Source organism: Mercurialis annua, linkage group LG2 (assembly GCF_937616625.2).
Source record: "Mercurialis annua linkage group LG2, ddMerAnnu1.2, whole genome shotgun sequence".
In the NCBI taxonomy this organism is placed as follows: Eukaryota; Viridiplantae; Streptophyta; class Magnoliopsida; order Malpighiales; family Euphorbiaceae; genus Mercurialis; species Mercurialis annua.
This window is the reverse complement of record NC_065571.1, coordinates 15554019-15613559: the sequence shown is the minus strand read 5'-3', so window position 1 is coordinate 15613559 and position 59541 is coordinate 15554019. Positions and strand designations below refer to the sequence as shown.

The 59541-nt window shown below is 32.8% G+C and overlaps 2 protein-coding genes and 1 pseudogene across 2 annotated transcripts in view; all 3 read right to left on the bottom strand.

The window, feature by feature from the left end:
- Positions 1 to 22867: 22867 nt before the first annotated feature.
- On the bottom strand, positions 22868 to 26170 carry LOC126666785 (basic leucine zipper 61-like; annotated as a pseudogene).
- A 22947-nt stretch (positions 26171 to 49117) lies between these two features.
- Positions 49118 to 53997, bottom strand: LOC126670284 (homogentisate 1,2-dioxygenase). Its single transcript, XM_050363981.2, has 9 exons — positions 53704 to 53997; positions 52748 to 52984; positions 52586 to 52665; positions 51189 to 51356; positions 50924 to 51099; positions 50747 to 50816; positions 50499 to 50653; positions 49980 to 50063; positions 49118 to 49616 (listed from the first exon to the last, which is right to left on the bottom strand). Exons 1-9 carry the CDS (start codon positions 53919 to 53921, stop codon positions 49416 to 49418), a joined length of 1389 nt encoding a protein of 462 aa, XP_050219938.1. The 5' UTR covers positions 53922 to 53997; the 3' UTR covers positions 49118 to 49415.
- Positions 53998 to 57930: 3933 nt separating this feature from the next.
- Positions 57931 to 59541, bottom strand: part of LOC126670524 (uncharacterized) — a 5695-nt gene continuing 4084 nt past the window's right edge. Inside the window, exons 4-7 of the mRNA XM_050364277.1 lie at positions 59243 to 59402; positions 58942 to 59061; positions 58745 to 58853; positions 57931 to 58348 (exon numbers count right to left, since the gene is read on the bottom strand). Of these exons, the coding sequence (XP_050220234.1) occupies positions 58167 to 58348; positions 58745 to 58853; positions 58942 to 59061; positions 59243 to 59402 (571 nt within the window). The 3' untranslated portion in view covers positions 57931 to 58166. The remainder of the gene's footprint in view (positions 58349 to 58744; positions 58854 to 58941; positions 59062 to 59242; positions 59403 to 59541) is intronic.

Here is a 59541-nt window from a genome sequence, read left to right as displayed (position 1 = left end):
ATAGTCAAATAATTAAATTTTTTGATAATTAGTCAAATAATTAATTAATAATACTTCCTGTACATGTCAATATTATTTTACATTTCAACAATAACAAAACGAGTTTGTCTATTTTTTTAATGATATTTATAATTTACATAAATATACTATATTTTGATGATATTAAATGAAAGTTTAATTGTTTAGAAAATTATAAATTTTAGTGTGTTGCACAAATTTAGCACGAACTTTTTATTTTGAAAATTTTAAGTTATCAACTTCAATTTTTTTACAATTTCAAACCTTTTAAATCAATTTTGAATATTTCATATTTGTGTTAAAATTGCAAACGACACTAAATTTCATGATTTTTAAAGCAATTAAACCTAACGTGAATTTTTAAATAACATATAAGATATATTGCCTTTTTAAATATAAAAAATATATTTATATTTTTAAAAAATTAATACATTCTGTGGGAGATTAAATGGATAAAAAATAGTAATTTAGATATCCAATAGAAAATATTTTTAATTAAAGGGTGTTATAGATCAAAATAGTATAACTTGAAGTCGAGCAAAAAAAATCCAAACATTTTTTGTTCATGTCAGTAGCGTCTTCACGCACCGTTTGAGAGGTTAAATAGAACAAAATTAAAAGTTTAGAGGTTCAATAGAAAATAAAAAAAATGTATAGGTCACATGAAATAAAGTGGTAAAATTTTGAGGTTAAATTATGTATTAAGCCAAAAATAAAGTTTGAAACTGTATTTGATAAATCTGGATTGATTTATATGTTATTAATTTTAGGAGAATTACAAAATTACCACACTTTTGAGAAATAATTAGACTGATAACCTCATTTTTTGACACTTTTACTTTATATCTTTTTATTTGCCAAAGTGACCTTTTTTAGTTTTTACATTATAAAAACAGCCTTTTGTTTTCTATGTTTAACTTATTTTTTTAATCATTTTTTTTATTTTTGTATTTTTGCTGTTGTTTATATAGTGTTTCTATAGTGTATTTATATAGTGTATTTTTGGTGGCGTTTTATAGCATTTTATGGTGTATTTTTATGGATTTTTAGTGTAATATACTAAAAAAAACTAAACAATCCATTGTGCATAAAATTAATAGCATCAAAATAAATATGTTCAATCAAAATATAAAATTACAAAAACGGCTTCAACTATCTTGAATGAAGGCAAAAGAGAATTTATGTATACAAACAATATTTACTCTTATTGAACACTAGTCTTCAATTTTTCTGGCACATCAACTCCAATGTAAAAGAAATCAAAAATCCATTTCTCTCTTTTAGCTTTTCCATTGTTTCTATCCCCTTTTTTCTCTATACTCTTAATATTCTACCTTCTCCGCCGCAATCAGCTCCTTCGCCACCAACCCGCCGAACCTAAAGCTCAACGAACGATGTTGATTTTTTATACTCGTAGACATCATGTATTAAAAAATTGAGATTTGAAGAAGAGAAGAAGAAAAAGAGAGATTTGATATTTGAGATAAAGAAAGAGGAATAACGTCTGTTTGTTTGTGAATAAAATCCTAATTGAAAAAAATGGTTTTTAAAATTACTTTCTAAAATGAGGTAATGAATGTAATTAGAAAATTATGTCATGTATTTGTGCAAGTATTTTTCAAAAATATAATTATCTTTTAAATTTTCCATTGATTTTTTTTTTAAAAGTCATTTAAAATAATAATAATTGAATTATAAAAAAAAATGCTAAATCAATTACTTGGTGACTTCAAATATTAGTTAATTCGAAACGCTTTATTTGAAATTTAAGATTTCAAATTTTTATACAATCCAAATGTATGAATTACAAATCTATGAGTTTGAAATGTGAAATGTGAAAGCTAATCCATCCATCCATCCAAACACATTCTCATTGAATATTATATTTCTTTAAATATCAAAAATAAGTTAGCAATAAATTAGGTGGAAATTTCCTATAACCGGTTTTAGATTTTATTTACCTCTTTATCCGGTTTTTTGACATGTTTACAATTCATACATTTTTATTTACCGAAATGATTTTTTTAATTTTTTAATTTCAAAAATATTGTTTTGACTTTTGATGTTTAATGTCTTTCTTTTATCGATCTTTTTATATTTCTGATGGTGTTTTTTATAGTGTATTTTATGGTGTTTTATAATATTTTTATGGTATATTTTGTGATGTTTTTATGATATTTTTATGAATTTTTAATGTAAATACACCAGCATTTGATGTATGTATGATATATTTTGCCTAAAAACGATAAAACACAACACTACCGGAAGAAAGACGACAAAAATATTTTTTTTTTGTTTTTTTTGGTGAAATCAACGCCGAGATACCCTAAGAGAGTTGCAATGCGAGTTTTGGAGATAATAGAGAGCTATTTGGGAGTCAAATCGCAAATGGGCTATAAAAGAAAAGTGAAAATATTTTTTATACCCCCTCCGTCCATAAAAGTTAGGCTTGTTTCATTTACACACATATTAAAAAATTTAATTTATTCTTATTAAATAGTTAATGCATTCTTCTTTTCAATGTATTTTTATTGATTAATAATTCAAAATCACTCATAAAGTATAAATAAAATTACTTTTAATATTAAAACTATCAAAAAGCATTAATTATTGTCGTTATCAAAGCCATTATAACTATGTAGTTGACTAAACCTAATTCAATTAAGGGTATTTTATATATTTATCTAGTTAACTACTTTCTAAAAATAGAAACAAGCCTATAATTTGGGACGCCTAAAATAGAAACAATCCTATCTTTTGTGAACAGAGAGAGTAAGATTTATTTACACAAAATACAGCTCCAGCACAAATTTACGCTCAACACTTTCAAATTTGAAATTTACAACCCAAACTTTCTAAATTATAATTTTAACTTTTCTCTTTTTAGATATAGACTGTTGATATTTTCATCTCCTCAAACCCTACAAATTAAATACTGAAAAACAAAATCATAAAACCTACCCCTCTCTCTCTCCGTTCTTCATCGGCGGCAGCATCGGTTCCACCTCCCACGTCCACAAACATCACCGGAGACCCGTAGCCTCCCCCTCCTTTCTTCGGCGGCGGACGTGGAGGTTGCGATGGTGAAAGCCGCGGTAGTGGGTTTGAGTTCTGTTCTTCTCGCGACATTCATCCACCATCATCAGTAGCGTCACCATCAATGGAGGCGGTGGCTATTCTGATTTTCTGATGGAGACGACGACTGTTCTATAATGATCCTCTTTGATTTTTTTAATGTAATTTTATTTTTATTTCATGAGTTGTCTGATTTGATGGTTGTGGAGGACGGTGGTCCGATTTTGGTGCTACAATATTGGTGTTTGAGGAAATGCTTATGAGAATATGGAGGCGGTGGTTATTCTATTTTTTATTCTTTTTTCACTTTTATGTATCTGTAATGCTTTCGAGTGTTAGTTAACCAATGGTTAACCTTGGGTAAATCGTTGGCTGTTCTGCAATATTTTTGGGTGTTGGTTAATCTTGGGTAAACTGTTGGTTGTTCTATAATGATGTTCTTGATTTTTTAATATTTTTTTTATTTGTATATCTGTAATGGTTTGGGTGTTGGTTAACCAATATTTAACATTGGGTAAACCGTTGGTTAACTTATAATAAATTTTATTTTAAATATATTATTATAAATTATTATTTTACTTTTGGTAAACTTGAATTGTGTATTTAAACAAATTTTACCTCTTAAAAAGATTAATAATTTTATTTTTAGTACACCGTTAATGAACTCTGAGTAAACCGCTGATAAACATATAATCATTAATTCTATAGTATATCGTTAATAATTTTTTAGTAAATCAAAATTGTTCATTTAAAATATAAATTATTTTTTTAACAGTTGGTAACCAGTTAGTATACCATTGTCTAACAAAATAGTATTTTTTATATTTAAAAAATCATTTTTGCAAAAAAATTAGAAATTGTAATTTTTAAAAATAAACTTTGATGTTGTATTTTTTTAGAATATTTAATTTTTTTATAAATACTTATTTAAAAAGGCCTTTTTATAATAAAGATCATAATGAAAAGCCATAGGTTAGAAGGAAAATGCCCATTAAGTTTGGGACTTGCCCAATGGATCGGCCAAATAATGAATGAAGCACAAATGGAGTGGAAAGGTATCAGGTCGGATAAAAACAAGGCTAATATTATAAGAAAATTACACCATATACCTGATAAGAGTAAAATACTCCTATGTATTAAGTTGTTTTCCGCATGTTTTTGTTATGTTTCACCGTGTTTTTCTATTATTTTGTATACTTATAGCATGTATGAGTGTTTCAAGGAAGGATTTCAACTTGAAAACATGGACTAAAAGGCTTGAGGCCCATTTCCCTATTTGGTTAGACACAACTTGTACTAGAGTGTTCTATTTTCCTCTTTTGTGTGGTCTATTTAAGGCACCTTATCTCATTTTATAAAAAACATCAATTACACAATAATTATTCTCTACACATTTTTAGTCATCTTTTATATTTTAGTATCATTTAAGGGTTTTGTTTTTTTTTTTTTCCGGAAAGATATAATATCTTCATTGATAATCGACTATTACAGTCTCGAATCTAGCCACGTTAATTGGGCTAGAGAATTATTACAAAAATGCGGTTCTCTAAGGGCTTTTTGGGCTATCGAATGAGCCACCCCATTACAATGTCTAGATACAAAATTAAAACAACTAAAGCCATGACTTCTACTAATAGCTTTGCAATCATCCAAAATAACTTCACAATCCATGTTAATGGGAGCACCGGAGCGCATAGCATCAATGATATTCTTTGCATCACCTTCGAAAATTGGGTTTCTTACTTGGAGACGAACCGCCAGTTGAATTGCCTCTCGGAGGGCTAAGGCTTCAATCATAGCCGGTGAAGTAATGTGATTAAACAGCTGTGTGCATGAAGAGATAGGTTTCCCTTGACTATTTCGTACAACACAAGCTCCAACCCCTTGATTTGTTAATACCCGATATGCACCATCGAAGTTAAATTTCAGCAAAGAAGTTGGAGGAGGAAACCAAGAAGGAACCTGAGTTGTTTGCGAGCTAGCAGGAGGCCGACGATACCGAGAGGCTCGAGAGAGGGCTGCCAAGTCGAATTCTTGCTTTAATTTTGAAGCTTCCGTAAGGACCAAGACGGGATTGCTATCCTCCTGTTGGAAGATTAAGGCATTTCGTGCCCTCCAAATTGCCCATAAGGTCCAAACAAATATTGACAATTTCTCCAAACCATCAACAGATGTAGTCAGTGTAACACACAATAGTGACCAAAGCTCAGTAAAAGACTGTTTCGGCAGGTTGGCTAACGCGTGTTGTAACTCAGAACCCAGCCATATGGTTTCAGCAAAAGGGCATAGAAAAAATAAATGTTCGAGAGACTCTGAATGATTGCATCTCGGACATAGGTAGGATCTCTCTGGAAGTCGTTTATAGATGTTTGCATTACAAGCCAGTCCATTGCGAAGGCCTTTCCAAAGAAAGCATTTAATATTTGGGGGGAGCTTCAATTTCCAGATGTACTTCCAGGAGGCATTCGTTTGAGGATTAACATCATATCTAGGAGAAGCTTGAAAAGAGGAATGATATGCCGACTTAACTGTAAAAAGACCTGTTTTCGAATGGTGCCACACTAATCTGTCGCTTGTCCCGTTATACTGATAGGGATATTCAGAATGTCATTGGCCTCAGATGGATCGAAGATGGATGTGATCAAGCAAGTGTCCCATTGTGTTTTATCGGGCAGCATTAAGTCCGAGACTCGGCGAATGTTAGGTGGGAGGATTGTAGATGGGGCCACTGTGAAAGAATTGTTTGCTGGGATCCATGGGTCTCTTAGGATGTCTATCGAGGTCCCGGAACGAACTTGCCATCTTATACCTGTTTGAAGCACCTTTCTACCTTGTAAAAGACTTCGCCACGCCCAAGAACTGTTATAGTGAGGCCGACCTTCCATAAAGGAACCGTTAGGGAAATATTTTCCTTTGAGGACGCGTGCAATTAAGGATTCTGGTTGCGTCAAGATGCGCCACCCTTGTTTAGCGAGTAAGGCTAAGTTAAAATGCTCCAAATCTCTGAAACCCAATCCCCCGGCTTCCTTAGGGAGGCACATTTTGCGCCAAGAGATCCAGTGGATTTTTCTTTCTTCATTTCGTCTTCCCCACCAAAAATTGGATATGGTACTGTTGATTGCTCTATGAACGGTCTTTGGAAGCAAAAAACATGACATTGAATAAACCGGAACCGCCGTGGCAATACTCTTTATAAGCACCTCCCGTCCTCCATATGATAGCAAACACCCTTTCCAACTTGCCACTTTCTTTTTTACCCGCAAGTTAACTTCTCTGAAGGTCTCGACCTTGGATTTGTTAATGAGGGCCGGGATGCCAAGATATTTATCCTGACCGCCAATGCTCGTAACACTTAGAATTGTTGCCAGATTTGTTCTCACCGCAGGAGGAGTATTTCGGCTGAATAGAATGGATGATTTTGTTAAATTTACTTCCTGACCTGATGCCCTTGAGTAAAGTCTAATAATATCTGCCACCTTGTGCGCTTCTCTCTCGGTTGCTTGGAAGAATAGCAATGAATCATCGGCGAAAAGTAGATGAGAGATGCTTGGACTTCTTAGAGAAATTTTCACGCCAGCAATATCGTTTTGTCGTTCAGCCTGAAGCAGCAAGGAGGAGAAGCAATCTGCACAGAAAAGAAATAAAAAGGGTGACAGAGGGTCGCCTTGGCGAAGGCCTCTTTTTGGCTTGATGAATCCATACGAGGACCCATTGAAAATAAGGGAGTATGTAACCGACGATATACAACTCATCGTCCAACGAATCCATGAGTGGTGGAAACCCAATTTGCGAAGTACTCTTTTGATAAAACACCATTCGACTCTCTCGTATGCCTTGCTCATATCGATTTTGAGAGCCAATTCAAATTTCGATGTACCTCTTCTTGTGTTCAAGTGATGGGTTACTTCGTGAGCTAGCAAAATGTTATCCGAGATGTTTCTCCCTTTTACAAAAGCGCTTTGTTGCTCGCCGATGATATGTGGCATAAGTGGCTGTAACCGATTGGTGAGGATTTTAGAAATGATTTTGTAAAAGACCGGACAAAGACTGATTGGCCTTAGATCAGCCATAGTAGAGGGTGAGAGGACTTTTGGTATTAAAGTAATTGTTGTATGGTTCAAGCTGCGGGGTAGGATACCGCCTGAAAAGAATTCTCGAACTGAGGCACAAATGTCAGTCTTGATGGTCTCCTAATAGGTCTGAAAAAACAGCCCCGTCAATCCATCTTGCCCCGGAGCCTTGGTCGGATTAATGTCAAAAACAGCCTTTTTGATCTCTCTTTCTGTAACCGGTCTTGTTAGATTGGCATTCATTGCTGGAGTTACCTTTCTTTCCATACCTGACAAGGCTATGTTGATATCCGAGGGGTTGGACGATGAGTAGATATTTCGAAAATAGTCAATTGCGATGTCAACAACCTGATTTTCTGATGTGCATAATGAGCCATTACTGTTGTGCAATTGTGTAATATTGTTGCGCTTCCTCCTTTGTACAACTGTTGAGTGGAAATACGCTGTGTTGCGATCTCCAGAGTTCAACCAATTTATCCTCGCCTTTTGGGACCAGAAAATCTCTTCTCTACGACATTCATCAGCTAAATGGAGTTCTAAACTTTTTATTTCACTTGAATGTTGCTCAAAACCCTGTTGATGTAGGTTGGTAATCTGAGTATTAAGAGTCTTGATATTTCGGCTAGCATTAAATCTCCTCGATCTTGCCCAATGGTTAAGGTTTTGTTTGCACCCTTTAAGTTTCTGCGAAACTCTTGCAAGGTGGTTTGTTTCTGAGGTATCTCCCGTTGCCCATGACTGAAAGACTATGTTTTGAGCTTCCTCATTTCCTTTCCATCTTTGATCAAAATAAAATCGACGCTTTGCTCGTTTGTCCTTAGGAGCCGAATCGAGAAGCAAGGGCCTGTGATCCGATCCTAGCTCTTCTAGGTGTAGAACAGTTCCTTTGGGGTATCTTGAAAGCCAGTCGAAACAAGCTAAAAATCTGTCTAGCCGAAGCATAATATTAGCTGCTCTCTCCCTCCTATTATTCCATGTGAAAGGAAAGCCCTTACACCCCAAATCAACTAAGTTGGAGTCTAAAATGAAAGAATGAAAGGTTTCAGCTGTTCTGGAGTTGAAAGGTCCTCCTCCTTTTTTCTCTTCATTGCTGCAAATGCAATTTAAATCACCTCCTAGCAGAATAGGGCCATTCAGATTTAGACAATAATTTTGCAGGAAAACAAGTTGTTGTGTACGCTCAGAGTAAGAAACAGCCAAATAGATTCCAATGAAGTTCGAGATACAATTGTCATCACTATTCAGGAGAGTACAATGAAAATAAAAACTACTAGAGCTAATAAGGATAACATTACAACTAGTCTTCCATCCCACAGCCAAACCACCGGCAGTTCCAATAGGATCTTGCATCAACATGTCTCTGAAACCTGCTTTGCGAAGAAACTTTTTAACTACTCATTCTTTATTCTTGGTCTCGGATAGAAAGACTACGTCGGGAGAATGGGTCTTGGTGATCCCTTTGAGGTTGTGGAATGTCAGGGGATTCCCCACACCCTGACAATTCCAGCTCAGAATCTTCATATATCCTTGGGGGGACCACTATGGCTGGTACCCTCCACCAAATTGGATTTTGGAGCAACACATTGTTTCTTAGCATTACCAAGATCATCATCTTCCCTACCTCGTTTAGAGAAGTTGTCAAAAGATACTTCATCCAGGGCTCGCAAAGCAACTGAATTGGGGATAAGCTCACCTTCATAGTGAGGTATAGTGGGTCTCTGTTGACGGGCAGCAGCTTTTTTACGAGTCCTCAACAACGGAGGAGTAGGTGCATGTTGGCGGGAATAATCTCCCACCGGATGCTGAGGGACAGAAGGGTTAGCGTGGAGAGCATGAAAGGGTGGAGGTGGAGGGATAGAGGTTATCTGGTCAGAGGTTTTGGTAGGGGCAGGTGGTGGTGGTGGTGGAATGGTGAGGGACTGTTGAGAGTTGGTATTTGGGAAGTTGGTGACTGGGATGTGGTTGCTTGGTGGAAGGCGAGCATTGTTGAAGTCAGAAGGAATGGATCCCCATTGAGCAGTTGGTTTGATGATCGTTGTTTGAGTAGTAAGTGAAGGAGTTGGGTTTTGTTTGTCTTTATGGCGAATGAACATGTGTAGAAGGCCAAGTTCCTCCAGAATACGGGAGTTGCATAGGACACCATTTGAAGGACCAGTAGATAGATCTGGATGAGAGGAGAAAACCCTAGGGTCAAGTTGAATTTTCTGATATGTGGATGGGCTAGTGATGACCGTTGGTTGGTTTTTGGAGGCTTCCAAGGCTTTGCATACTTTTACAATATCATAGTGTTTAGGGACTGCAGCTTTCTGAGGATGTACTGTGGTGTCAGGTAAAGGAGGTAAGCTTTTAGTTTGACTAGCCGGTTTTTCTGCAACTATCATGGGAATGGACTGGTTAGGGTTGGGGCTGGTGGGTGTAGTGTTGTTGTTTGCTAAATGTAGATCCTAACTTGCAGGTGCCTCGTATCTTTCAAAGTGAAAAAGATCACTTACCGGATTTTTTGTAATTTTCTGCTTGCCACGATCTATCCACTGGTTAAAGGCTTGTGTTTGACTTGGTCCTTCTGCAGCTGGTTTGATCATTAGGGTTGGGTTACCCCTACTTCCTTGCTGAGTGAGGTTTGCTTGGCCATGCAACGTAGCAGCTCGTCCATGCAGTATGGTTGTATCGTATCTCAGGTGGAACCCCACTCTCATTGCTAGACTGTAGTCTGGAACTCCAATCTGGGTATTTTTCCCCTCTCCTGAGCTTACATTCTTCTGGATAATGGCCCATAATACCGCATCTAAAACAGAAATCTGGCATTCTCTCGTACATAAAACGAACCCAAGTCTGGTCACCATTGATATCAGTCGTAAAGAAACCCTTGTTAAAAGGTTTGGTTATATTCACCAAGACTCTTAGCCGCATGGTTCCACAGAGAGCTCCTTCAAAATTATCCTTAGTATCTACCTCAATAAGTTCGTCAAAAATCTTACCAATCCTCGCAGCATTGCGTTTGGAAATTTGGTTTGCAGGGAGACCCGCAACATGAATCCAAAAAGGAGAGTGACAGAAATCGATATTTTCCAGGGCTATATTTGGAGCCCATCGTTGTAGAACCAGCAAATTGTTGCTTAGGCACCATGGTCGTCCGATCCATGCACGCTCCATGTCTTCTCGTCGCTTGAAATAAAAAGTGAACACGTTCGAAACGTCCTTTTTCACAGTTAGCCCATGAAAGGCTTTCCATGATTTGATGAGCGTATCCTTGACAATCTTATGGTGGAAGGATTTGGTTCCCCAAAATTTGCCCACGAGGGCTAGCTGGTCCCCCATATCCTCATTAACCAGCTGAAGGGTAGGTTCCGACACATGGAGTTTAGAGGCGTGGAGTGAGAGTTCATTAATTAAGGCTTGTTCTTGAGACATGATGTGTGAAGAGGAAAAATGATTAGAAATAAATATGGTGGTTTGGTAGAGTCTGCAGACAATAGTTATGATGAAGTGTTTGAGGAAGTAATAAAGACTTGATAGGTGAAGCTTGTCTGGAATAAGAAGAGTAGGGTTAAGGGAGAAGAATATGGGTTTGTGGTTAATGCTGTTGAAGGTTGTGATCCTTTTATAGAGCGGACTAGGTATGAGAAGATATATCAAGAGGAGCAGATGAAAAACTTCTGGTCTATCCACTGTGTTTGAGCTTGAGAAGATCCTTTGGTTAAGAGAAGGGATGGATGGGATGGATGGGACACCAGGGTTTAGAATGTTGAAAAGGTTGACAGGTTTTAAGGTAGGTAGATGGTTGAGTGTGGGAAACATATTGAATACAGAGGGAATAGTTATCATTTTAAGGTTGCGAAGGATAGCAAGGATAACTGTCTTTGACTAGGGAAAAGGTTTTAGGAGATCAGGTATGTCAGGAGGGAGATAGAAGGGAAGAAAACAAGAAGGAAAATGTAGCATATGACCGGAGTTAGGCCGGAGAAGAAGAAGGAAGGGATGAGACCCTAGAGTTCCAGTTAAAATAATTAAGACTTGCACCGTTTTTTAAGGGTTTTGTGCCTCCACCATTGTTATGGCTTGGAGCTTTAGTTTGTAAGAACAAATTTGATAACCTATGCAAGTTTTATTATTGGGATCTATTCTTCTTAGTAAGTACTCTCAACTCATGTTTATCTTATCATCTATGCTTGTTAGTTTAGCTATTAGTATGTGTAGTTAAACCCCCTTTGTTTGAGGGTTGGAATGAAAGATTGAATGTTGTGTTAATGTGGTATGCATGATTTGGATGTTTAAACTTTTGCTAATCTTGGTGTTTAATTCTTATCTAGGACTAGCTACCCTAGGTTTGATTATAATTTGCTTAGGACAACGAGAGGTGGCTAATTGAATGTACCAACGAGATTAGAAGCCTAGTATTTAGCGCCGCGGGAGCGGGTTAGAGAATAGGCGACCTTGGAATCGATAGTTTAATTGCTCTCTTTGATCTTGGATGTTTAGGACCACGAGACTGGACTAGATAAGTATTGTTGATTGGTTATGATTTTGTTGCTCTTTGAGACTCGAGAGAGTGGGAGTAGCGCTTTAGAAGCGATTCGGTCCCCATTATCACCATATTTGCATATCCCGTGACCCCAATGTTTAAGAGTAGTTCTGACCCCTAAACGTTTTTCTTTTTTGGTTGAATCTTGTCTTATTTTAGTTGTTTGATTACAAATTGCTTGTTTAGTTGAATTGCTTTTTCAATTACTTATTTGCCTAGTTGTTTAATGTTCATTACTATTACCTATTTCATTGCTAAACAAATTTAAATTTGCTTGAAAATCATTCTCATTTAATCCGCTATCTCTGTGGGTTCGACAACCGTACTTGAAGTCCACTCTTATTACAAGTTGGTATTTTTATCAACAATACCCCAAAAAATCAAAAGTTTATGTTAATGATTCAAAAAATATTTTTATGCAAAAATTTCCCTTTTTTAAAACTCTGTTTGCATCTATACCTCATTTTAATTCTAATTCTATTTTACCCTTTGTCTTCTCCAACACCTACAACTGCTGCCACAGAGTAAATGTATCGGGTCGGTTTACATATGGCCTGTTTGTTATTGTAGGACAGCCAGTGTCGGTAGCTGGCCCATAGATGCGGCTCGGTCCCTTGTTGTTCCTTGATGTGGCGATGGTGGATATAATCCGAAGTATTTTCTGAATCTATCAAAGCACGAATCGAAGGCATATAAATGGACTAAAGGGTTCCCTTTTATGAAAATAAGTGTTTCTGGCCGAACAACCGATGTAGTAGTGGTGACGGTGGTTGTGGCACTGTTATGGCAGTATGGTGTAGAAGATAAAACCGTTATTTTTGGTCAGCCACAGTGGTTTATAGTCTGATCGAAAGTGGTAGGTTGTGCTTTGTCGCCGACAATGATGGTGCGCCATTGATTGTCTTATAAGAATCTTATTTTGTTATTTTCATAATGATAATAAATTTCAATTGATTTAATTTTGCTTATGATTTATTAATGTTGTTGGTTTTTAATTGAATTAAATTTTTTTGTTCGTTTATAGAGAGAAATTTGACGATCAAGAGATTCATCGGAAACTAGAGGACCAATATTTCCTTTTGATTGCCACTGTTCAACCATTCTTTCATCTTTATGGCCATCAATTTGAGTAACAGTGCTTGCTTCTCTATTACCAACTGAATAGCTTGTTTTAGTAGTAGATCCAAATTATCAGTGTCCTTCAAGAGCTAAATCGGCGGTGGCAAGAAGCAGAGAGACCGATTAACAAGCTGTTGAGTTTTGCGACGTCATTTTGTGGCTATAGTCATGAATCGGGTCGAACATAGTGGAATTGGAATCCAACTAGGATAGAGAGGTTCAAATTTGAATTCACATGTTGAAGGTTAAGAGCGCAAAGTGGAAATGTAAGAATCATGATTGATAATGAAATTTTTCAATAAGCTTCAACTTCATTTGGTGTTTCATTTTTATACTTTATCTAATGTTCTTCATTTATTATTAGCATATGCCAATTTGATTAGGTGATCTATGTATCTATTTCACTTTTTTAAAATGAAATTTTTGTTGGTTGTTTATAGAACTGTTGTTTCTAAGAGCTATTATGAATCTGTAAATATTTTCATTTTCAGCATTAGTCGGTGTATTGTGGAATATAATTTTATTTTTGCAGTTGGAGTTGTTGAAAAGCATATTACTATTGTTGCTATAGTAATTATAGTTAAATGATTGCTATAATTTTAGCAGTAAATTTTTATGTTTCTGTATTTTATAGTGAATCCAAAACAAAGCATGTTATAAATATTTTCATTTTAAGTGAAATGTATTTGATAGTCTATAACATTAAAAATCTATCTGATGTGAACCAGATGTAAACTATATCAACTGAAATACTTTGATTCATTTTTTAATAAAATTTGTCTTGCTGTTTTTTACAATCTTAAATGATATTTATAGAGAGAAAATCTTTAGATTTAGTGTAATGTACAAATTGAATATATTTTTTAAGTAAAATGTATTTAATATTTTATAAAACCGAAAATCAACCTGATGTTAACCGGATGTGAACCTATATCAACTGAACTACCTTAATTCAATTTATAATAAAATATGTCTTGCTTCTCTTACAATCTTAACTAACATGTTATATAGAGAGAATTTTAAGATTTATTTGATATAGAGAGAATTTTGAGATTTAATGTAATATACAAATTGAATCTCTTTTAAGTGAAATGTATTTGACAGTCTATAAAATCGAAAATCAACCTAATGTGAACCTGATGTAAACCTATATCAACTGAACTTAATTAAATTTTTAATAAAATTTGTCTTACTGCTTTTTATAATCTTAAATGACATTTTATATAGAGAGCATTTTGAAATTTAGTGTAATATACAAATTGAAAATCTCTTTTAAGTGTACTGTATTTGATAGTTTGTAAAACCGAAAATCAACCTGATGTGAACCTATATCAACTGAACTACCTTAGTTAATTTTGTTATAAAATTTATTTTACTTCTTTTTACAATTTTATATAGATAAAATTTTGAGATTTAGTGCAATATACAAATTGAATATCTCTTTTAAGTGAAATGTATTTGATAGTTTATAAAACCAAAAATCAACCTAATGCTAATGTGAACCTGATATGAACCTATATCAACTGAACTGCCTCAATTCATTTTTAAAAAAAAATATGTCTTACTGCTCTTTACAATTTTATTTGATACTTTATATAAAGAGAATTTTGAGATATAGTCTATTATAAGAATTGAATAACTGTTTTTAAGTGAAATGTAATTAGCAGTCTATTAAACTAAAAAACAACTTGATGTGAACCGTATGTGAATCTGAAATAATACCACAAACTAAATTTTTTGGTACAGTTCTTATGAACATATTGAATTTAATTCCAACTTCTGATTTCATAATTTGCCTTTGGGCTGTATATGCAGGGATTTGATCATACTTTAAGTGAGAGGGGAAAGCAAAACTGATGGGCACGGACAACAGTATTAATAGGTTTGGATTAGATGTTGTTGCTGAGGCCACAAGTGAATGCTTGTGCATGAGCTTGCTTGACCTGCTTCAGGCTCTTACTTTTCTCCAAAGGTGGAGGAATCTTCTTCTACTAATGCTTCTATGTAGTTGAAAACATGATAACATGTTCACATTTTTACCTTTTTTAGGGTCATTTAGAATAAGATTTGAACAATGTGCTCGTCTCTCAAGGTTATTGGGGTGGTTGTTACATACAAGTAACACTGCCCAACACCGTCTCCTCCATAGCCACACAAGCCTATCACCATCGCTTCCATTTTGTTACAACTCAAATCCGTCGTCTCTTTCACTGTCGCTTCCATCGCCACTGCTCTTTGTGCAACACCAACCACACTGCAATATTATAAACACCGCCTTCAAGAATAACAACCACCATTAATCCCAAATTTTCAAATTTTTGCAAAATATTGTAATTAAAGCATTTGTTTACAGTTTTTTGCAATAACAATCACTGGCATATCAAAGTTCATCAACCTGGACAAGATCATTTACACTAACCAACACAATCATAGATGATTTAAAAATATATTCCAAACATAAAATTATAACCAAAAAAACCTTGTACGTACTTGCAACCACCTGACATAGTCCCAATTAAATTCCTTGCAATGAACAGTACATCCCTATATCTTTTTGAATTAAAAAACATATGCATCACAATACAAGAATATTTTATTGAATTCGAAATAATTTTCAATCTATTTTTGATTTTTATTTACAAAATGTTGTCTATTTTCTCACTTCATCATTGCAATCTTGCTTCTTGGCTACCATCTCTGATTTAGGCCAGTCAAATATTAAAATCTCAGCACTCTGCTTCATCTTAGCAGCTAGTGTCGAATTCCTCTCATCAGCATGAGCAACAAGTACCTTCTTCTCCATCGGATAACGGCCCGTTACTTTTCCTCCGATGAGAAGCTTCTGTGATTGTACTCAATTAATGGTCATCTTCATTATAATTCAAAATCGCATGCGCTGCTATTTCTGAAGATCAGAGTTTGGTTAAACAGGTGTTTAACATAGAAAGGGTAGATTTTTCCTATTTCAGTATAAAATCAACTTATTTGGAATAATGGGTGATTTACACAAACCTTTTCGTCTTTATGAGTGTTTTTTGCAGATTTTTATTTTGTGAGGTAAAAACAATAGAGAGTTGTTTTTTAGAGGATTTGTGTAAAAAAACCAAAAAGATTCAAAAGACTAGGGCTTTTTAGAGGCCCTAAAGATCTTTAAGTCATCACATAAATTTGAGTTTTTTTTTTTAAGTTCTTGAAAATTTAAAGTTTTTTTTTTTTGAAATTGTAACGGCTAAATAAAAAAAACACGCCGTTAATTTACGAAATCTTTAAATTTTAAACTTACCTTAATTAAATTCTTTGAAATTAATTTTGGTAAAAGAATATATATAAATGGCTTTATTCCTCAAAAGCCAATTACATAGGGGGCATTGTTTGCACCAAAATTAAAAATATGGCTAAAAGGCCATAAAAACTCATATTCTTTTTCAAAAGATAAAAAGAGTACTGTGAATAATTGGCCTAAAGTAATTTACAGAGGTTGACTAATTTTGACTTCAGAGGTTGATTTCCAAAGGTTGACTAATTTTGACTTCAGAGGTTGATTTTCAAAGGTTGATTTCTAGAGGTTGACAAATTTTGACTTCAGAGGTTGATTTCCAAAGGTTGACAAATTTTGAATTCAGAGGTCGATTTCTAAAGGATGATTTCCAAAGGTTGATTTTTAGAGGTTGACTACGTCAGAAGTTAATTCCAAAAGGTCCAAGTCCATTTGCAAAAGGTTAAGCCCAAATTTGGGATGGCCATTAAATATTGTTTTAAATGGCCCATAAGTCCAAGGAGTTTATTTTCAGAAGAACAGAAGTTAAAAGGCACATGAGCAGAAGTAAAGACACGATTCACAGTTTCTGAAGGTGGGGAAGAACGTGTGCAGTTGAAAGATGAAGCAGTAGTTTTCAAATGGTAAAGCTATAAATAAGAGAAGACCAGCCAATTTGCAATCCCCGATCAAATCCAACAAAAACCATACCAAAGGCAAAAACACTCAATACTTAGCATTCTCAATTTTCTTCAATCAGTAAAGAACTTTACGATTGAACTTCTGCAATTTCTACTCAAACACTTGTATTTTCATTTCATTCAATTAGTAAACACATTTACAATTGGATTCTTTGTTTTAGCATTACTTGATTGGAGTACTTGTTATAAGGTTAATCAAACCTCAATCGTTTTAAGAAGTTAAGTTATATTTTGGAATCCGCTTCCTGGCACGCCCGCATTTCACACACTTGTTGTTGCAAATGCAAAATGCCAGTAACAGCTAGTTATAGTTGGATTTTAAAATTAATTATTACAAAATATTTAAATTAGGCTATTATTATAAAAATTAAAAAATTTAATAAAATTGTAACAACTCGTAAAAGTTTGGATATAATACCATTAGGACTTAATAAGAGATTGAACCTTAATACAATTAGAATTTGATGGAATAAAACAGAATCTCACATAATGGAATAGGACAAAACCTCATATGGCCAATTTGTACCAAAATTCCACATTACTAGTTTATAAGAAAACTCATTTAACAAGTCTCTATATAAAGACAAGTCAACCTATCACTATAGCAATTTAAGTTTTATTACCTCTTTTATATAGTAATTTTCTATATTATATGGAGATAAATACTGACTTAAACTTCAAAGTGGATTTCGAACCAAGAGTCTGAAATCCTATCTCCCCTTATTTGTCTTGTAAGACACAACTCGGAATTCACCTAAATATCATTTTTGTCACAAAGCGAACTGGAAGACAAGACGATCTCGGACCGGATCCATCATTTGGCGCCGTTTGTGGAAAACAACCAACTTTTCTATAAATAAATTTTTGATGTTCGGATTAGTTTAGAGATCTACATCTTTTGAAAGTCTTCAGCAAGCGGCAAGAGGTTAGTAGGTTTATTCGAGTACTTACTTAAGAAAATCGGTCTGTCGTAACGTGATGTAGGAGATACGACAAGCACATTAGATAATTAAATTAGGAAGTATTTGCTAGCATATATATCCATGTATATTTTAAATAATAGATTCTGATAAAGAAGTATGAATATCATTTTATGCGAGACTAGTTATACATTCAGATTGTATAATGTTATTCACCTGCATTCTTACATCCGTTTATGGAAGATCTTGTATGGATATGGATACGCCCGATACGTAAAACATAAATGCCCTATAGAAAATGTATGGTATTCTCTTTTTGGAATTAAGTGTTAGAGGTGGTCATTTTGAGCACCATAAAATTATGATTCATGTTATATTATGAGTTTTTTCACACTTGATCTACTATAAAGCCCAGTCGACCAATAAATTATTAAACCAAATTTAAGATAATATCAGCTCCCAAGGGATGATATCAGCGACACTCGATGGAAAAAAAAGAAAAAAATTCCACAAAAGGCAACGATCAAAATATTGAGAAATAATTCTCAAAAGGCAACGACCAAAATTATTGAGAAACATTTCTTAAAGGCAACGGCCAAACTTATTGAGAAACATTTCTCAAAAGAAAAATACAGCAAACGGGCCACGTCCCAAAGTTAAGCGGCAATCGATCAAGAAAAAAGCATAATGCCACAAACAGGCCGCGTCCCGAACTCAAGCGATAATCGATCAAGAAAAAGGCATAATGCCATAAACGGGCCACGTCCCGAACTCAATCGACAATTGATCAAGAAAAAAGCATAATGTCACAAATGGGCCATGTCCTGAACTCAAGTGGCAATCGATCAAGAAAAATGCATAATGCTACAAAAGAGTCACGTTCCAAACTCAAGCGACAATCGGTCAAGAAAAAGACATGCCATAAACGGGCCACATCTCGAACTCAAGCGACACTAGATGAAGAGAAATACATTCGCTAAAAACGGACAACGCCCCGAATTCAAGAGACATCCCTGTAAAATAAAAAAGAACTTATAAAAAAAACAAAAAAAGGAAACAATGAAAAAAGATACATACGGGTATTGTCGAGACACAAGAGGAAACTCTAAACAATGAACAAACACATGCCATAAAAAGTGCCGCCTGAATAGAAGAACCTGACATAAATATCTTCACAGTTCAGACCCCTAGATGGAGAGTGAAACTCCTTGCTCAAGATTTGAGAACAAGATAGACTAAGGCACATGCCCATAAAAGATTGAATCTCTGAAATGATGAGAGATCCAGACATATAAAGAAATATTATATAAAGACCATATCTCAAAGATAATGAATATCTGAACAATTCAGACCCCCAGGTGGAGAGTGAAACTCCTTGCTTAAGATTCAAGAACAAGATAGACTAAGGCACATGCCCATAAAAGACCGAATTTCTGAAATGATGAGAGATTCAGACATATAAAGAAATATTATATAAAGACCAGATCTCAAAGATGATGAAAGATCTGGACATGCAAAGAAATATTATGTGAAGACAAGATCTCTGAAATAACGGGAGATCCAGACATACAAGATTATATTGTATGAAAAAATTGAAGACCGTATCTCCAATATAATGAGAGATCCAAAAGTGCATGTAAAATATTACATAAAGAAGTTGAAGACCGTATCTCCTCAATAATTAGAGATGCGGGCATACGCGAATAACAATAAAGAAGTTGAAGACCAAACCTCCGAATAATGAGAGATTCAGACACAAAGACGTTTAAGACCGTATCTCTTAGAGAATGAGAGATCCGGACATAGAAGAAAATTATATTTCGTTGAAGACTGAATCTCCCAAGTAATGAGAGATTCAAATACATGTGAAGTTGAAGACCGTATCTCCCCAAGGATGAGAGATCCGAACGTACAAGAACAATAATGAAGAATTCGAAGAACGAACCTCCCAAGTAATGAGAGATTCAGACATGTGAAGTCGAAGACCGTATCTCCACAAAGATAAGATAATCGGGCGTATAACAACAATAATGAAGATGTTGAAGACCAATCCTCCCAAGTAATTAGAGATTTGTACATGTGAAGTCAAAGACCGTATCTACACAAAGATGTGAGATTCTGACGTACAAGAACAATAATGAAGAAGTTGAAAACCGAACCTCCTAAATAATGAGAGCTTCGGACATGTGAAGTAAAAAATCACAAGAATGAAAGATCTGGGCGTACAAGAACAATAATGAAGAAGTTGAAGAACGAGCCTTCCAAGTAACAAGAGATTCAGATACATGTGAAGTTGAAGACCGTATCTCCACAAGGATGAGAGATCCGGGCATACAAGAACAATAATGAAGAAGTTGAAGAACGAACCTCCCAACTAATGAGAGATTTGGACATGTGCAGTCAAAGACCGTATCTCCATAAAGATGAGAGGTTCGGGCATACAAGAACAATAATGAAAAAGTTGAAGAACAAACCTTCCAAGTAATTAGAGATTCGAACATGTGAAGTGGAAGACCGTATCTTCACAATCATGAGAGATTCAGGTATACGAGAATAACAAGGAAGAAGAAATTGAAGATTGAACCTCCCAAGTAATGAGAGATTCAGACATGTAGTGTTGAATACCATATCTCCACAAGGATGAGAGATTCGAGCGTACAAGAATAATAATGAAGAAGGTGAAGACCGAATTTTCCAAGTAAAGAGAGAATCGAGTATATACAAAGTTGAAGGCCGTATTTAAAAAAAAAGATCCAGGCATATGAAGGAATGATAAAGCAGCGGAAGGCCGTATCTCCAAAATCATGAGAAATCCAGATACACAAGAAAATTATAAATGGAAAACTGGATCTCCGAGACAAAGTGAAATTTGAACATGTACATATCATGAATCAAACCAAACATAAATATTTACATGATACGATACCACGGGGAGATTAATGATGGAATAAGAAAAAAATCTCACATGATGGAATAGGACGAAACCTCACATGGCCAATTTGTACCAAAATCCCACATTGCCAGTTTATAAGAAAACTCATTTGACAAGTCTCTATATAAAGGCAAGCCAACCTATTACTATAACAAGTTAAGATTTATTACCTCTTTTATATAGTATTTTTCTGTATTATATGGAGATAAATACTGACTTAAACTTTAAAGTGGATTTCGGACCAAGAGTCTGAAATCCAATATGACCTTATTTGTCTTGTAGGACACAACTCAGAATTCGCATAGATATCAAGTTTGTCACGAAGCGATGCAGAAGACAAGATGATCTCGGACCGGATCCATCAGGACTCTTACCGATGTTTTTCCCTATAAATAGCTAGGATAGCATTATATTATTTTTATGAGCAAATTACGTTGAGATAAATTACGCTGAGATTCCTGACGCGTATTATAAATAACAGTTTGCTATCCCTTGTTTTAAAAGTTTACTTAATGGCCTGTTAGTTTTAATTCTGTTAACTATCAGACTCCTCCGTCAATTTCGATACTTACTTTAAAACAATTTGGCACCCACCTTTAATTTCATGAATGATTTGGCTCTTCACTTTTAATTTGGTACCTCAGTTTCAATTCAGTTAAACGATCCGATCTCCTAAATTATCAAAAGTGTCTCTCAGCTAACAGAATTAAAACAGAGGGACTATTAAGTAGACTTTTAAAGTAAGGCGTATCAAACTGTTAGTTATGATATAATTCAGAGATCTCAGCGTAATTTTATTCTATTTTTATCTACACATCAATTAATTAAAAAACAAAACTCTGGCTTTTATCCCGTAATGTCCATATTGATTCATTGTTTATGAGTAGTTTTGATATTATTTTTTTATTTTTTTAATTCCCATATTAATTATTTTAATGTTGATTTAGTGGTTACTCAAATCAAGTCCTGGTTCAACTTTCTTGGTTATTTTGGTTAAAGCATCATTGTCGGACGAAACCCTTAAATTTAAAAATTCGAGTTTGAGATTATTTTTTTGCAAATAGAAATGAATAATTGTGTTACTACTGTTATTTGATTGTTACCGTTTCAATTCTATATACATTGTATCTTCCTCATTTTGTATACAAGTGTTTCTAACCCTACGAACAACGACAGAGATATATTATCCAATCAAAATTAAACATAGTTCTTGAGAAACACTAAAGAGTAGAATAGATCGATTAGTACAGTGCTATGTTCATCTAAATGTAGCTGTTTTATTCTGTAGACGACGTGGTTATTACACTGCTTACATTAGAAAATAGAGCCACAAAATATCTTAGAAAAGTCAATCCCATTAATACGCGACTCAGCCAATAATATCGGGTAATTGATCCTGAAAATCACTGAATTTTCGAGTTTTTTCATTTCAGTCATTAAACTATTTTATTTTTCATTTTGATCACTGAACTTTCATTTTTTTTTTCATTTTGGCATTTTCCGGCCAAAAATGCTTAGCTGGCAGCCGGAATTAATTTTTTTAACCTGAAAACTTGCCATATATATGCATTATTTGATCTAAAAACTCATTTTCAAAGTGAAATTATGTATATGTGATAGATTTTCAAAGTAAAACTTGTAAAATCCGGTTGTCACATTTCAATTTCCGGCTGCCAACTAAGCATTTTTGGCCTTGAAATATCAAAATAAAAAAAAATGAAAGTTTAGTGATTAAAATGAGAAAATATAGTTTAGTGACTAATTAAAATTCAAAAATTCAAAAATTCAATGATGGTCAGAATCAATTACCCAATAATATCATTCGGCAAATTAGTTTCTTGATAAATTGTTTCAACATATTCTATTACAAAAAAAAATCATATTACTAAACTTTTAAATTTTTTTATATTGAAAAACATGAGGCTTCTGAAATGAGGAAAAATATTATTCTGAATATGCCAATTCAAGCTGAACTCAAACAAAAATTCCAAGTACTTTAACAATTTCCAAAAGTAATATAAAAAAAGAACAAAATTTCATCAGAAAATAATTTAATTGATCCGAAGGATTAAAAAAATCACACCATTAACCTTTCCCTAAATAATTAAGTGCTTGGCACTGACAAAAAAACCCCACTCCCAAACACCTCTACAATCCATTGCCTAAAAAATGAAAAGAATGTTATTTCAGAAAAGAAAAAAATAGGTTATTTTAATCCATAAAGAATTTCAAAAGAAAACTTTTTTAAAAATAAAAAAAGCAATCCAAAAATTAAAAAAGAATAAAAGAAAATCAATAAGCTGATGTTGATTTTAATGCTGTCACCTCCCTATCTTAGCAGTCCACGTGTCTTTGTCATAAAACCTTGTCAGATGCCCAACTATCTATAGAGACACATCACGTGAAAGTCCAGGTTAGCACCAGTAATGCCACCATAGCCTCTCATTTTCCTATTCTTTTTAAAAAAAAAATATCTTTTGAGCAAAAGAGTCATTTCGGTCCTTAAATTTTTAATTTAAAATCAAATAGTAACTCATTTTCATTTATTTTAAACAATTCAAAATAATATTTTTGTTTTAGATCAATTAAAAATAAAATTGAATCATTCAATTTTTAAACTTGTCCATATTGTACAATTATGTCCTTCATTGATATAAAAATAATTAAATATTATTTTTAATTGATTAAAATAGCTGAAAATGAATTATTTAACTTCAAATTATAAATTTAGAGACCGAAATAACCTTTTAACTCAAAATATTTGTGTTAATTAAGCTCTAGTTCATGACATGAGAAGCCCCTTCTTGTCCGTACAATGCTGCAATGTCTCATTGGTATTGTTGTTAATGTTGTTGAGGTTTTGATGATGATACACTTGCCTTAGTCTCTCTATTTCCTTCTTCAATGCCTCTTGATGAGCTACCACATGAATTTTTCAAATTCAATAATTAATTTTATTTTATTCGATAAATTTAAGTTTCAATCCGAATTATAACCGTCAATTTATATATATATATATATATATATATTATATAAGAAAGAAAATATCATTTACATTTTGTGATAGAATTCTTGATCAAGAATTTTAGTTTAATTATAAGAATACCACTTCTATTATAGTCCAATAATATAATGGTAGATTTAAAATAAAATGACGATTGTCGAATTAAGGAAAGTTGACAAGTGCAGCCTAATTGATAGGACATGCAAAGCATAAAAAAAAACTAATAATCCAAAAAAATTCAAATATCATTTTCTTCTTACAAATCTAAATACACTATTCATTTTTAATGATTTTATCAATTTGAATTTCTTTAGAAAAATTAATTCTTAATCGAAATTCATAAATTATTAATTATGATATGTATTAAAAAAATTATATATGCATCTTTTAAAGATTTATATTATGTCTATAATTTTACCCAGTATAACTTCTAGTAATCAAATTTTAAACATAATGTAATTTCTAAAAATTAACATATAATTTCTATCAGCCTATCAAAATTAAAAGTTTTGATTATATTATTTAAAAAAATTAAAAGAAAATAATTTTATATTTTTTCTGTCCTTTTAATCCTCTTTTTTTAAAAAAAAAAACTCTTGTCCATTTTTAAAATTAATATTGTTGTATTATTCGTATTTAAATCCACTAATGAGCTAAAGTATTATTTATCCATTGAAATATGTAAGAAATTTCTCTTAGGATAGCTTGAAAAACGATAAAAATAGAAATGTAATATAAAATTACTCTAAAAATACAGAATTTTAAAATGGAACAATATAAAAAATAAAGCTTCGGAACGAAAGGAATACATATAAATGAATTAAACCAGGAAGTTCTATAGCATGTCTTGTGTTTTGTGTCACATGCATGCATTAATTAATTGATAGAACATTAATTTTTAAAATCTCATGTCTCCGATGATGGAAGCAATTTAATTACTCCAACAAAACATCGATAGCATAAGATGAAATGATGAGGATTATTAAAATAAATTTGGATGGATAAAAATGTCTTACCATCTTTAAAAATCTTGTCTTGAGCCAAAGCAGCAATCCTTTGCTTAAGAGCACTATTATCCACATTTAAAATTAATCTTTGATGATCCAAATATGCTACTCTCGGTGATAATGCCGATACTTCCGTCTTCATTTTGCATCAAAAATTTAACATTTTTAACCATTTTTTTACTAATATATATTAAATTTTTACTATTGTAAATTAAAATATTATATGTACCTGTAAAGTTGTAACACTACGTTCAAGCTCTGAAATGTATTGTAACTTCCTCACTCTTGACCGTTGTGCAGATTGACGATTTGCCAATATTCTGAAAAAATATGAATTGTTTTAAAGCAACTACCACCCTATGAGATGATTTTAAAAGTTAAAACCAAATTAACTAGGTTAAAAGCTTAAGTGGTATATGTTGATTTGGTATATCAAAATTATTTTTTTTTTTTTTATTTCAGAGAAAGTCGCTATATTTTTCTCAAATATTTTAAATTCCCATTTGGGAAATGTTCCTATAATGGAGGATTAAGATGAATTTAATTTAATATCTAAATATCATGTAGAAAAAAATACTTTTCAAAATTAAAAATTTGACAAAATGATAATTTTGATCCAGCTTTAAGGGATCGATAGAAATTATTTCTCTTTAAAAAGTTATATAGTAGTATAATTTACTGCTGCTTAGTTTATAATTATATCCACATGCAACCCTACATGACCAGTAAATGGCACATATTAATGAAGATTTACCAACTTTAAAATATCTTAGTACGTGAATTTTCTATAAAATTATAAGCCATTTGCATGTATGTTAAATTACCTTTTAACCCTTTTGGGATCGAATATGAGAGAGTCACCACCATTGGCAGATAACGGAGCGTAATTCTGTTGCTGTTCTTGCTCTCCGCCGGAGCTATCCACCTCCCCCGGCTCGGTCTTGGTCATCTTCTTCTGCTCGTCATCTGCCACCGTAATTGGCTTCTCATCATTGTTGCTGTTTTGATCCGACGGCGTTGACGGGTTCGACGACGCCGGCGGCAATGAATACGAGATGTCGTCGGAGAACATGGACATGAGCTGCTCATCGTCCAATCTATCGAATCCCTGGTGTCCGGACATCAATGCGTTAGAAGAGTTATTATTATTATGGAAATTTCCGACTATCGGCGACGTGTTTATCTCGAGGAATGCAATGGAATCGCTTATAGATCGGCGGTGGACTCCACGTCTAGCTGACGTGAAGTCCAAAAACTCGTCAACCCAAGAAGGCGGATGGGTGCTTGTGACGGCGGTGGAGGTGGCGGTGGTGGCGGTGGTATTGGAATGATAGTTTTGGTGAGGAAAAGGGTACAAATTAGGAGTGATGGCAGGTATTTTAGGAGGTAACTGAGCCATGTCTACCGCTCTATCTCTTGATTCACTCTTTTTTGTATAGAAACGATAACGGAAAACAAGGAGATATAAATGGGTATGTGTGTGTTTATAAATGGTATATAAAATGTATGCTCCAAACAAAGGAAGAGAAAAAGAAAAGCGAAAAATCTAAAAGCTTGATAAATTGACTAAAGAAAGCATTTCTAATTAATGATCCATAATCTATAATGATATCAAAAAATCTTGTGGCTCCTTAAAACAATGAGTATGAGATATTATCAGAATATAAGAGAATTAATTAACTAACATTATTTATTTGGCTTAATTACAAAAAAAAACTCTCCACCTTTAACCAATGAGCTATGACTCAAATGGTATAAGCGTTAGGCAGAAAACTGCTAGCTTGTGGGTTCGTTTCCTCCCACAAGCGTTCCCCCCTCCCAATTATCAAAAAAAAAAAAAAACTCTCCACCTTTAAACCCATTATCAGTTGCATTCCGACATTGCAATTTTGTCCAATTTACCTAAATTTGCACCTTTAGGTTTCAATTCCACCCTTAAGTACTAAATCTCTTTTTCATTTTGAAAATGTTGAAATAAGTCATTCATTTTTAACTTTTTGTGTGGAAAATAGTTCGAACAAGTACTTTATTGGGGTTTTTATGAATTTTTCCGAGTGGAAAAGAGTCCAATTTGATTTCGAGGGTGAAATTGGAAACCAAAGGTGTGAATTTGGGTGAATTGGACAAAACTACAACGTCGGGGTGCAACTAAAAAGAGGCTGAAAGGTGAAGGGTTTTTTAGTGATTAAGCCTATTTATTTTAACCAAATAGCTGTATATATGCGCTGAACAACATTCTGCTGAAATCGTGGATTGGGGTGACCTCAATTTCGTGTGCAAATTTCCGGGAAAAAAAAACAAATCACCCCTATAAAATTCAAACTAAACTTCCTTAGTTTAGTTTACGGTATTTTCAGTTTGGAGTAAAATTTTGGTTCGATTTGGTCCAAACTGAAACCACAAATTTTTAATTTACCGTCATTAAAATTATATTTATAATTGATATATTTACTAAATATAATGATTATAAGTGATGATTTAATATTAATTTGTAATAAAAGTCCTAATATATAATAAATTTAGTATTTTAATTTATATAATTCATATATATAAAATATAAAAAGATTGGAAGCTCGATTCGATTCACTGGGACCTAAAACCAAACCAGAACCAAGAATTGATTTTTTTTTATTCTAAACCAAACTGAATCATTTAAACCACTTTAGCACTCAACTCTTAATTTCTGTTTGATTTGATTTGATTTTGCTGTTTGGTTTCTTTTTTACTCACCTCCACTTGTGAGTTCAATTCCTATTGCAAACGCTCTTTGTTTTTCGATTCTTAAAAATAATATTAATTATTTATTATTAATAATAATATTTGTGAGCGGAGCGGGTTTTGGGGTGCTCATCCAGACTTATAGTTGACTTCGGATCTGATTAGATTTTGAAAAATAGAGTCATCACCTAGTTAAGTTAGGAAATTTATTTTATATCGACTAGACAATCTCACACTCTTATGGGTGAGACCATCGTGCATCAGACCAAGAGACCGGGTTCGATGGATATTGTCAAAACTCTTGTACTTGACTTATCAATTATATTCCTTTAATGGCAATACTCAAAATATGTCATCTCAATCATACAAACAGTCCACAAGATAATGATGCAGGAAAATAAACGAGTCTGGAAAGCTGGTAAATTGAAAGATGGAAATCATGTGAGACGCGCATATGAATGGATCTGAAAACCCCCGGCTTGTAACATTTTTTCGTTTATACTCTGACCTAGGAAAAAGTTCATTTGTACTCTTTTTTTTTTGATTTTTCATTTTCGTCTCTATCCTTAAAAGTTAATTTGACCTCTTTTCATTTGAAAAAATATATTCAAAATGATTCTTTATATTTAACTTATATTCTAATTAAACATTAATATTATTAATCATTTATAATGTTTTTATTCTTTAATTAATTTAATTGTCAAAATTTTAAATTTTAGGGTAGAGATGAAAACGAAAAATCAAAAAAAAAGTACAAATGAACTTTTTCCTAGGTGAGGGTATAAACAAAAAAAATATTACAAGGTGGGGATTTTTTAAGTAATTAGGCCTTGGACTTCCAAATTGTATTTTCAGGTAAAAAAGGTTGCAGGTCTGATTTGCTTTAGGCCAATTTTAGAATGTCAACCAGATCTACCAACCGATTCTATCATTAAATAAGACTATAGATATAATCAAGGTTTAATACATTGTTTGACCCTTTAACTTATACTTATTCACCATCTAACCTCTAAATAACGTTTGACATATCAAACCTTGAGTTTTAAACGCACTGACGTGGCGAAAGATCTTTAGCTGAGTTGCCAGCTCGTTTTACACATCACCAAATATATAAGTCTTAATACATCATTTGACCCTTGAATTTGTACTAATTTACTTATCTGACCTCTAAACTTTTTTGTTTAACCCATCACACCTCTAAACTTGTTAATTATCTTTTTTAATCCCTTGAGAGTTTAAAACTTATTTTAATTTACATTCTATTCTTAATATATATTTAGTTAAATATAGATTTCATATAATAGAAAAATGAATTTAAAATGAATAAATAATAAACATAAATAAACTATGATAATTATAAAATAAATATTTAATAAACTAAAAAAATATATTATAAAAGAAAATAATAATTAAAATTAACAACACAACTAAAATAACCTAAAATAAATATTAGATTAAATAAAAATAATTATTAAATAAGGTATTATTAGAATTTTCTTAGAACTGATAATATATATAAAATAAATATAAAGTAGACGATATATATTAAAAAAAAATAGTATATAAAGCATGTAAAGAAATAAATACTTTGTATGAAAATATTTTATTAATAATTATTAACTAAATTAAATATATATTAAAATGAAATATAAATTTAAATAAATTTAAAACTTTCAAATTTAGGGGGTTAATAAAAATAATTTAATAAATTTAGAGGGGTAATGAATTAAATAAAATATTTAGAGGTCAAACAATAAATGATGTATTAAGTCATTTTGTTGTATGCACCTAAATTTAGATTTTCTGCCGTGAAGCTCTAGTTTTTTGTTTGAACACAGACGTCAAAGACACGTGGACGAGTTGAGGTTAAACGTTTAAAATTGTTAAATTCAGAGGTTAGATAGATAAATAGATAAAAATTCAGATGTCAAACTATGTATTAAACTATATAATCAAGATATAAATATTTTAACACTTAGTAAAACTTTTGTAAAATTTTGACGAAACCAATATAAAATTAACTCTATTTTGACACTTTCCAACGTTTATTCTTTATTGCTCTCTCTGTTCCCAAAAATAGACTTGTTTCATTTACACACATATTAAAAAATTTAGTTTATTTAATTAGATCAATACTAACTTCCTATGATAGCCTTAATAAATAAATAATGTATTTTTTAATATATTTTTATTAATCAATAATTTAAAATCACTCATAAAATATTGGGGTGTTAGCAAAACAAATTCTAACATATCATTTAATCCCAACATTTAAAACGTTACGAAACAAATCCCATTTTTTTTATTTTTGCAATTTGTAACTCCAATCAGTTTTTCTGTACTTTGTCTTTTTTAGACTACAAAGTGCAAAAACACGAAATGTTAGAATTTTATTTAAAATTTGTTGAGATTTAATATGTCAATATATGTATTTGATATAGCAGTACAACACAGCTCGGGTTCGCCCGCCTCCAACTCGTCCATTCCAGCTAGAAGAGATAGGCAGCAATGGGAACCCCCACCAGATGGAGTTTTGAAGGTTAATTTTGATGCGTCTTTTCATGCAGGCAGCAATTCAGGGGTGGGAGCCTGTGTGATTCGTAATCACCAGGGAAGGGTCCTCCATTCCCATGCAAAATTCTCAAGTAATGTTAACAGTCCCTTGACGGCAGAAGCGTTGGCCCTGCGTGAAGCAATTCTACTTGCAGACAGACTGAATATCCCAAGCCCAATATTTGAAGGGGATACCAAGATTATTATTGATGCCATGAACTCCAACTCGGATATTCAGTTAGACGCAGGCTTAATAGTTCAGGATTGTATGGTTTTAAACTTGATGTTTGCATGCAATGTTTTTATTTTTGTTTATCGCAATTGTAATTAGGTGGCTCACTCGTTTGCCAAACAAACCCTTAGAGATATGGCCTTTTGTAACAATCCTCTAGCCCAAATAGCGTGGTTGGAAACGAGACTCTTGTAGTCGTTATTACTTTTAATAAAGCTGTTACACATCTTCCGAGAAAAAAAAATGAATTACACGTCAGCACTGTGTATGAATTTGGGAAAAAAATGTAAGTTGGTGTATGTTTATGAGAAGTTTTAAAAAATGTGATTAAATTGAGAAAACATGTAAAATTGGTGAATTTTTACAATATTATCCTTTTTTTTTATAATTAGAATATATTATTTTTCTGAGAGAAAAATATATACATAATAATGCTTTTTTTTAAGATCACAACAAAATAATGTTAATTTGTTCATATTATAATATTTGTTTCCTCTTTTTTCTATACAAATTTTTGAAAACACTATTTTCCAATTTATGACATGAGATCATTTAATTCAGTTTATATTTTTTTGTTAATCTAAATTTTTTTTATGTTTGGATCAAATTATTTTATAATTTATTTTTAATTATAAAAAATAGATTTAAGATAATTTTCTTACGACAATTAAAAAACTTTCTAATTTATTTTTTTGTTAATCTAAAAATTCTTTATATTTGGATCAAATTATCTCATAATTTATTTTTTATTATAAAAAAAATAGATTTAGAATAATTTTCTTACAACAATTAAAAAACTCTCTAATTTATTTTCTGCATCTCTTATCTTCAATTTATATTTTATACATTTTAAAAATAGAATTATAAAATAATTTAATCTAAAAATAAAAAAATTCAAAGTTAGTTTAAAAAGTATAAATTAAATAATTTCGTATTACAAATCAAAAGGCATATTAACTCTTTGTTCATTTTTGAAATTGTATTTGCGATAGAGAAAAAGAAAAAACGAGCCAAAGGTGTTGGAGATGGGAGATGGTGGTGGGTCACATGGGGTCGAGATTAGGGACAGCTAGCAACAGCTGGGAGTAATATTGCGAAGTTCAATTGTTTTATTCATGAAAAGTCGCAGTGTGAGATACGTTTTTTTAGAGTTGTATACAAGTAGAGGAATCAGCTACCACGTGTAGATGCAACCCCTTTCCTTGGCATCAAATTCAGACATGTGTAATATTATGGGATTATTTGCAAAATACCTGATTTTCGGTACGGTTCGGTAGTTGATAGAGCAAAACTGCACAGTTTACGGTTATAAGAAATTAAAATCAAACTATATTTTATGACCAATAACCGAAATAATTTATGACTGATATTTTTATTCGGTTTGGTATGATTTTTGGTTTTTAATCTAATAAAAAGCTACTTAAAATTATTGGTAGCTTGTTCTGTAATAGATAAAAAATATAAAATATATATTACATACGAAATAAAAAACAACTCACATATATTGATTGTTGGGATATTATATGTATTTTGGTTCATATTTATTTTTAGGAAATTAAAAAGATTTATATTTTATAGGCCAATACTTAATTTGGATGTAAAGTGATATCTTTATATACTTGAATAAACGACATCGTTTTGCTTATTAGATTTTTGGTTTTTTCGATTTTAAAATTATCAAACCGAACCTAATACCTAAAGCCATATTCTTTCCTTTTTAAAACCAAACCGTTTCCACTATCAAATTAACCGAACCATACTTGCTTATTCAGTTTGATTTCGGTTTGACATTTTAGTTCGGTTCAGATTTTTCACAGGCGTAGATGCAACATCTTTCCTTGGCATCAAATTCAGACATGCGTAACATTATGGGATTATTTGCGAAATATCTGTTTTTTAAAAATAATGCCACCATTTTTGCCATCTTTTCCTTATTTCCAACGCTACCTATTTTTTGTAACTTATTTATAAAAATACCCATTATATATAGCAGTTTTATCTCATTTTGGGTTAAACTTTTACATAGCCATTTTGTTTCTCTCTATTCTCTCTCAAATTTATCTTTTTTTTTTATTTTCTTCTTTTTTTTCTTTTCATTTTCAGTTTGTCTCTTTCGGTTGTTTTTCCATTCGCCTTTTCCGTTCGCGCTTCCGTTCATCTACTTCCGTTCGTTTACTTCAGACGGATTTCTCGTCGTTTTCAGTCGGTTTTCCGTTCGTCTCGTCTCTTCCGTTCGCGCTATAAATTTCTCGATATCGTTTTTAGATTTGTGTAATTTTTTATGTTTTTTATCTATAATTTTTTTATTTATAAAATTGTTCTATTATTTATATAATTACTTTCTCTTTATTTTATTCATAATTTTGTTTATTGCTACTGATTTTGTAAAGAACAAATTGATTTATAGTGTATTTGTAGTGATTTTATAATATATTTACATTATAGTGTATTTTTGGTGTATTTATAGTATATTTTTGGTGTTTTTTGGGATATCTATATTTTTAGTGAATTTCTGTCATTTTTTTAGTATATCTATGGTGAATTTGCAGTGTTTATGGTGTATTTGCAGTGTCTATTGTGTATTTCAGTGTTTTTATGATATAGACCACAAAAATACTACGAAAATGTCATATATACACTATATATACACTATTCTTACACTAGAAAAACACCATAAAAATATTATATATACACTATTGTTATACTATAAAAACACGATAAAAAATAAAAAAAACTTTAAGGAAAAAAATCTATAAAAAAGAGAATAAATTAATAAAAATTGAAGGGCCGTGCAATCGGTTGGTTCGGTCGGTTCGGTTGACCAAAATCGAAAAAAATTGAAAACCAAAATTGGGTGAAAACACAAAACCGAAAAAAAATATTTGTGAAATTAAAAAAAAAAGGTATTTTTCGCAAAATAAAAAAGTCAGAAAAAAATCAAAAACTGACATATAAAAGTGTAAATAAGTTATCGAAACATGTATTTTAAAAAATTACCACTAACATTATACTATTTTTTCTAAAATTTTATAATGTATTTCACAAATTTTATTTTGATGTACTTATATTTCCTTTATCCATAATATTTATTGGATTTTTTTTATATAGTAATTGCACTAACACAAAAATTATCATATTTTAATTTAAAATCAATTAGTGAAATTAATACCACTTGGACATTAAAAATAATAATTAATACTACTTGAAATTTATTTTCATAATATTTGTCGTATCGCATTTGGCCATTTTTTATATATTAAAAAAATAATAAATATATTTTGATATATATATACAATTAATACATTGTTTATTAATTACTCATAGATTTTGTCTTCTTAAAGAGATTAACCTACAATACAATAGTTAGACTGTTGATTGTATGGTGGTTGTCCCATGAGTATTCCGATATTTAAGTTCGTATTAAGGTTAAAAGAATATAATTCGTAATTGATTGATCGTGTGTATAAGCATAACTCAAGTCCTTTTATAGTGAGTATGGAGGAATACCTTGTAGAGTTGGAATATAAAAGATATTCATATTAAGCAGATGAAATTAAATAGGAAACATATTCCTATTTAGCAAGAGTACTATTTAGTAATGACTTCTAAATAGAGTAGGAATCTTAAATAGGAACGTAATTCCAATTAGAAAAGGATTTCAAAGACCCGTGAGATCTGGACCTTATAGAATTTTTAGAGTGGTTGAATTGTATATGTAATTTCAGATCTTTGGCGAAATGTGTTAGATCTGAGATATATTAAATCTTAGTGAGTTCGGTCATCATTGAAATTGGGCGAACGCTTTCATATTGCCTATGTCGGGGGGAAATCGCATCAAAAGCAAAGAAAAACACGCTAAAACATTTTGAAATTGAATTACAATGATCAAACATGAAGTAATCATCCAAAATCATACGTTTCTAAGATGATGACAAGAAAGTAAAAAATGCACAAAAAGATAGTTTATCTCTAACATGCTCCCTAAACACTGGAATTTTTGAATTAATGATATAAAACATAATAATGCATCCCTAAACATACTCCTAACCAATTTTCATGGAAATTATAGCAAGAATACCAAAATCAGAAGTTATTGCAATATACGCAAAAGAGACTAAACATGCATCCTAAACACAATTATTCAGCAGTTATAAACAGTATGACATAAAAGTGATAAAGATGGCAAAAAATAGGACACCTTAAAAATTTCAATAACACGACAAGATAAAAAGAAAAAAAAGAACACCATTTACTATAACACGTTAAAAATTTTGGAATACGAGACGACGTGGATAAATAATCGTCAAAACACATAAAAGTAATTACGACAAGAACACAACACCCGAGGTACTTCAAATAAACAAAAACAAAACAGCTGTACAACACAATATATCAGGGCATAAATACCACCACAGATGAAGGGAGAAATAACAAAAAAAGACAGAAAAGAAGAGCGAAGGCAAGCAATTTTTTTTTTTTTATCTTTGAAGTAACTTTGGGGTTGGAGTAACGTCCAAACCCCGAGTTACCCACAAATTCCAAGAAATGGTAATTTGACAACAAACCCCCGCAAAAAAAAAAAAAACATATACCCCATTAGACGTTGGAGGTGATTTCTAAATTTCGGGACACGTCTAAACCCATAAATACCTTTGAAGCGGACGTATCTATGAAGATAAGTGCCAAAATAAAACATCAAACGTAAACTTCTCTTAACCTTAGACATATTCTTTCTATTTTATTAATTTAAATTTTATAAATTTAAACTTAAATCTCATGTGTAATAAAAGAATTATAAATATAAAAATATTTTATCAATAATATCTAAATTTTTACAAATTAGTTATCTCAATATTTGAGTTTTTAATTATTTCATATTAATATTTTAACTTTTTATAATAATATCAAACAAATATTTTTAAATTGATTTTCGATCATCCACATACTAAAAAAACTAAAATAAATTTTATGTTTGCTTAAATCTTTATATCATATTAGCACACAAAAATCAATAATGATACACTTATATATCTAAAATAAAAGTAAAATTCATAGTTATGTTCGATCTTTTTAGTAGTCTGGTAATTCAAAAATGGTTAATTTTTTTATTAAAACGCTTAAAATTTTAAAACTCTAGTAAATTTAAACATTAAAATACTATATCATAAAAACTCCATGCATCACTCGCACAATTCTTCTTTCAGAATACAATTATCAAATTAAAATAAGTATTCAATTCAATATAGTTTACATAATTTCATCTAGATGGATTAATTTTGCTAAATTTTTGTATTTTGGAGTGTTTTATGATATATTTTTGTAAAATAAAAGTGTTTTCAGGTTTGATTAATATTTTATAATTCTGGACGATAATTTTTTTAATTCTTAATAAATCCTGTTTTTATTAAGATTTCATGAATTATTTAAATTTTTGTGATGATTCTGAATTGTTTGCTGCAGATTTATATTGGTTTCAGTAATTTTTGTGATGATTCAAGTTTCGAGCAACATATTTCTTAACAAATCAGGCTTGTTTTCAACTTCAGCGCAATTATTAAACTCACTTTTTTAAAGGTTTGTACGGCAGATATGCGATTAGATTGCTTATAATTATATCATATGTTTTTTTTTTGTCAAATTTACAGATTTATCCTGCCGTTTACATTGTAATTGCTTTTGTTTCAAAGTTAATATAAAATTATCTAGGTTTAAAAAATACAAGAAAAAGAAGTAGAAGGCAAAATGGGACACATAGGGTTGTGCATGTGAATGATTCAGGGACAAAGCAAAGAGGGGGTGGGACTGGGGGCAATAACAAACAGTTCACATGGGAATGATTCTTACAATTTCTTTCACAGCTCATCCTTCTCTAAATCCTACATCCTCCCACTATTCCACTATCCTATACTTATTCCATTTTCTTCTAATTTTAATTATAATATCCCATTTTCCTCTACCATGCATTAGTTGAGTGCATTTCACTTCATCCATAATTTCTTCAAATAGAAATTATGCATTCAACTAAACTCAACTTAATTAAATTTTAATCATGATAATAATAAAAATATATTTAATTTTTTTTGAATTCATCGAATCTCATTAAATTGAATATAAAACAGTTACATTTGTAAGAAACTCGGAATAATTTGAAAACTAAGCCCGATGATCTGACATGGAACAGAAAACATGCTGTCTGATTCATAGACCTTACTTACGAAATTAAAAATAAATTACTAACTGTTTCGCGAATTAAGTGCAGTCTTCAATCACTCTTCGTTTAAACTTCTCCAAACAACCGCAAACTCACAGCATCTGATTCAATCAACACTTGATATAACTCCTTCTAAAAAAAGAAACAACAACTCCTTCTACTAAAAAAGAGACAACAAACATTTCACAGAGAAAGGACAACAAACCTTTGATAAAGAAAGGACAAAGTAAAATATTCATAAAAAAAGACAAACAATAAAAAATAAATAAAACTAGTATAACTCATAGACGAATCCATTTTGTTACTGAAAGATCTTCAATCTATCGTCGCTTCATGATAACTGAATTGTACTTCATGATAAATTTTAATCCGTCAGAAAAATGAAAAAGAATTGGCTATTTATTATATTCTATTAAAATTAAAATAATATAAACAAAAAGGGTAGCTACCGTCAATAGAAAAATTAAGCCATTGACGGCTGCCGAAGAAAAAATAAAAAAAACTCTAGGCGGCTAGGGTTTGTTAGAGAGAAAAGAGAAGAGAAGGCTGTCACGGGCTTGGATTTTCTAACCAAAGATCCGTGCGGCACTAGTGAACTTTTCTCGAACAAGTTACTAGTCAGCCTCTCTCGAAGTGTTTACACACACTTAAGCGGAAGTAAAGACCGTAAGATGGCTAGAACGTATGAAAGCTTGTATTACTTTATGAAAGCTTGATTACACAACTGTTGGATTCACAAGGATTTCAAGGATGCTTTACAAATGAGGGTTTGAGGCTATATATAGTCTTCCACCTCCTCAATGAATGGCTAGGATCTATTTGATCCAATGGTTCCTATTCTATCATCTAGAACTATCTACACTATTCTACACTATGTAAGAAGCTACTATGTACATCTAGTACCTTCTAGAGAGTTCTAGAGTATTCCAGATTAGTCTAGAGATTCTAGATAATTCTGGAATAGTCTCGCAAAGAAGCTTGTAGAATATTTTAGAGGATTCTAGACGGTTCTGGAGGATTCTAGAGTATTCCAGAGAATTCTAGAATATTCTAAAGGGTTCTAGAATATTCCGGAATATAAAGTTTCTAGAATGTTCCGGAGGATTCCGGAACATGAGACTCGAGAGTGTTTTGGAGAAATTCGGGTCATAACCTCCATCACGTGCGAAGAATTATACGGCACGTGACATTCTCCCCCACTCAATTTGCAGACGTCCTCGTCGCATCCTCCTTGTATGCTTCAATTAGTCCCTTGTTATTCATAACGTAAGATCGTGCTCTTAACTTGCCTCATTTTAGCATTGGTCCATTTTTTCTTCTTCTTTACGGCCCTTGCTAAATATGTGTGCTCTTTTTCGAAATTCTGGTGCCATCTTTTGGCAATTTTAAGTGTGCATGGACTTGAGCCTCCATATTCCGTCGAATTAGAACGACATTCCTTGATGATTTCATTCTTCAAGCCTTGCCGCTTCGGCACGTACACTTGATCTTCTTTGGTGGCTAGCGCTCCGCCTCTTTGTCGAAAATGACGCGTCGTCCCTTGACTTGCCAACTTCCTCAAACTCGTGGCCTTTGGATCATGCTTGAGTACCCTCTTGCCTTGGTCCTCCGTTGGAAATCTCGGACTTGTGATGATAGCTTGCTTCGCTTCTCCATTAAGCACGTCGGTCTCTCGATTTGCCTTGCCCGACTTGCATTGCATCTCAAAGTCTAACTTATTATGTTGCCTCTTCACATCTTCCCGTCCGGAAGGCACCACATCTTTCACCACTTCTACCCTATTGTCCACCTCTCCCTTGGGTGGAAGCTCCTTTGGTAACCCAAGTGGCCTCACGTCCTTTAACTCCTCGAGGACATGAGAAACTTCCATAGATTGCTGCTCTTTTGGCAAGGAATGTCCTCTCTCTTCCTTGAGTGTTGCCAAGAATGATGGTTCGGCCTCCTCTATTCTTTCGATGAGTTTCATGGTCGAGAGCTTCTTGGCTTTAGCACTCCTTTCTCTCGATAGTGGTACCACACATGTCTTGCCTTCATCCAAAATCCACATGGTGTTGGCAAAAGGAACGGGCATGGCTTTTACACGATCCATGAACTCGATTTCAAGTACGATTGGATAATCATCCATAGGTACTACTGAAAAATCAACATGGCCCAACCACTCACCTAGGCACACCTTCACGTCACGAGCAACGCCATAAATTGGTTTCGGCTCCGAGTTGACTGCCTTAATCTATCCTCCCTCGCCATTATAAGTGATTCCCAACGCCTTCGCTTCCTCGACTCGAAGGAAGTTGTTCGAAGCTCCGGTGTCTACCAATGCTTTCACAAATTGGCCACCGACCCTTGCTTCCACGAACAATCGACCTTTTCTCTCGGTCTTGGGTTCTTCCACCTTGGCTTTGATGGCATTAAGAATTTGCAAAGACCCCATCTTGATCTCCTCTCGTTGCCGTTCCTCAACTTCTTCATGTTGTTCAATTAAGGCCGAGAGCTTCGCCTTCTTCGGACAATCCCTTGCTTTATGCGGCCCATCACAAAAGAAGCATTTAAGGGTTGGTCTATCCCCACCCTTAGCATCCCTCGTGCTATTCCCCTTATCGAACTTATTGAACTTGTGATAGCTTTGCTTACCTTGGGTGTCTCCCTCTTCATCCTCGTTACCTCCCTTGTCCTTGTAAGACTTGGGTTTCTCCGGTCTTGTGAACTCGATCAGCGAATCGGCAACGGAAATTACGGTAGCAAGATCTTGGACTCCATGTCGTTGAAGCTCCATCTTTACCCAATTTTGAAGACCATCCTTAAAGGCAAACAATGCTTCCTCATCCGGGTAGTCGGGGATCTCTAATAGCACTTCCGAAAACTCCTTCACGTAGTCTCGAATGCTTCCTTTTTGTTGGAGACGCCTTAGCTTCGCTCTCGCCTCCTCTTCGACATTCTCCGGATAAAATTGCCTCTTTAGCTCCTTCTTAAACTTGTCCCATGTGTCGATGGTACAAGTCCCTCTCTCGATATCGCCGTATCTCCGTCTCCACCATACCATCGCGGTATCTTCAAGGTAGAGTGTAGCACTATCGATCTTCTTGATGTCTTCTCCAATACCGAGAGCCTTGAAGTATTGCTCCAAGCTCCATATAAAGTTATCCACCTCCTTCGCATTCCTCGTGCCCTTATACGGCTTGGGCCTTGGAATGTCCATCCTTGATGGAGTGGAAACTATCGCCGGTAAGGCAACGCTTTCCCCTTGAGCGACTGCCTTCTTGCATATCTTGAGCTCATCCTTCGTCTCCTTCAACTCGTTGACGACCCTCTCGAGCTCCTCTTTCAACGAAACAATCTCGGCTTGGAGATTTCCTTCCAAAGTCTTGATTTGGCCTAGACATTTCGACATGGCCTGGTTCACGGCACCTTGCATCGCTTCTCCAAACTCTTCTCTTCCCTTCTCGAGCTCCTCGATGCGTTGGTCCGCCTCCTCGAACCTATCTTGCCCATCGGCAACCGCAAGTTCTACCTTTGCGAGCCTCGAATTCATGTCCGCCATAACATCCCTCGACTTGGACCTCCCCCTCTTCGATTGTGTCGCTGGATCCTCCGTGTGAATCGTCTCACTTCCCGAATGTGCCATCTTCTCTCGAGCAAAACTAATGTGTTAGCTACGCTCTGATACCAACTGTCACGGGCCTGGATTTTCTAACCAAAGATCCGTGCAGCACTAGTGAACTTTTCTCGAACAAGTTACTAGTCAGCCTCTCTCGAAGTGTTTACACACACTTAAGCGGAAGTAAAGATCGTAAGATGGCTAGAACGTATGAAAGCTTGTATTACTTTATGAAAGCTTGACTACACAACTCTTGGATTCACAAGGATTTCAAGGATGCTTTACAAATGAGGGTTTGAGGCTATATATAGTCCTCCACCTCCTCAATGAATGGCTAGGATCTATTTGATCCAATGGTTCATATTCTATCATCTAGAACTATCTACACTATTCTACACTATGTAAGAAGCTACTATGTACATCTAGTACCTTCTAGAGAGTTCTAGAGTATTCCAGATTAGTCTAGAGAATTTTAGATAATTCTGGAATAGTCTCGCAAAGAAGCTTCTAGAATATTCTAGAGGATTCTAGAGGATTCTAGACGGTTCTGGAGGATTTTAGAGTATTCCAGAGAATTCTAGAATATTCTAAAGGGTTCTAGAATATTCCGGAATATAAAGTTTCTAGAATGTTCCGGAGGATTCCGGAACATGAGACTCGAGAGTGTTTTGGAGAAATTCGGGTCATAATCTCCATCACGTGCGAAGAATTATACGGCACGTGACAAGGCGGATAGGGTTTATGAACCAAATTTTAACCGATAAATGGGAAAATATTGTTTCGTATTTTCCTTCTTTGATAATTGGCACGCATATAATTAATGTAAACATGGAAAATGAAGTATTATCTTAATAAAAATATGTTTAAAATAGTTTTTTTAAAATTTATTTGTTGGAAGTACTTCAACCAACGTCATAATATCACAATGCTAGAAAATAGGATTTTAGCGACGGATTTTTTCGTCGCTAAAGCTCGATATTCCGTCGCTAACTGTGTTTTGGCGACAGAGTCCGTTGAAAGTTCTTTGGTCGCAAAACACATTACGACAGAATTGAAAAATTTTGCGACGGAATTTTCCGTTGCTAATGTCCATGTTGCATGTTTTCTAGTAGTGTTAGATGAACCTCTTTGTTTAATTGATATATTTTATTTGCTGGACCTCTTCAGTTGGAAAAATCTTAAATTGATTATGAATTTTAATTGGTATCATAACTTTAAATGGATTGAGAACAAAAATAGAAAAGGTTTTTTTCAATTTTTTTAATTTTTGGATATTTAAAGGTTTCAACATTTGTTGCTTTTTTTCTTAACAATTTTTTGTTTCATAAGTCTCTTCTTTTGAGTCCTAAATAGCTTTAAAGGTATCTTATGTTGAACCTCATTCATTTTCTTGTCATGAGGTGCTTTTTGAAAGAAATTTTCCATGAAAATGCACATGTTATTTTTCCTTATTTTAACGTCAGATCATGGAATATTTGCTGGAGTATTGACACTTCAACTTCAAAATATTTCTATCATTTGTTATCAAAGCACACTTTTTAATAAAAAAATTCAAAACGGTTTTAGAAAACCAAACTTATTTCATTTTAGGGGTTCCATGAATAGCTTGCGTACATATCCTTCATTTTTTTATATTTTAAACATGTTTTTCTTGGAAAAACTACTTATTAGATCATAAAATTACTTTTTCATCCTATGGAAGGTGACCCCGAGCATTAAGGCTGAAATAGAGATTGAAAAATCTTAGGAGTATGACCAACTAGTACGGAGGGTTCTCCTAACCCGGGTGGTGGAATATTAGTCACCTCTTTCTGAATTTAGTTGATAAAAGGCATATCATCATAATTTTCATCATCAACGTTTTTATTGATGTTGTTAGACTTGGCAATTCGTGTATGCGGGTCATAAACGGGCCAAATCCGTTTAGACACGAACACGATTAGCCTAAACACGAACACGACACGATTATTAATCGGGTTTGATATACAAAACCCAAACACGACACGGATATTACACGGGTTACACGACACGACACATATAAACACGTTTATCTAAACGTGTCAATGTATCAACCCGTTTAAACTGACACGTTTAAACCCGTTTAATTATTTAACTACTTTTTTAATTTATTTAATATAATATTAAAAGAATTGTTACTAAATTTTAAGATAAATACTATTTTAATTGTATATAATATAAATAATTTAATTAAAATTAAAAATTTAATAACATTTAAATTAAAAAAATAAATAATATTTAATTAAAACTAATTAACTGTGTTTAAACGTGTATAAACGGGTTGGGCGTGTATAACCCATTTAAACACGAAATTAGCCGTGTCATAAACGGGTTGACCCGATTATGCCCAAACCCATTTACATCAAACCCAAACCCGTTTAACTTCGTGTCGCGTCGTATCATTTAATCGTGTCGTGTCTAATATTGCCATGTCTAGATGTTGTGAATAAATTGTTCATGTCCTACCTTTATAAGCACATATGTTACGTTTGGAGACAACCATTTGGTTATCGTATTTGCATATCGTGACATTTGTTGTATAATTTTGAGAAATGAACAGTGTCCATTGCTTCCCCCTCAACATACTTATGAGACTATATTGCATAAACCCTTATAAACTCATTATTGAAACTCTACACTTCCTATGTGGTATTTATGTTGTTTTGAAATAACACAAAAAACAAATTAAGAATAAGACAAAATTAAAACAAATTTTCACAACAACATTATCCGTGTCCCACTGGGCGTGTCAAAATTGTTGGTCTTTTTAATAAGAAACCGGACAATCAATGTTTAATAGAGGACGTGCTAGAGAATAAATTCTAATTTTAAACGTGTGAATTTAACTTTAAAAAAGTGATTTGTAGGCTTAGTTAATCTTAAAATAAATACTCAAATATTCTGCCAAAATACTAAAGAGGAAATTGTATTCAAATTTGTAAATGTTTTTGATATGAATGGAAATGTAAAGAATTGAGTAAATTAGGTGTTCGCGCTTGTTTTTACCAGTGTTTTAAAAACCGGACCGGACCGGCCGTGTCGGACCGGTTGAACCGCGAACCGGCCAGTGGTCCGGTCTGAAAAGGCAAAAAATCGGATCTTTTGGTTGGACCGGATTGAACCGGGTTGAACCAGATTGTATCGGTATAAACCGGTAAAAAAATTGGATGTTGAACCGGATTGGACCGGTAAAAAACCGGTCAAACAGAATTTTTTTCAAAATTTTTTAAATTTATTAAACCGTTCATTGAACCGGTTAAACCGGTTGAACTAGAAACCGGTGGCCTCACCGGTTCGGACCGGTTCGGTTTTTAAAACACTGGTTTTTACAACCACTCTCTTAATTATATATTAATCATATTGGCAATTATTTTAAAGCAAATCTCAAGCAGTTCCAATTCATTCTCATTTCTCAGGGTCAATTTCAGACAATTTACCCTTTAAGATTTTAACTATTGCCCTTGCTCTTAGGTTCCAAACACAAGAATCTACACTTGCCCACGTTGTTTGGATTTTAATCGTATTTCAACAATTTAATTGCTTGTTTTTATAGAAAATCCGAAAATTGGTTCAACAATTTCAATCCGTCTTTTTCATATTTAAGTCTCGATTTCTTTTTTTAGAAATTCGGATTATATTTTATTATTTAATTGCTTATACTTTTTTTTTTTTACGGTTTGTAAATTTAAGTGGTCATTTTTTTTGTGGAGTTTTATTACTTTTTGTCGCTTTTTTAAATAAATCATCATTCATGAAAGAAAATATGTATTTGAAAAATGTATATATTTTTATAAGTTTTGTAATGCATGTTGGCATTTGTATATAAATTCTTCCATATAGAATAAAGTAGACATAATGATTAAGTACCCTTGTTATGTGAAAAAATGTTCCAACATAAATTATAGTAATATTTTGACACCCTCATATGTAATTAAAGAGTGTAAAGAAACACAACTTGAACTAAGCATATTCTACTTTTATTAAAAAAAATTAATATACTAATAATATACTCAGTTGAAACAAAACCCCAACATTTTAACAGCCTATGCTGACCTAATGCCATGTTCTGCCCACAAATGATTAGCAATAGTTATTTGCTATTAATTATGAGGGTATTCAGTAATACTCCATGACTAATGAAATATTTTTAATACAATTGTGAAAAGTTTTGTAGTTAATGTCACTTAGACAATTAAAAGAAGAAATTTCCCCTATAAAAAATATTCACTATCTTTCCATTCACAATATTTACCGCATCTAAATTATAAAAAAATTAATAATTAATATTTTAATTTATACATAATTTTATTAAATTAAGTTGTAAAATTTGGTGATATTTTTTGATTTTTTTGTACTGTATGATTTTAATAAATTTATATGGAGTAAATGTGAAAAAATAACAAACATTCTCTCTTAATATTTTAATGTTAAAAGTATTGTGAATTCAAAAGATTCTCAATTACGAAAAATATTATGAATCGAAATGAGTGATTTATAACAACTAAATTTATCACCAATTTGTCAAATTATTACTTACTATAGATTTTAATCGTTGCAAATTATGTGATGAATTAACAATTAAATGTACGTGCCATTAACGAACAATCATTTTTCTCACTTGCAATAAATTTTATTTTATGACAGATTTTCTCATCATTAGACTTGTGCAAAAAAATTCATCACTCAACTTTTGATAAAAAAAATTCATCACGAATCTGTCACTAAATTTATTAGTTTTATATCTTTAAAAAAATTCATCACATATAGAATATTTTTTTTTATTATCTATTGAAAACATAATTTTTTTTAAAATAACATTTTTAAAAATAGAATTCAAATGGTAGTTTCTATAAAATAATTGCTTTATTATTTTCTCGACCCGCGGAAGCATTTCCCGCTTCTTAAAAGCAGACTATATATTTTTTTAAAATAATTACTCCTTCAAAGCCAGCTCAGACAATCCCATCGAGTGTGCTAGAAGACTGATTTCCAATTCTTGTACTGAGTTTGAATCCAACTTAATTTTACAGATTTAAGATCTGGCTTAAACGATTCTACATTCCAATAAAAAAGGAAAATAATTGAAGAGTTTTTTTTCTTTATATTCAGACAACTTAAAGAAAGAAAACACTTGCATGTGCATGCAATATAAAGTGAGCTATAAATTAAACAACATAATTATTATAAATGGATTTTTTAATTAAGTTTAGGATCCCAAAAATTCTTAAGAACCGTACAGAAGAGAGTAAACGAATTCGTTACGAAATACAAAAGGCATTATTGCACGTGAAGAAGAAATTAGAGGGGCCTAATGTTTGTTTTGTGTTTTCTTTGCGAAAATAGAAATTAGGAAAATATTTATATTAATGCCGTCCGAATTCTTTTAAATTTTCATTTCAGTTGAAATATAAAAAATCATTCATACATAGCATAGTCCAATCGAACCCACTTAAAATCTTTACCGGCCATCGTATTAGCAAATAAACGTAATTCTGAGCTTAATGTGCGAAAACTATGAGGGATTAGTTCAACGAGTAATAAAAAGGGTGCTAACGGCAACTTCTGCGAGTAATGAAAAGCTTAAAAAATGAAACCTTTTTTTTTTTGAAATCTCACTATAGTAATGTCAATAAAAATAGAAAATGAAACCTAAAATAATCAGAAAATGACTTGTAACTGTGAAGCTATAAAGATATCATAGATTACGGAATTTTTAGTCATCGGTGTGCGTAACAACAAAAATAATCCAGTTTTTATTTACATGCTGCATATCAATAAAAGAAATAACCATTATGTGTGTGACGACCAATGATACATTTGTACATGTGGAATTAAAATGACAAATTATGTTGAAAATTTTAAAATTATTTTTAGCTTAAATAATAGCCCGGTAATCAAAAAATATATAAAAACATTCACTTGATATGCTTTTATAAAATTGAAACTTTAATAGAATATTTTTTGGAAAACTTCAGATACTGTCAATTATTTCCCTAAACATTATGAAAGAGGACGCGCTAACACATTCTTCTAAATAAAGAAGAAAAAACAATTTAAAGTGGTCACTACTATGCACATGCAATTGCATCCATTTGCAAATTATTTTGTAACTAGGATTTTTAGGCTAAATTCATCTCCAAGCCTTCATATTCTCTTTCACAACTTTTTCTCCCGTAAGAAAAAAGAGCGCGAAAATTAAAAGCAAATATAGGGATTGGAAAGACAATTTTTTTGGAATACAAGCTTCCTGAACAAAAATAATAAAGTAAATCTCGGGATGGGTTTTGCCTTTTCTTTATGAAGTATTCAAGAAACAATTATACCTTTTAGAGTTGATTAATATCATATGTGATAACGTATTAGGGGCAAAGAACCTCGAAAATCATAAATTCAACTAAACCCGACAATTTACGAAGTTCATTCTCAAAGGCCAAACGGGGGTTAAAGGCCCAGGGACCATAGAGAATCCCGACCTCCGAAACACACAAGGATAATATCGGCTCAAGAAACCTAGAAAGACATAGAGGTAACCATCACAAAGAATCGAGAGAAGATAAAGCGGTATCCCAAATAATAAAAGAAGAAACATCACATTCATCACATTCCTCACATCTGAGATTGTCGCAAAATACACATACATTACTTGGAAGGTAAGTTATACATGCCATGTAGACAAAATGATCAAGGCGGAAGCTGCGGGTTCGAGCCCTCGTCAATTCCGACAGATAAAAATTCAATAATCGAATAAGAATACATCAATTCATCTTTTTTCCTTTACATAAAAGTGGGACAAATAGCCTAATTTCATTTCTAGTGGAGTCTTTCTTATTCTTTTTCGTTATTTTCGTTTTATATTTCTCATCAAAGTAAATACAAATATGAGAATTTTCATTTTGGGATCATGAGATCCTTTTCTATCAGATAGGACGGGCTGTTGCACAAAATATATTTCTAAATAATTGCCTCATAGATCTTATATTTATCTATATGAAGAAGAAATTCTACAACAAATGAGATTCTTATATGTACAAATAGTACTTCGAAGAAAAGGATCCCATGATATAAGAAGTCATCAACCCGCAACAGATAGAAGAAGATTTGTTCAATCACATAGTTTGGGCTCCTAGAATATGGCGCTCTTATGACTTTCTATTTGATTACAAAGGAATTTGCACAAAAAAACTCTTTTTTTAAACTTATTTGCACTCGATATCTCACTTTTAAAAATTTATTTTTTTATTTTATTTTTCTATTGTTTTTAGTTGTAATCTTAATTAAATCTAACTTATTTATATTTTTACTCTCCTTCTTTTAAACACATGCACTCCTTATTTGCTCTCCTCATTTTCTCTTCTTTTTTTCTCTTCTCTTTTTCTCTCTTTTTTTTCCTCCTCCTTCTTCTTTTTCTTTCTTTTTCGTCTTTTTCTTCTTCTTTTCGATGTAACTTTTTTCTTCTTCATTTTCTTCCAAAGAATTTCTTAACTCTATATTAATTTTCTATAATTGATCTAATATATTTGATCTATAACACAAATAAATAAAGATCTGAAACAAATAAGAAATAAATGATGAAAAAAATCAATCGTATTCGTCTCAAAAAATTTGAAGCAACAGAATATTTCACCATCGCCACCATCATATCCTCTTATTCTGGATCTTCTTCTTTCTCTTTCTATTTTTTTATGTATTAAATTTTAATTTTTATTGATGATTTTTGTTCATACGTTTGAAACTATTGTAAACCGTTTGAAATTGTTTGTTTGAAACCTTTAGAAACTGTTGAAAACTTTATAAACTATTTTTATAAGTAATTTAATTTTTTTATGAAATGTTAGAAACTATTTTTAAAATCCGTTTGAAACTGGTTGAAACCTTTAAACTATTTGAAATTTTTATAAACTATTTTGAAATTTTTATAAGCTGTTTGAAATTGTTTTTTTTTTTCAATTGTTTGAAACCTTTGTAAATTGTTTGAAACATTATTAAACTGTTTGAAACTGTATTTAGATAAATGTTGCAAATTGTGTTTTATGAAACTGTTTGAAACGCTTGTAAACTGTTTGAAACTTTTGTAAACTCTGTTTTTTTTTAAATGCTTGTAAACTGTTTGAAACCTTTGAGATTTTGAAGTTAACAAATTCTAATATTTTCCCTATTGAAGTATTCTTCTAATTATCCCTTGGTTGTACCGGAAGGCCCATGAATTGTTCCCTATTGGACCAAGGCATCTAGGGGCAAGCAGATCATTTATAATGAAAATGATGAGCTTTAAGAGAATGATTTGGAATTCTTGCAGAGTGGAATCATGCAGTACCAGATACGAGATAGATCTTATAAAGAACAAGGCTTTTTTCGAATAAGCCAATTCATTTGGGATCCTGCATATCCACTCTTCCCACATTACCCATACCTAGAGCTAACCGCAATAGTGGGACAACTCAGCTTTTAATCAGAGAGTGACTCTCCACGGAAGAAAGATCCAACAGTAGAAACACTGATTATATAAACCACTAAGATCCAAATCCTAAGGTAATTTTTTTTATTCTCATTTTACATTTGTCCTTTCTCTTTCACCAAATATATATTTGATCATCCGAGTGAACGCCTGAAAATTCTCTTTCGACATTCTTTTTTTATCATCATTATTTATTCTCAAATTTCTAGGTTGGACCGTGTCAATTCCGAAGCTTGGTAATTTATCACTTGACGCCGTTTGTGAAAACTCCTAATTTTCCTTTTTTTTTCGTGTTCTTTGATTGTAATGAGGCAATGGAAAGAAACGGAGGAATGGAAACGATTCAAAAAACCTCAAGAGCGGAGGAAGCAAAATGGCATTTCCCAAATGAGCAAGAAAATAACTTTCGTGTCATATAGCCAGGCCGGAATTATATACCCTATATCTGGGAGAGTTTTACGTGCAGAGTGTAATGGGGGAACCAGGAAAAATAAAAAGTTATCACCACCGATGTCCGTAGAAGAGCCGTGTGTAGAGGTAACTAGAGGATGGAAGAGGGGTGGAACAGCCCTATCAAGATGCTTTGGTGATTTAAACTAAAATAGAAGATTTCAGGGTCTGAAAGATGCTTTGGTGATTTAAACTAAAATAGAAAAATCAGTATTAATAATGTTCCGGGACATCAAACAGAATAAAAAATGACAAATAAAATGAAGCAGAGAGAGTCTGAATCTTATAAAATCATCTACATTGTAGTTTCTTGTGTTTTAGTTTAAATAATTGAAAGATTATAATATGTACATGATTATTAAATGTTCATAGCTTGTTCAACCAAAATACTCTAAAACACCACTGCCTAAAGCTAGAAGTTGCTCTTTTTCTGTGCTTGATAGTTTCTTTCTATATGTACGCATTTTACTTCACTTCTTATTAACCTAATCTATATACATGCCCGACGGATTAGACCTCGAGACGAGAAATCAAGTTGAAGACTCACCTGATCTCCACTCTATACGACATTGCTCTTAGCATCTCCTCCATGAGAAAAATGTGATTTTAGTCCAATCCAACACTGATAATAATCATGGTCAACAGATGGGGACTCAACAGCCCACTGGCAGACCCTCGGGATTAAACATGACTCAAACATGAAAGCCATCGTATCCGTCATTTTACTCGGTCCTGCATCATTACCGCATGCAATCGTAGCCTGCAAGTGTTTTAGACATTAATTGTTCCGTGGTCATCTTTCCACGGAATAATTTGATAATTAAAATTTGAATTGTTCTAGTGTGTAGAGGTGTGCATTTAGTTTGAACCACCAAAATTCTGATTATAATTCTTTTTATTTCGCAAGCCGAACTAAACTGAAAACTAAAATTTATAGTGTGCCGATACTGAAGCAATAACAGCTTCCTAAAGTTTAAGTGAATAGGTTCAAACGCGGTGAATTTAATTAAATTATAGACCCCAATAATATTATCTGGGAAATAGGAGACCTCATTAGTTCCAATTATATCATTACTTTCAAATATAGTGAACGAAAAAGCATCCTAAAATCGACTGCTCATACCTCGTATGTCTTAGTATCGGGACCATGTGGAGTCATGCAACTATGAAGACTAGCACCGCCTGGGAGAAAACCATCAGCTTTTGCCTGGTAATGAGGAAGCATAGAGAAGAATAACAGTTCATTATCTTTCTCTTTTACGGGGAAGTCATAAGCTATGTAGCACAAAAACGGAAATGCTGAAAGAGTGAACATCAAAATGGGAAACAACAAAACAATAATATTTTATAAAGATAGATTATATTAAGTTTCAGAATTTCAGGAGCGTTTTCGAAAATGAAAACGAGAACGAAACACCAGACTGTAGGATTCCATAAACTTTCATGCAACATAGGTCACAAGTCGAGCATATTTTAAACTTGACATTGGAGAAATCTTAAAGAGCCGAACAACAACATGATTACAGCTATAGAATCCGAAACTCTTACCAATTATGTGTTACATAACAAAATAATAGGAGCCCAATCTGCTGCTATGTACTGAAAGACGTTTATTAACATAGAATATGTACTGATGCTTTACCTCATATCCTCCGTAAATAAGGCCCATAAATTCACTCATACAGTTACGATGGTAGTATGGGGGTCGGAAAGTATGTTCCGCAACCAACCATCGAGGAGGAAAAATGACAAAATCAAGCAATGCCACTCCAGGTTTATCAGTTGGTGCTGTCAGAACTGCGATTTAATTGCTAAAAACTAATTTAACAATGAAAGATGTTTTATACAAACAAGGAGATGAAGAAAGTAAATGAGTAACCGATCAATTACCCGTATTTATTGATGGGTCGCTATGATCAATCAAAACAGTGTTGTAGGGGCAAAACTTTTTGAGATTATACTGCAAATAAAACGAAAATTGTCCTTTCAACACCTAACGGGAAAACAATGTCTCTCTGCGAGAGCTATGTTAAGAACTAGACATTGGATTATAGGAGTTAAACAGACCTTGTATGGAACATAATTACCATGCCAGGCAACTACATTGAAGGGAGAAAAATCCTGTTTTGCGGTAAACAATTCTCCACCAAATTTTTGTATGATAGTGTATCCTGGACGAGAACCCTCCTCATACCAGGCGCGGGGAACAAGGAAATCCCTAGGAGCAGCAAGACCATTTGCACCTAGATGCAACCAAAATCATATCCTTGCTGTGCTAGGAATAAACATATACTGAACCTATAAGCCACATCTGAATTGTAAAAACTAGTACCTATTGGTCCAAGATCAGGAAGCTGAAAATGGGTACCAAAAATTTCAGCAACATAACCACGTGATGGGCCATCAGGCAAATCTATAGCAAACCGGAACCCTTGAGGTAAAACAACAATTTCACCAGGACAGACTTGCAGCTTTCCACACTCAGTAGTCACCCATAATCCTGTACAATCAGGAAACAATATTACTAATGAGCACTAAACAATGCAATTGGCAAGGATGTCAGCCATGAATGTGTTTCAGATGCATACAACATTGGAGAAGTGAAAACCAGGAAGGAGTGATATAAGACGATATTATCAGATTTTGAGAGAGTTAGAAATGTAGTTTATTAGTGAAATACAAATTACAGTTCCTTGGACATTTTATAAAGCTTATCGGCACCCAAGTAAAGCTCGCTTAAGAGCTCAACATTTTATTAGACATTATTTAAAATCCACTAGGAAAGGTCCCGGTTGTTTTAAGAATTTCTTATATTTAATAGCTCAGCTCACTATTTTTTTTTTAATTCTTATTCCAACTAATCTCACACTCAAGAAATAATAGCAATTGCACACAAGAAATAAATCATGCCATACGAAATGTGTTTGAGGAAACTAAAGAGAGTTCTCAAATATTGCCAAGTCCAACTACATAACCGAATCTTTGCAATCTACTTCAGTCACCTCTCTACACTTTATCTAAATCTGCAAAATTGTAATATTTCAAGGGTGAGCCCTGGACACAAACTACCAATACTAGCTCGCCTAGCCATTTAGGAAGCACTTAAGCTTAATATATCTCAGGCTACCATTCCTTCCATCAAACCTATTCACCCCCACGTCCCAAATCGCTAGACTGATTTGGTTCTATACATAGATTAAGAAATGTGGTTTTATAGTTAAAATTATATAAACTACGTATAATACCATTATTAAGAAGTTGACTCATGTTCAACATTTCAAAATGACTCGTGAAATATATATAAATTAATTTAAATATTTAAATATTGAAAGTTCATTAATTAATGTTATTATCAAAACCATGACAAATTTCATTTAGCCAATGCTACTAACTCAACTAAGGATATTTGCGACCAAAAAGAAAAAAAATAACTGAGGATATTTTAGATACATCTCTAATTAACCAACTTCTAAAACAGAAGAAATCAGTTGACAATCCAAAACAAAGATTAATCTATTAATTTGAACGTAAACTATTAGTGCCATCATTGTTCCTAATTCTCCTACAACTATCATCTACTTCTCCAGTATATTGTATACGACTTCCCTTCGAATAAAGGCTACTCTGTTTTATCAGCTAATAGAATAAACAAAAGAGCGCACTTGGTACAGAAATTAAACACAAGTAATCATATTCATTCGATAGTTGGAGTGAAAAAGAGTGACTCACTCCCTTGTTGAGGAACAATCAAGAAGTCACCATCAGCATTACAAAATGCACAATTATCCATGGACTTATTAGCAGTGTACCTGCACAAACCAATCCAAAGAAAATCACAAAGAACCCACAAATTATATAACAAAAAAGGCAATGAAAAATACAAAAAATTACATGTGAATAGCAAATCCATGTCGAAGAAAAGAACTACCAGCACCACAAATGGTGAACAACCCATCAACAAAATCAGTAGGAGATTCAGGAACATCAATAGGCTTCCATCTAAGCTGAGTTGGTGTTGTTGTTGTTGATGATGATCTCTGATCAAACTCACTCACTAGCTTCTCATGACACGGAACCCGCGGCTTGAACGGTTCATGCGTAACCGATGGTTTGATTCTATAGAACCAACTGCAATAACACAGCACCCAACACAAACACACATATTCTTATTATTCAGGTTATTGGCATATTAAATCCCAACTTTTGATGTTTGTAGCGATTGTCCCGTTTCGGACACGAAACATCATTTTTTACATAAAAAAAATCTTAAAATAACACCGTTTTTCCGTATCCGTATTCAAGTGTCCTATGTCCCCGCGTTCGTGCTACAGGTTAAAACATCAAATATAATTGTACTCCCTCAGTCCCATTAGAGGTTGACTTTACCTTTATCACACAGTTTAAGAAAAGCAATCATTATTTATAGTTTTTGTAAAATTTTCCTTACTTTTCTTGTCATACCCCTACTTAATGTAGAGTCCACTTGCAATTTATTTTTATTAGTGGACTTTAAATAGGGGTAATATAGGAAAATTAAGTGTAAAGTTAGTTACTTTTTGAAAGTGGATTTTGGGACAAAAAAATTTCTCAAAGTGGACAACTCTATTAGAACGGAGGCAGTAACATTTTGCATTTTTGCATTTTATAGCCCAAACAACTTTTCCGACAATTTTGATCATACGCCGCAGATGCATGCCACGTATGATTAAAATTGCCTCAAATTTGATATATAACGTTTTAAATGTTAAGATTAAATTGCTACGAACATCATATGTTGCGATTTAATATGTAATATTTTATTAATTATGAGTACTAATTTGAGTAAATTAAGCAAGAAAATAAGAAACCTGCGTTGATTGAGTTTACGAGGGGATGTGAAAGAAGAACCAGAAAGCTGTTCAGCGTAAAGACCAAGCGGACATAACAGAGGGCTGTTCTGTCCACGTGGCAAAGCTCCATCAATGGCTTCTGACTCAAACGTGTTGCCGAATCCTGACTGGTAATCTTGATCGTCGGAGAGGAAATCAGGGCCGTTCGTTTTGGTCTTCTGGGTTGTTTTTTCCATGATTGATTTCAATTTCCGGTGTATCGGGAAATGGAAAATGATTACTATGTTCTGACAGTCGTGCTTGTTGATATAGTAGGAAAACTCATTTTTACATCACTCAACTTTGTTGTTTTGGGTTATTTAATCTAAAATCATCTATTGAGTCTTAAAGACCCTTAAATTTATGTTTTTTTTTTAATTAATAGGTTTCTAATGATTTCATCACTTATTTTAAATGATTATTGAAACACATATCTACTAATTTTTAAAATATAATTTGACTATAAAATTCAATAAATAAAAGTTCAAACTTTAATAATGAGTTTCACATTAAAATATACATTTATATATTTATATAATTGAAAATATTAACTAAATATAAATTTATAAATCATTCGTTTCCATGCGTTATACGAACAATTTGACATATTTGATCTTTGAGGAATGTTAGTTCATTTGAAATGATAACATTACATAAATTTATTTTTATTCATTTCTGTATAAAAATTAATTATGTATAAGTTGTAGTTTTTTCGTATATTATGTTTTTAATATAAAAAGAATACAAATAAACTTGTATATGTATATAAAATAATTTATCTTTTTGAAAGCAACATAAAGATTTATATTATCTCAAGCCCATAACAGTTACAAATATGAGCTCCGAGATAAAATCTGATGATCTTAAGACACTTATGCTACAAACATAAACATTCCTATCCCATATTGTTTTGAAAAAAAAAAAATATCATATAATTGCGTTGGGGCTATATGAGTCCTTTGATTTATGAAGAATCTGCAACACAAAAATCTGAATCGTCGCAAAAGATTATTCGGTCAACAAAAAATCATCAAGAAAGAAGTTTAAACTGTTATAAAAAATCTTGAACCAAGAAATAACAACCAAACTGGGTTAAAATAAGAGTCGATACAAAATGATCACCCATAACAATAAAATCTTTATAGACTCCCAAAAACATCAACATAACCATAAAAACACACATCACAACTAAAATTCAACTCCGATATGAAAAATTTATTAAAAAAATAAGATAAGAACATAAAATATAAATAGATGACGAAGAAACTGTAAAATCCGGCCTAAAACCAGAAATCACCGTTTCCTATAACATAAACGTATATTTTAAAAACATTAGCCATTTTTATGTTTGATAATGTGGTTAGAATTATTTTATAAAAAAGATAGTAACATATATTATAAATAAATGGCTTTCTTTTGATTGAATCCTTATGCTTTTAATTCTTTTTGCTTGGTTCTGTAATTTTATTTCCTAGTCTTCCAAAAAAAATTAAAAGTAGTGATTTGATTATTAAAAACATGGCTTGTTAATTAGAAAATAACAGTTTAAATATCTGTTAAAACACAATAAAGATGATAAAGCTTAGGGACTTAAACCTAGATTTTACCAATAATAACAGCAAAAACGGAAATGTGAGGTCGTGGAAGTGACGTGGCATGATAATACTACTGTTTAGACTTTAAGAGACGTATGAACTTGTTGGAAGGTTACGTTATGGATTTGTGCATTATTTTTGTTTTTTTTTTATTCTAGATTTTGTAGTTATGATCTTATCCAATGCAACATATGTACAACTCCGATGGTGCAGAGTATTAATTTCATTAATATTTATAATACTAATAATCTGAAAAAAAATCTCCACCTTTCAATTCATTTTTATTTACATTCTAACGTCATAAAATTGCTGGTTATATCCAAATCTACATCTTTCGTTTTCAATTCCGCCCTAACCTAAAAAAATTAACATCATAATAGCCATGTCAGCCAATTATACTTACTCATCGGCTGACGTGTCATTTAATAACTAAAAAACTATAATTTAGTTTTTATTTAAAAATCTAAGGACTTTTTTATCTTTTTACATTTTATTATCTCTTAATAATTATTAACAATGAGCATAAGTTGGGGTTTCGGGATCCCGTTCACCTAATTTTATGGCAGACCTCTATTCCGGAGATGGTTTTAAAATAAAAGTGGAATCGCTACTTAGTTAGGAAATGCCTTTTATACCGACTCGATAACCTTACTTGCTTATGGGTAAGGTAATCGTACGCCAAACCAAAAAACCGGATTCGTGGATCTCCCCGAAACTCGTGTGCTTGGCTTATCGATTTCCGCTTTTAATGACTGTACATACTCTATATCATCTCAACACTCAATTGCAGTCCACGTGATATAATGCTGGAAAATAAACACGTTTAAAAGCGGTAAACAAAAAATAACGCGCATATGACTCGATCTGTACTAGCATTTGAGGCAGGTAACAATTACTTCTAAGTAAATATCTAAACCTGACAGTTTCGATCAAGCAGTCAAGTAATAGTTGGTCTAGATTTTTACATGCATAAAGCTTAAAACCAGATGTTTATGTTTGATTTATTTTATTTTAAGTCATCTTAAAAGTATATACAACCTCTAAAATTACATTTTACATGCTAATCTAAAATGTTTAGGTAATTTGCTGGATTTGATTGCTTTGATTACTAATTTAACTTGATTAGTCATTTAACCTGTTAGTATTTGGATTTGGCATGTTTTTGGAAAGCGACTAAAAAAATCAGCATACTCATGGGCAGTTGATAAGCATGCAAGGTAAGATATACTTTTAAACCTCGTCGACTAGAGTGTCTAGCACTCGATGCGTTTTGAGTTGGTATGGTCGGAACTGGGTCCTTTGCATATCGTCCATTTTGTTACTTCCATCATTCTCGTTGGTTTGTGGATGTGTCACGGATGTGAATTTTACTGATGCTCGAATTCTCGCAGAACTTTTATGTTTTCCATTACCGGTGATCAGGATCTTTGGTATTGCCACATATGCATATGACTTCTTTAATTTTCGTCCTTTTTCATGGTGATTGTGGAGACCATGGTCTACAGCTACAAAGGAAAATTTCTTATGTCCTTTAGCTATTGAGAACGTTTTTAAGATGTCCATACCCCATATGTTGCAAAATGCCATGGGATCTGCAATCGGGTGGTTTTTTGAGCGGGGGTGTGCGATCTGTTGTTGTGCTTTTGACTCCCATATTTCTTTACCAGCTCCTTTGCATTTGCTTCCATCGTTGCTAATATTATCTTTATAACTATGCTTTTCTAGTGATTGGCATTGCCTTTTCTTGTGCTCTGCATATTCCTTCATATATTTCTTTTAAAATATATATATGGACCATGGTTGGATGACTAAAGTCGTATACACGATGTGTTGATTGAGCACATACATGCTGGCTGTCTTTTTTTAATTTTTGAGCAAATTACTCTAAGGTACCTCACATTTGCCATAATTCACAGTTTGGTGCCTCTTGTTTGAAAATCAAACGATTCGGTACCTCAGTTTTGATTTTGTAAACTATAAGGTACTTCTGTTAGTTCCGTTAATAATTTGACATTTATTTTCAAACGATTTGGTACCTCAGTTTTAATTATTTAAACGATTTGGTACCTCAGTTTCAATTATGTAAACGATTAGGTACCTCATTTGTAAACTATTTGGTATCTCACATTTCATTCCGTTAACGATTGAGTACCTATATTTAACAGAAGGGCCTTATAGTTTACAAAATCAAAACTGAGGTACCAAATCATTTGGTTTTCAAACAAGGGGTATCAAACTATGAATTATGACAAATGTGAGGTAGCTTAGAGTAATTTGCTCTTAATTTTTCTACTTCTTTTTTGCCTCGGCTCCCACGTTTTAACAGACTATTGGCTACATCCATTCGTCTACCTCTTGTATACAAAGGTTCTGCGGCGAGTTGATAGTAGGTTCATTTATTTGTTCTTTCAGATATATTATTCGGAATTTTTCACTCTTTTCTGAGGCTGTTTTTGCGATTGCATCTGCCTCGCCATTGATTCAAATCCTCAAATTCTAGCTGGAACATCTTAAACTCACTGAACTGTTTAAAATCAATTTTAACTGGAACATCTTAAAGTCACTGAACTATGTTTAAAATCAAATATAGAACTTCAAAATGTAAAAGATGAACAAGAAACCCTCAAGCATTTACACATTGCAACCCGGAATTCGAGAATTCCTAACCATAAAAGTTTCACCTATACAAAAATGTTAAAGCACTTATTTCTTTAGAGCTGGTCTATACTGTAAGAACACCTCTCAGATATGTAAGAAGAAAAACATTTACAGATATCAGAAGAGAAGTATAATCAGCAAATCCAATGATATGATCATACCAATTAGAGCTTTCTGGAATTACATATGTCAATCAATTTCCAACACCACTTTACCAAGAATCAGCTTTTTTTCTTTTGCCTCGTGAGCCTCTCTCACTTGAGCCAACGGAAATGTTTTTTCGACAGGTATCTTCAATTTGCCAGCTTCAGATAAGCGGCGGATCTCATCCAAACCATCTGAATCAGCTCTCATAAAATTCCACCAGTATTCTGCATCAATAACAACAATCTAGAAAGTTCAATAATTTCAGATATGATCTGTACATGCAGTGTCTGCTGAAAAGCAAAGTTATACGGAAATCATCGGAGGAGAACAGTGCAAAGGTAAGAAAATACTTTTTACTTCTCTAGAAAATCAAAGCGATATATACATAATTAAAGATTGATGATTTTAGAAAAAAACGTATATGTCTCAACAATGCCTTGTTTTGCATATACTTGACCAAATGCTGGTTTATTCTCTAACAAACCTACTTTGTGCGTATTGAAGGAAGTAATATTCAAAGATAAAAAAGAATTACAACTTATCTAGTTTTACTTGAAAGATCATTTACTTTTAGCATCTATCTATTCAAACGATGATAAAAATCCAAAAACAATATATACCTATTCCATGAGAATATCGGTACTGAATCTGTTTCTTTAATAGAACAGCTGTAGCTATTGGAAGCCCGAGTGCTATTCCATACCTATCCGCCAAGGATGCTGCCTCACCCTGTAATACAAGGTAAAAGAGAGACGGTCACAGATGCAACAAAAAGTTTCCACAGCTTCTATTAAAGAAAATGGCTTCTATGCCTTGCCTGAAGAGTCATGTAGTGTCCACCTCTCTTCAAAAAGTTGATGCCTGTTCTTTCTGTTTCTGCTACACCAATAGTGTCCAAAACGGCATCAAATTTCCCTTTTATTGCAACTTCAACGTCCTGCATAAGAACACACTAGCTTGTGAATAAAAAAGGTTAACTTGAAATTTCCAAATAGAAAGAGCTTTTGTTTACCTACATGTTTCCAAAGCTAAAATCATATCAGAACAATATATACAAGTACGCAATTAAACATCTGGCAGTTTTGACGGAGCAGATTCATTATTAATTAGTTCATTACCTCAGCTATGTAGTCAACAGCCTGCTCAGCACCAGCTTTTATTATCCGATCTATGCTCTCACTTCCACAAGTACTTGTAACATGGCATCCTACAGCTACTGCAAGCTGAATTGCAGCAAAACCTACTGCTCCACCACCACCGACTACCAACAGCCTTTGCCTGTATAATTTTATTGAGTATGATTAACCATGCAATTTACAGGAAAGCATATGTATAACTTTTGCAGATCAAAACTCTTCAACCTTTTCGACAATTGGTTCAAAGGTTATCGCTGGAAAATCAGATGTTAAAAACTAGG

What these genes read in the sequence shown, in the direction of transcription:
- LOC126670284 (XM_050363981.2), bottom strand. Translation starts at nt 53,921, where the DNA reads ATGGAAAAAACAACCCAGAAGACCAAAACGAACGGCCCTGATTTCCTC. An exon ending in TCCTGATCTTGGACCAATAG is followed by an intron (nt 51,100 to 51,188) that starts GTACTAGTTTTT and finishes GGTTGCATCTAG; the next exon opens with GTGCAAATGGTCTTGCTGCT. An exon ending in TTATTTACGGAGGATATGAG is followed by an intron (nt 50,064 to 50,498) that starts GTAAAGCATCAG and finishes CCTCATTACCAG; the next exon opens with GCAAAAGCTGATGGTTTTCT.